General features: G+C 48.6%; 1 long non-coding RNA gene and 1 pseudogene across 2 annotated transcripts; one reads left to right on the plus strand and one right to left on the minus strand.

Moving 5' to 3' along the window:
* Positions 1-1,870: 1,870 nt before the first annotated feature.
* LOC115894902 lies at positions 1,871-11,763 on the plus strand. 2 transcript variants are annotated; one of them, XR_004055136.1, is made up of 4 exons: positions 1,878-1,920; positions 2,949-3,003; positions 9,960-10,008; positions 11,622-11,763. It is a non-coding gene; the product is annotated as an uncharacterized LOC115894902 (long non-coding RNA). The 2 variants fall into 2 exon arrangements; XR_004055135.1 differs by lacking the exons at positions 9,960-10,008; positions 11,622-11,763 and adding an exon at positions 9,736-9,924 and having other exon boundaries at positions 1,871-1,920.
* A 525-nt stretch (positions 11,764-12,288) lies between these two features.
* LOC104661284 lies at positions 12,289-21,557 on the minus strand (annotated as a pseudogene).
* Positions 21,558-71,496: the final 49,939 nt, after the last annotated feature.

Below are 71,496 nucleotides of genomic sequence, written 5' to 3' on the forward strand. Positions count from 1 at the left end.
GAGCAAGATGGCAGGCTCTTTTTACCAATCAGATCTCAAGTGAACTAACACCAGCAAGAAACTCACTCATTACCACAAGGAAAACACCAAGACATTCATGAGGGATCTGCCCCCATTACCCAAACACCTTTTGCTAGGCTCCACCTTCAACATTGGGAGTATATTTTTACACGAGATTTGGGGCACAAATATCCAAACTTTATCAGTACGCTCTGTAATGTCTTTTTCTTTTTCTTTTTCTTTTTTTTTTTTTGAGACGGAGTTTAGCTCTTGTTGCCCAGGCTAGAGTGCAGTGGCACGATCTCAGCTCACTGCAACCTCTGCCTTCCAGTTTTCAAGTGATTCTCCTGCCTCAGCCTCCCAAGAAGCTGGGACTACAGGCACGTGCCACCACGCCCAGCTAATTTTTTGTATTTTTAGTAGAGACGGGGTTTCACCATGTTGGCCAGGATGGTCTCGATCTCTTGACCTCGTGATCCGCCCGCCTCGACCTCCCAAAGTACTGGAATTACAGGCATGAGCCACCGTGTCTTGCCAATAGACTCTATTTTTTAAAAAAATTATTTTTTGTGGAGATGAGGTCTCACTTTGTTGGTTAGGCTGGTCTTGAACTCCTGACCTCAAGTGGTCCTTCCGTTTTGGCCTCCCAAAGTGCAACGATTATATGTGTGAGGCACTGCACCCAGCCTCAGTAGGCTTTTATGGTTTATGCTTTCTGTCCTTTTAAAAGTATTTCAACTTAATTTTCTACTCTCACTTTTTGTTGTAATTCATATATGTATGTAAGTGTATATATATTTACATGTAGGGTGTGTAATATAGTGTGTGTATATATAGTATTTGTGTGTGTATATATATAATGTGTTTGTGTATCTGTGTGTGTGTATTTGTTTGTTTGTTTTCGTTTTTTTGAGATAGGGTCCACTCTGTTACCCAGGCTGGAGTGCAGTGGTGCAGTCATGGCTCACTGCAGCCTTGACCTTCTGGACTCAATTGACCTGCTCGCCTCAGCCTGCTGAGCAGCTGGGACTACAGGTGCGCCACCACCACACCCAACTAATTTTTTTTTTTTTTGTAGAGGTGGGATTTTGCCATGTTGCCCTGGCTGGTCTTGAACCCCTGGGCTCAAGCGATCTGCCTACCTCACCTTCCCAAAGTGTTGGGATTACAGGTGTGATCCGCTGTGCCCGGCCTATATTACTATGTCGTATGCTGCAGAACCTCTTTTGGAAACAAACTGGGATATAAATAATACTCAAGTGCGACTTTCAGGAACTTACCCTTCATAGTAAGACAATGCCATTGAAACTTACTGTGTTTCATAAGAAGGGGAAGTACTGGCTCTACATTTATTTTTGCTTTTACATTCTGAGGATGGGAGGGAGAGGGATCCACAATAAATTTTGAGTACCATTGTGTTTGAACAATAATAGCTGATTAGCCTAATTCCTTTCAGAAGGGAAATCAGCATGCATGAGATCATTTCTTGCCACTTAAATTAAAATTCTAAATTCGTGAGTATGGCTCTTTAAGAGAAACCACACCTACTTGACTGCAGTCATCCTAGCTGGCCATAAGACAGGAAGTAAAGGACCGGGCGCGGTGGCTCAGGCCGGTGATCCCAGCACTCTGGGAGGCTGAGGCGGGCAGATCACAAGTCAGGATGAAGGAGACCATCCTGGCTAACACGGTGGAACCCCATCTTTACTGAAAATACAAAAAACTTAGCCGGGCATGGTGGCGGGTACCTGTAGTCCCAGCTACTCGGGAGGCTGAGGCAGGAGAATGGCGTGAACCCGGGAGGCAGAGCTTGCAATGAGCCGAGATCGCCCCACTGTGCTCCAGCCTGGGCAACAGAGCGAGACTCCATCTCAAAAAAAAAACAAAAAACAAAAAAACCAAAGGACAGGAAGTAAACAGGTAACAGGCAGATGTTGAAAGCCTTGCTCCATTCTTTCGTTGAGAGGACCTTTTTGTTTTTTTCCTCCCTCTCCCCAGGTAAATAATCCCAGCATCCTTGTGTTTTCATTAATGTAAGATTTAAAAAATTGTGGCAGATTTTTGTTTTGTTTTGTTTCTTTTAGATGGAGTTCCGTTCTTGTTGCCCAGACTGGAGTGCAATGACACGATCTTGGTTCACCGCAACCTCTGCCTCCCGGGTTCAAGCAATTCTCCTGCCTCAGTCTCCCCAGTAGCTGGGATTACAGGTGTGCGCCGCCACTCCTGGCTAATTTTTTTTTATTTTTAGTAGAGACAGGGTTTCTCCATGTTGGTCAGGCTGGTCTCAAACTCCTGACCTCAGGTAATCCATCCGCCTCGGCCTCCCAAAGTTCTGGGATTACAGGCATGAGCCACCGTGCCTGGCCCGTGGCAGGAGTTTAAAAGTTAAAATGTACTTTACTTATTTGTTTATTTTATTTTATTTTATTTTATTTATTTTATTTTATTTTATTTTATTTTATTTTTGAGATGGAGTCTCGCTCTGTTGCCCAATCTCAACTCACTGCAAGCTCCGCCTCCTGGGTTGTTGCCGTTCTCCCGCCTCAGCCTCCCGAGTAGCTGGGACTACAGTTGCCCGCCACCTCGCCCGGCTAATTTTTTGTATTATTTTAGTAGAGACGGGGTTTCACCATGTTAGCCAGGATGGTCTCGATCTCCTGACCTCGTGATCCGCCCGCCTCGGCCTCCCAAAGTGCTGGGATTACAGGCGTGAGCCACTGCGCCCTGCCTAAAATGTACTTTAAAAAAATTGCTTGTCCTCTGAAGAAGATCACATGTGGTCAGGAACAACTGTTTGTGAAGAAAGTTCTGAAATATTCTTGGGGGGCAGCTAGTACAAATGCTGCTCTCCCATTTTCAGGAGTTTTGAAGTTGTAGGGAAGATACTACGTTTTTGATCATCTGAAATCTTTCATTACCTGTTTCTTTTTTTTTTTTTTTTTTTTTAGAGATATGAACTGTGTCCCCATCAGGATGGAGCCTAAAAAAGAACAGATAATGGGGGTAAGTGCAGAGATTTATTGAAAAAATTTGTATTGAAAACTGGGGCGGTGGAGTATTCTCAAATGCCTGGTAGTTTATTTTATTTCATCAAATTAAACAGTGTTTTCTACTCATTTTTAACAGTAGTGGCTGTAATTTATGAATCCTTATTGTATTGACCCACCATTTTTCTACTTTGTGGACAAACAAGCATTGGATATTTTATGCAGAATGATCTATTAAATACATACTTCTAATTAAAATTCTAATTTTTTTGGCTGGGCGAGGTAGCTCACACCTGTAATCCCAGCACTCTGGAAGGCCGAGGGAGGCGGATCACCCGAGGTCGGCGGATCACCCGAGGTCAGGAGTTCGAGTCCAGCCTGGCCAACATAGCGAAACCTGGTTTCTACTAAAAATAGAAAAATTAGCCGGGTGTGGTGGTGCATGCCTATAGTCCCAGCTACTTGGGAGGCTGAGGCAGGAGAGTCGCTTGAAGTCAGGGAGTGGAGTTTGCAGTGAACCAAGATTGCACCATTGCCCATTAGCCTGTGTGACATAAGGAGACTGTCTCAAAATAAATAAATAAATAAATAAATAATAAATAAATAAGTCTATTTTTAAAAATGGATATAGTTTCTTGTGTTAAGAATTTTTTTTTGGGCCGGGCGTGGTGGCTCAAGCCTGTAATCCCAGCACTTTGGGAGGCCGAGACGGGCGGATCACGAGGTCAGGAGATCGAGACCATCCTGGCTAATACGGTGAAACCCCGTCTCTACTAAAAAATACAAAAAACTAGCCGGGCGACGAGGCGGGCGCCTGTAGTCCCAGCTACTCGGGAGGCTGAGACAGGAGAATGGCGTGAACCCGGGAGGCGGAGCTTGCAGTGAGCTGAGATCCGGCCACTGCACTCCAGCCTGGGCGGCAGAGCAAGACTCCGTCTCAAAAAAAAAAAAAAAAAAAATTTTTGAAAAATGAGCCACATTTTGTTGTTGTTGTTGTTAGACCTAAAATCTGTTGTTTCAGATTCTTTTTTTCTCTTTTGTACATCTCTAGACAGATGATGTTTCTAGTGAATATTAATTTTATTTAACTCTGAGGATCTTTGTTGCTTGAATATAAAGAAATGTTGACTTTTAGGCTGGGTGTGCTGCCCGACACCTGTAATCCCAGCTCTTTGAGAGGCCAAGGTAGGAGGCTCACTGGAGCACAGGAGCTGAGACCAGCCTGGGCAACATAGGGAGACCTTGGTCTCTGCAAAAGTAAATATAAAAAATAAAAATAAAAAGACTTAGTTACACATGGTGGCATGCGCCTGTAGTTCAGCTACTTGGGGAAGCTGAGCCAGGAGGATGACTTGAGCCTAGGAGGTCGAGGCTGCAGTGAGCCATAGTCATACCACTGTACTTCAGTCCCTGGGACAGGTGAGAGTGACACCCTGTTTCAAGAAAGAAAAAAAAAAGAACGAAAGAAAGAAAGAAATGCGGACTTCTGTATCACGTTTTGGTGTGCTTTCCTATGGACTCTTGTGTATTCCTCATTTACTTCTCCACTTTTCATTATCTTTGTCAGAGAAATCATATTTTTCTACACCTCAGTACTATTCTGAAATGTGTACGTGTGAGTTTATTAGACCCTGGCATATGTGATGAGGCAGCTAAAAAAATGTAGAGGTTTAGCTATTATTACTATACTCTTCTCCAGTTTGGGTAGCCGCCTCTAAAGTAGTCTTGGCATAGACTAGAGTAATGGTGTGAGTAGATAAAAGGGAAAAATACAATGATTTTGGCTAGCTATATATATTTTACGGTTTAATCTTCAGACTATTTTATAGAGTCAGATTGTACAAAATTTAAAAATATATTCAAAATCCTTCCTGTTACTCCTCTTCCCCATCTGCTCAGTTTATCAATAGCTTTCCTGCTACCATGTAATTGTTACTTACTTGCATGTCTTTCTAGGTTTCTTTTGCATATTCAAATGTGAATAGACAAATACTTATTTACTGCCTCCATCTTTATACAAATGGGTTAATATTATATACTCTTCTGCATCTTAATTTATTTCACTGAACAATTTACCTTGGTTTTTTTTTTTCTTTTCTTTCTTTTTTTTTTTTTTTAAGACTTTGTTTTCTTTTTTCTTCAATTTTCTTTTTTTATTTGAAGCTTCGCTCATTCGCCCAGGCTGGAATGCAGTGGTGCAGTCTCAGCTCACTGCAACCTCCACCTTCTGGGCTCAAGCGATTCTCCTGCCTCAGCCTCCCAAGTTGCTGGGATTACAGGTATGCGCCACCACGCCCAGCCAATTTTTGTATTTTTAGTAGAGATGGGGTTTCACAATGTTGGCCAGGCTGGTGTTGAACTCCTGACCTCAAATGATCCTACTTCCTCGGCCTTCCAAAATGCTGAGATTATAGGCGTGAGCCACCACACCCGGCATGAACAATTTATCCTGTTTTCAGTATAGAGCTTTTTTTTAATTTTTAACCATGTTATCTAATTGATCAGTTGTTGATGCACTTTCTGATCTTCTACTTTGATGACTAACTCTTGTATATGTGTCATTTGCTTGTATACAAGTATATCTATAGGATTATTAATTTCCATAGGTGGAAACATTGGGTCAAAGGAGTGTTGCAATTAATTTTCATAGATAGTCCCAAATTATTCTCCCTGTAGTTTTATGAATATATGTTCCCAGTTTTACCAATATACGAATAAAAAAGGTGTTCTTCATACCTTTGGTAATCTAACAACAGGTAAAAGTTTGTATATCCAAGCAGTAGTTTTGCATTTCTGTTAGTATTACTGAAGTTGACTTTTTTTATAGTTTGAAGAGCAATTTGTTCTTTTCTGTGGTCTGCTTTTTCACTTGGTTGTTGATATTTCTTTTTTCTTTTTTCTTTTTTTTTTGAGACAGGGTCTCCCTCTGTCACGTAGGCTGGAGTGTAGTGGCTTGATCTTGGCTCACTGCAGCCTCTGCCTCCCCCGTTAAAGGGACTCTCCTGTCTCACTCACCCGAATAGCTGGGATTATAGGCGCACGCCACCATGCCCAGCTGATGTTTTTATTTTTAGTAGAGACGGGATCGACCCACCTCAGCCTCCGAAAGTGGTGGGACTACAGGTGTGAGCACCATGCCCAGCCACAGTTATTGATTTTTTTAGTGTGATTTATTGGAGCGTTCATAAGGAGCCCCTCATATATTATTATGCTGTTTTCATATGAGTTGGACTAATTTTTGCCCATCTGGTTAGTCTTTATTTATATTGTGTTTTTGAAAAAACCTTTTTTTTTTTTTTTTTACCATGCATGGTTTTTTACTTCATTTTGTTCAATTTATTAATCTTTCATGGTGTCTGTATTTTGAGTTATTAGTTAGAAAGGCCTTCACTATTCCAAACTTCTGGGTTTTTTTTGTTTTGTTTTGCTTTGTTTTGTTTTTAAATGACAGGTTTTCATTCTGTTGTTCGGGCTGGAGTGCAAGTAGCAGGATCCTAGCTCACTGTAGCTTTGTAGTCCCGGGCTCAAGTGATCTTCCTGCCTCAGCTTTGAGAGTGTTGGGATGACAGGAATGAGCCGCTGCACCTGGTGTAAACCTTCCATCTTATTAAATGTTTTGTATTTGTCTTTCCTATTCTGGTTTGTTTCACTCATTCCATTCTACCCTCTCTATTAGCTTAAAAATAAGTTAATGTTACTTTGTACTTTTTTCCTCTTTCTGAAGCCTCTGAAACTCTTAGGATACTGTAAATTCACTTGTGCATCTCCTGACATGTATTTTATTTTTGTCATGTACTTTCATTCTCTGTTTCTTTAAGAATTATAGTGGTTTTGTCAGGTGCTTGTTGAGGATTATGCTTGTCACTTAAAATGAAACAGTTTGTGTAAATTTGGTGTCGTTTTTCTTTGAATTCTATATAGAACTTCATGAGAAACTGTAACTTTTCTGGGAAAATTTCTGATAAATTTGTTTTTTGGCAAAATTATAGGGACACTCCCTTTTCTCTCCTTTCTCTTTTCTGTCTTCCCTCCATGCCTTCCTCTCTTTCTCTTTCTTTCTTTCTTTTTTTTTTTTTTTTTTTAGCAGTGTATCACTTTGTTGCCCAGTGAGCCAAGATCAATAGGTGAGAGTGCAGTGATGTAGTCATAGCTCACTGCAGCTTCAAACTCCCGGGTTCAAATGATCCTCGTGCCTCAGCCTCCTGAACAGGTGGGACCACAGGCACACCATGCCTAGCTAATATTTTTTTCTTTTTCTATTTTTTGTAAAGACAAGCGGTCTTGCTTTGTTGCTGAGGCTGGTCTCGAACATCTGGGCTCAGGCTATCCTCCTGCCTCATACTCCCAAAGTGTTGGGATCACAGGCATGAGCCCTTAGGCCCAGCCTATTTTTATGTATTTGTCAATTTTGGTGTGCTCTATTTTTTCAAGACTACTTTGTACAAGTTGCTGAAACTGTTGGACTAACATTGCCAATAGTATTTATTTATTTATTTATTTATTTTTGAGATGGAGTCTTGCTCTGTCACCCAAGCTGGAGTGCAGTGGCCCGATCTCGGCTCACTGCAGACTCCACCTCGCAGGTTCAAGTGATTCTCTGCCTCAGCCTCCCAAGTAGCTGGGATTACAGGCAGGCACCACCATGCCCAGCTAATTTTTTTTATTTTTAGTAGAGAGAGGATCTTGCCATGTTGGCCAGTCTGGTCTTGAACTCCTGTCCTCAGGTGAACCACCCGCCTTGGCCTCCCAGAGTGCTGGGATTACAGGCGCAAGTCACTGCACCTGGCCGCCAATAGTATTTTATTATTATTTTGTTAATTTTGCTAGCATTGGTGGTTATTACCCAATTGTTATTCCTGATGTTGGTGAATTTTTTTTTTAACTTAATTTCTTTTTTTTTTTTTTTGAGATGGAGCCTTGCTCTTGTTACCCAGGCTGGAGTTTAGTGGCAGGATCTTGGCTCACTGCAACTTCCGCCTCCCTGGTTCAAGTGATTCTCCTGCCTCAGCCTCCCGAGTAACTGGGAGTACAGGTGCATGCCACCACACATGGCTAATTTTTTGTATTTTTAGTAGAGACGGGGTTTCACCATGTTGGACAGGCTGGTCGTGACTCCGGACCTCACGTGATCCACCTGCCTCAGCCTTCCAAAGTGCTGTGATTACAGGTGTGAGCCACCACACCCGGCCAGATGTGGGTGATTTGTGTTCTGAATTTTTCTTTGTTTTAATTTTAATTTCTTTTTTTTTTGACCAGTCCAAATAGAATTGTTCAGTTTTGTTGACCTTTTTAAAGAAAGTTTTGGGCTTTGTTAATTTTTTATGCCATCTCCCTGTTTTCTATTTTGTTAAACTTCTGCTCTTTATTATTTCCTTCCTACTACTTGTTATATAACTATATAACTACGTGTTATATTTTCCTCTTCTTTTCTAACTTATAAAGGTGGAAACTTAGGTCTTTTCTTTTAGATATTCTTTTTAATGAAAATATATATGCTGTAAGTTCCTCTCTGTTGCTTTTATTGAATCCCACAAGTTGTGTTGTTTTTGCTTTTGTTTTTGCCACTGTTGTTGTTTTGAGACAGGGTCTCAATTTGTCACCCAGGCCGGAGGGCAGTGATGGGATCTCGGCTCACTGAAGCCCCAACCTCCTGGGTTCCAGCGATCCTCCTGTCTTAGCCCCTCAAGTAGCTGGGACTACGGGTGCACGCCACCTTATCTGGCTAATGTTTTTGTATTTGTCGTAGAGACAGGGTTGCACCATGTTGCCCAGGCTGGTCTCAAGCTCCTGAGCTCAAGCCATTAACAGGCGTCAGCCACCACTGCCCCAGCCTACATCTCAAGTTTTGATAAATTTCATATTTGTTGCCATTCCGTTCAAGACATTTTCCACTTTCCCTTGTGACTTTCTCTTCACTATCTTAGTCTATCTTGGACAGAAGTAGAAGTCTTCTGCTGTTTGTTCTTAACATTGATTTTCCCTCTTACTTCTCTTCTGTTTTTTTGTGATTATTTTTGAATGCTGTATTTTCATCAGTTTAACAATGCAACGGTTAGTATTGCATAATTAATTACATTAAATTGCCTTAAATTGCCTTTTTGGCCATATCTCTTCCTATATAGATAAGTATTTATATTTATATAGTGGTTGCTGTAGGGATTATAATTTTCTTATCAGTAAATTGAGTCTACTGAGTGTAGCACTTTTTTGTTTTTTTTCTTTTTGAGACAGAGTCTTGCTGTGTCGCCCAGGCTGGACTGCAGTGGCAGTATCTTGGCTCACTGCAAGCTCCACCTCCCAGGTTCAAGCAGTCCTCCTGCCTCAGCCTCCTGCGTGGCTGGGACTACAGGCACACACAACTGCACTCAGCTAATTTTTGTATTTTTAGTGGAGACATGGTTTCGCTATATTGGCTAGGCTGCTCTGAAACTCCTGACCTCAAGTGATCTGCCCGCCTTGGCCATCCCAAGTGTTGGGATTACAGGCGTGAGCCACCTCACCCGGCCTGTGTGTACGACTGAACACGAAATGTAGAATGAAACCATATAGACTTCTTTTACCTGTTGCTTTTCCAGATTTTGTTATAGTTTTATCAGAAAGCTACGTACATTCACAAACCAACCAGTGTTCTAGTATTAATGTAAATGGTCATTTGCATTGTAAATGAGTGTGAAGGCATTAATGTTTTATATGTTCATTATATATTCAGTGTGCCTCCATGTTTATCGCTCTTCATGTTTTTCTTCAGGTCTGAGCTTCCTTCTGGAATCATTTTCCTATTACCCAAGGAAAATTGTTTGGTGTTCCCTTTAATGGAAATCTTTTAAAAAATGTTTTCTGGCTTTATTTAGTTATCTAGTTTTTCGTTTGATAACTTGCCTTTTGTTTTTAAAATTTTCATTTCTTTCCCTTAGTTTTCTGTAGTTTTATTAACGTCCCTTGGCTTATATCTTTATTTACTCTGATTTATAGTGGTTCTTCAGTCAGTGGCTTTGGGTCTTCTGTTCTGGAAAATGTTCAGGTATTATCAATATATAAAAGGATATTAATATTGATAGTGAATGTTGGTATACATTTAGTGAATAAAATTAATCTGTAGGAAACTCTTTATATTTTTAACACCTTTAGTTAGTTGGATTTTGGCCCCAATTATATATTTTGTGATGATCACTTTGTTTCTCATTTTCTGCTTAATTCCTATCACCCATTTATTTATTTTCATTTTTATTTACTGGGAAACAGTAAAATTGAAGTAAGGCTGTTTTGTAACTCACTTAAAAACCTTCAGAAAAATATATTTCAATACAACTTTGGGAATTCTTTAGATTTGGTCACTATTTGCTGTCACACAGGATCGTGGTGTTGGTACCATTTGATTGGGTGTTGCATATTTGTATCCATGTTCCTTTGAAGGGTCAGTATGTCTGACGTCCCGAGTGTCTATTTCTCATTCTTTTTAATGGTAGATATTCATACACTGAAGCTTTAAGGTTTATTTTTCTTTTCGTTTCTAATTTTTAAATTACGATCTTTCCCTTGTTGAATGGGGCTATTTCTTTTTAAAATAAATACTACAAGGGTCCCCTGTCTTACGAAATGAGCAGCTTAGGTCTGTAATACTCTGGTCCTTGTATATGAATTACTTAAGAATGTGTATCTGTATATCCTTTGATGCTGAATGCTTTGATTTATTTTAATGACTAGCAAAAATTTTGAGATTATAAAATTGAGCATTTTTCTTCCTAGGTGTAATAAGCATATTGAAATATCACTTTCTAAATGAGAGATGATATGTATAAAATTTTTAAAATGGACTTTGAAGATTTTGCAAATAGAATTTTCTTATTGCTAATTATAGACATGATGTTATCCCATTTGGTAGTTGGGAAAAAATGTCTAACAATTTAATAAGATTGTACAATCATTACATTTGCATGGAATTTGAACTTTTTTATAGTGATTTTTATCTAGTTTACACCAGTTAGATGTGGCACCACCAACTTTTTTTTTTTTTTTTTTTTTTTTTTTTTTGAGGCGGAGTCTCGCTCTGTCGCCCAGGCTGGAGTGCAGTGGCCGGATCTCAGCTCACTGCAAGCTCCGCCTCCCGGGTTTACGCCATTCTCCCGCCTCAGCCTCCCGAGTAGCTGGGACTACAGGCGCCCGCCACCTCGCCCGGCTAGTTTTTGTATTTTTAGTAGAGACGGGGTTTCACTGTGTTAGCCAGGATGGTCTCGATCTCCTGACCTCGTGATCCGCCCGTCTCGGCCTCCCAAAGTGCTGGGATTACAGGCTTGAGCCACCGCGCCCGGCCGCACCACCAACTTTTAAACACCTCAAATAACTCTCATCTTCGTACTTAATTGTGCAATGGTACAAGTGTTTTAAACAGAAATGTGAGATGCTCTTTAGTAATGCTTTGAAAAGTGCATGAGTCTAATACTGACATTTCCTTTAATGTTTTTGTTTTTTAACTTATTTGCTCTATCAAATATAATGTGCAGGCATTTTTTCTTATTGAACTGCAGAGATAAATTTTTAGAAAACTGTATACCTTAATACTGATGGTATAAAAGTCTTCTTGCTTTCCCTAGTGCATAAAGTAACACTTCCAATATTTACCTTTCTATTCTTCAGTGGTACAATCATGGCTCACTGCTTCCTGGATGGGCTCCAGCAGTCCTCCTGCCTCAACCTCCTCACTAGTGGGACCATAGACACACGCCACCATGCCTGGCTAATTCTTTGACTTTTCTCTAGAGACAGGTTCACTTGTGTTTCCCAGCTGGGTCTCAGGACTTCTAGACTCAAGTGAATCTGAACCTCCTGCCTTGACCTCTCAAATTGTTGAGATTACACGTGTCAGTCACCACATCCGGCCTAAATTTCTTATGTGCCATGGTACTGCAAAACGTCATAATTAGGGGCAGCTGGATGGAAGGTGTAGGAGGACACTGTAGTGCCTTTTCAATATTTCTGTGTATCTAAAATAATTTAAACAGAAAACATTTATTTTAAAACATGAAGGGGGTTATCCTTCCATAAGGGTAGAGTACAAAGGCAGGCTCACGTTGTTTTTGGAATTCAGAACGCTGGTGGCAGGACTGGGGGTGCTGGGAGGGGCTGTACATGGTTGACTTTGTGATCTGGGGCTGGTGTGTTCCATCTGTGAATGTCTTTCGAGCTGCACACTTTCTTAATAAATTTTCATAAGTTTAACAAAAAATAAAATGAGGATGTGAAGCTGGCTTGGGTTGTTAAGTCTCGGGAAGTTATCCAGCCATGAGCCCTGCCCCAGATGCTTCTAGAAGCCTGGAGGGAACTGAGAACTTTCCAAGTAGAGGAGCAGGGGCAAGGCACTGCGGTGGGAGCGCACTGCTGCTTGTCCCTAGCTGCGAAGGGGGTGTCCTATGGAATCAGTGCTGGGTGCAGTGCAGGGCTGGAAGTCCATGTCCACACTGTGGCTCAGTGCAGTGAAAGCCAATCTCACCCCCTCCACAGGGTGTTCCGCCTGCCAGCAGGTGGCCAGCTGGTCTTCCTGGGATACAGTGCCATTGTAGAAATTAGGTGCAAGTCTCTTGTCCGCAGATGGGGTGCCCTGTTGCAGTGGGATATCTCCCAACCTCCCTCAGTCCTGATGGACCTGGGCGGGGTCTGGTGCCAGGGTTCCCATGGGCTTCCAGAGCTGGCCCTGTCCCACAGTCCCGAAGCTGTCCAGGACACATTCAGAAGGGACACGGACCCAGCAGCTCTGTTCGAAATCATAATGGGGGAACCAAGGGCCCCCTACATCCAGGTCCGTCGGGAGCCGGGGCATCGAGTTCCACTCCAGGAATCTCCAGGAACCCTGAGGTCTTCCCTGAGCCGGGGCCGGGCTGGCCACACCCTGAGTGCCCACAGGGTAGGTCTCTTCCCAGACAGCCCCACCAGGACAGGATGTGGAAGAATGAGGTGCCCATGGTGGGGAAAAATAACCAGATGGGCCGCTGGAACTGGGCTGGTGGGCCTGGAGGGGCCTGCATGTCCCCCTTGTAGAGGGTCATCTTGCCACCTGAAGCCAGCACAGGCCTAGGCGCCAAGGACCCTTGCTCGGGTTTGGCTGAAAGGAAAACAGTCGTGGTCAGCGTCTCCACTGAGCCCATGCAGGCCTTTCCCAGCCAGGCCCCACCTGCCTGGGTCTCTGGAGTCCTCAGGGTCTCTGTGTGGCCCCATGGTCTGACACTGAGGACACGCCTGTAGTCTGCTGATCCCAGGGGAGAGGTGTGTGCCACCTGGCATAGGGAAGCTGTTGGGGGATGGCAGGTGGCTCCTGGGACTGCCCCCAGGGTTCAGACTGGCTGGGGGCTTCCTACCACACACCATTGTCCCAGGGATATTGGGCCAGGGATACAGCCCCCAGTGAGAACTCAGGTGGGAGGGGACTTGGATGTCACCCAGCCCTTTGCCACCTCACATGGGGACCCATCTCCACAGTGGGGATTGGACCCGGACATGGGTCACCCTCTACCCTCCTGGGTTGCCCAGTCCATGCCAGGACTGACCATTCCCACATCTGCCTGAATTCTTGGCTCTGGCTCTGCGCCCGGGGTCCTGCTCATGCCCTCTCCCTGAATGCTCTGGGAGTGAGGGACTCCCGATTCCCTTGTCTCCCTGGCTCAAGGCTGGTTGTCCTGGCAACCTTGGAGGAGCATGCAGCAGTGAGGGGCCTCTGATGCTCTCTAAGGCTGTGGGTGCTTGCAGGCAGGAGTGGGGTCTCCCACAAATGAGTCTGGCTCCTCTAGTGCCCTAGAGGGCCCTGTGAGTCGGGGAGAGATACACCGTGGAAAGTGGGAGGGGGCTTGTTGGAGGGTCATGCCCACATCGCCCTCCTATGTGCACAACACATCCAGTACACATGCACTGAGCGCCTGTCCTGAGGACCGGTGGGCCTCCGGTACTTTCTTAGAGTCCAGGAGGAAATGGAGGAGGAAGAAAAGGTGAAGAGGAAGGCCCAGGTAGTAGGATTGTCGGTTCCGGGCACTCCCCTACTATTGACTGCCCCAGAGGGTGACATTGGAAGGACATGGCACTGGAGTCCACCTGGGGATGGCAGGTCCCTTGCTTCCTTGTTAGTTTCTTTGTAGAGGCCTTAAGATGCTTGAGCACAGAGTCATCATCCAACTCCCAGGTATGGAAGAACTGGTTCCGAAACCGTGCCCACAGGCCAGACTTGGACGTCTTCATGAGGTGCTCTAGGGACAGGGTGGACATCAGGCCAGGAGAGTTCCCTGGGAGGGGGCACAGCTGATACCCCGTGGCCACTTCAGTCTCCCACTGGGTGGTGCTGGATCCTTTTGTGGCCACCCCAGGGGCCCTGATGTGCACAGGAGGCTGTGGCTGGGGGATGACCTGAACGGGGAAGTGCTCACGACACTCCTGACTTTCATCTGGGTCATGTGGGGTATGGGCTCGGTGTCACAGTCCCCTGCCCAGCCCACCTGGCCAAACCTCCCTCTGGGTCAGAACAGAGGATCATGAGGACAGTGTGAGGAAGCTGCCCTCGGGTAAGTCAGCGTCTGACCCCAGGGCTCCCCAGGCCCCACTGGGCACATGGAGACTTACTCCTCTGAACCTTAAAGGCAATGCTTGTGATCGGCATCAACACCTGTTCTCCTTCCAGCAAATACACATCCCACAGGTGCAGGGTGAGCCCAAGAGAGATATGTGGGGATAGTAGGTGTGGGAGACTGTAGCCCTTCCAGGCTGGGGCGGGTGGCTTCAGCTGAGCCCACTGGGGCTTCAGTCCCCAGAGTCAGTGACTTCCCCCATGAGGGTCGCCTGAGCCCTCCAGGACGCTGGGTCAGACAAGGTCTTGCAGCTCCTCATGGGGGGCACTCATTTGAGGGGGGATGTGGCTCCTGGAGAGAGGGGCTTGCCCAGGGCATGAGGCTTCCCTGAGCCCTCTCAAGTCGGTTCCTGGTCCTGTCTGCCCATGAGACTGGGCCTGAGCCCCAGCTTTTGCTCTGGGATGACCCCTCTTGGGCAGAGCATTTTGTTTGGGTGTCCTGTGGGGACCCCCCTGTGGGCTGAGCCTCCTGTGGGCTTGGGTGAGCCAGACCCCCGGGCTGGGGAAGCAGGGCACTGCAGGGCAAGGAGGGTCCCTGAGCCAGGGTCTCCCTGTGCCTTCTTACCCCGTCATTCAACATCTGGAGAAGCTATCCCAAGGAGGAACCCTGCACGCAAAGACCTTCCTTGTCCTGATGGGAGGAACAGAGGTGCTCAGGGCCCCCTGGGCTGCCCTAAAAACATCCCTCTTCCAGGGCCTCTGAAGACCCTTTCCCTAGTGCAGAACACTGGGTGGTTTCCAGGGCTCCCCACAACACCTTCCCCTTCCCACACTCTGGGTGGACACACTGCCCTTTGCCCTGCTCTGTGGGAGCTGGGCACCCATCCCTGTGCCTCTGTCTCCTCCAGGGCAGGAAAGGAAACCAACTCCCCGCCCACGAATAGCCCGATGTCCTCTGTCAGGCCCTGGCTGGGACTCCGCCAGTCACCAGCTCCACGAAGGGCTTCAGCCCCATTCCTCCAGCCCCATGGGAGGCAGGGCCTCTGGGGAAGAGCTGAGGGGACCATAAAACTCACCAGATGCCACAGGGTGTTGGGTTGTGGGGACCACAACCATGTGGGGACCACATGCCCCTGATGGTCTTGGAGCCCCTGGACTCTCCTGCCATTTGGGCTGTGGAATCCTGAGAAGCCCCCAGCCCATCATGAAATCAGAGCCTTCCCCCAAGATGTGGAGCCATCAGCTGGAAGAGCTGGGCAGCTGCAGAGGCCCCAAAACCCCAAGGCCTCCCACCCTCCCATCTGGTGACCTCACCATGCGGCCTTTGTCCTGGGGAGGTGGGGCAGGAGCATCCCATGGAGCCTGGCTGGAGGTTCCCTTGGAGGCCTCCTGGACCAGGGTGCAAAAAGGGCAAGCCTGACTCTGTGGCCACGGAAAGGCAGCCAGAACAGGGTGGGTGCTGGGCTTCCTGGTCATCTCCTGGAAGTGGGGTCGGGCCAGGGGACACAGGATGGGGAGATGCTGGACCTGGGCTTGGTTGGCCCATTTGTGGGCACCAAGGGCAACTGGAGCCCTGGTAGATGGAGGGCAGGGGGACTCTCAGGGAGGGGAGAGTCAGTTGCACACAATCAGAGCCGGAGGGCGTGGCAGCAGGACACAGAGGGTGGCCACGGGGGGATGAGATGCCCTCTGCTGATGGGGATGAAAGGCGTCTGACTTGGGCTTTAGGCATCAGCCGGGGACTCCCATGGGACCCTCAGCAGAGACATCCTAAAGGCTCCCAACAAGCTGGCAACACAAGGAAAGTGGCTTGGCTGAAAGCTGAGATCACCTGGCCAGGGTGGCTGCCCCCGGGACTCACTGCATGAGGTCTTGGGGGCAGCTGTCCACCTACCCTGCAGGGAGTGCCTCTCCCTGGCCAGTAGCTGCACCAGTGCCCAGAATGCATCCTCCTCAGGCAGATAAAGGAGGAACAAGCCCGCAATGTGGCTCAGGTCCCTGCAGTAGCCCACCTCCTGCAAGAGCCAGAGTCACCGTGAAAGGACATCACCTGGGAGGACTGAGGTCACCTGGGAGGAATCATGTCATTGGAGAGGGGAGAGGTGACTGGGGAGGCTTCCTCTGAGAAAGAGGCTTCCTCAGGATGCAAATTCGTTTCATGACAAGAGCCAAGTCCATTAGGCACATCAGCACCTTGTCCAAAATGTCTCCTGATAGCACCGTCCTTCGTGTGACTCTGCCAAGCTCCTGGGCTTTCAGGCAGCACCAGGAGGAGGGCATCATTTCTGGTTCTGAGAAGTGGTGGTCAGACCCAGGTGACACCAGGAGTCCAGGTCCTGACTTCTTTGTGTCTCAGTTTGACCCCTTGAGGCCACCCCCTTGCTTGGAGGTTTATGCCAGCAGTGAGCTGGAGTCCTACATCCTATATCCTGGTGGGTCACAAACACTAACTTTAAAAGAAGCGAGTGACACCCCCACCAGACACCCACTCCTGTGAATAGGGAAATACTGCCCGGGAACGTCACTGCTGGGAATACTCACCGGGTTATACTCCGAATATGCCAGGAGGATGTAGAATAGTTCCTGCTGCCTAGGAAACACAGAAAGGGGGCTTTTGTGTGTTTTGTGCAGATGCCGTTAGTTTCACTTTGTCCACAAAGCCTAACAACAAATCCCATTTCAGGTTCAGATGATTCACCAGATAAGCAGTGAGCTCTTCAGGGCCTTTGAGGAAATGTTTCAGTAAAATCCACATCTGTGACATGCAAATAGCCCAGTCGTACAGTGACTTGCCTGATCCTTTTCACTCTGAACGATTTTTTTTTTAATTTTATTTTTTTTTTCAGTTTGCACACACGCCAGTTCAGTCTGTGGATGTACAGTTCCTCCGTGGTTCTAAACCAATGGGCAGAGTCTCCCGGCCACCACTTCAGCCCCTCTTGGAGTGACTCCTTCATCTTCCAAGTCTCCAGGGTGGCCCCTATGCACCCAGCCTCTCCCTGATCCGTCAGCCCCTGGCCACCCAGACTGCTTCTCAGTCCCCATGATTTGGTCTTTTCCAGAATGGCCTAGGAATGGGAATCCTACTGTGGTAGCTTATTGTGTCTGGCTTCTTTCCCTCAACAAAATGCATCTAGAATCCACCCACGTTCCTGCGGGCATCACTGGCTCGTTCCCTTTTCTCACTGGGTCTTCCGTTTGGAGGGAGGACCAGCCTTGCTCTCCCCATTCCCGTGTTGAAGGCCATCCCCGAAGTCTCCATGTATGAGTGACAATGAATTAAGCAGTGAACATCTTATGTGGATGTCAGTTTTCAAATCAGTGGGTTCAATATCTGAGACACTCTGCGGACACGTGGTTGAAGTCCACTGAGCTTTGTGAGCCACTGCCCAACTGGCTGCCAAAGTGGCTGTGCGTTGTCATGTTCCCAGCAGACAAGGATGACAGTTTCCAGGACCCCTAATTGCCCCAGCATTTGGTGATGTCGGTGTTACCTCGGGAGGCTCAACGGCCCTCTGTCCTGCCACCCTTCCGTGAGTCCTACCATGGGTCCCCGTGGGTCAGGGAGAGCACCTTTCACCATTGTACATGATTTTGTTTGCTGCCTTCTGTCTCCTCAGGATCCTCCTGGGTTCTGGCCCCACGTGTTCCAGTCTGGCCCAGGGTTTGGAACTAGGGAGGTGCTTGATTCATGGTGCCGGCTGCTTCCCGGGCCAGGAGAGCTCTTAGCAACTCTGTCATCCCTCCTAGGTGACCCTGGTTTCTGCTCTGGGGAAGCCCCCATCCCACTCATTCACTCCATGTCTGCTGGGACCCTGTGGCTCCCGTAGGTTTACTTGGCTCCATATCGATCCCGGAAGAAGATGTGATTCCTTAGTGTCCCGCTCACGTCCAGGTCGATCTGGTGGATGTGTTCAGATGACCTCTTGCCCTTCTCCTTCATGACCTATAGGGCAGGGCCAAGAGGAGGAAGCAGCCTCAGAACAGATGGAAGACTCCCTGCCCCAAATGGCAGTCAGCCCACAGTCAGCACTTCAGGAAGGAAAGAAAGCAGGAAGGATTCCTTGTGCAGAAAGCTGCTTTTTGGCTTGCTACTGAAGCCGGAGAGGGTCCCCAGAGCCGAGTTTGTCTGTGGTGACTATGTCACCATCCGTGCCCAGGATGTGCATCTGACCATCCCACCCACCCCCCAGCCTGGGCTTGATGCTCCCTCCAGCTGGAGACCTGGGCCCCTGCCACGGCCTGTCCTGTTTGTTGTGCTCTGGCTGAACGTACCTTGTATGTTCTGGGGTTTTTCGACTTGACTTCCTGTATGTTCAGGAGGACTGACCACACTTGGCCCCGGATGTTCATGGGAATGCCCTTATATACTCGATCTATCAGCTGTGGGCAGAAAACAATCTGGTGTCACAGGCCACGGGGCGACCCCAGTGAGGACCAGAGCCCGAGGATTCTGGAAATGGTTGGTTTTGGCCCATGATTCCTCGTTAGAGGTGAGATCAGCTGGGACAGGGTCTCCCTTCCCAGGATTGAAAGAGTGGATGGACACTCAGAGTCGGGACTCTGATCTGAACCTTTTCCTTCCTTCGGGTCACCAGGGCATCCCTAGCCTTGAGCTCCGGGTGGTCCCAGCCCTAGATTCAGATTCCCTCCCACCAAGGTGATGCTTGCATGAATAGGCAGGCAAACCACCGACCAGGCCTGCAGTCCTCTGGGTGAGGACAGTGTGCCACCCGCCCTCTGAGAGGCTGACGGTGCTAGGCCACAGCCATGGGTGCCTGTCCCCTGTCTCTGCAGAGAGTGGTTCCGGGGCCTCTCCCTCCACACATTACCTTTGTGCTGTTCTTGTATGTCTCCCATTGTCCCAGCATTTCCATCCACTTGCTCTTTCGTGTTATCTCCCGCCGCATTTGCTGTCAAATGAGGAATGTTGGCGTTAGGGGAGCTGCCAGGCTTCCCAGAGCCGCCCGTGGATGCTGGGTCTTGGGCTCTGGAGCCCTGGTAGGACCCAGCTGGAGGGAGCCAGGGAAGGGCAGACCCTGAAGGCTGAGAGCCTTTGAGCAAATGAGCGCCAGTGGGCTGGCTTTGGGACCCCGGGACGTGCCATCCTCAGGCCACAGACACACCAGTCTTAGGTCAGGTCCCAGCCTCTAGGTGGGGTCCTGACACAGGCGGGCAGCCACCCCCAAGCCACAACTGTGGTTCTCACTTTGGAATTTTATCAAACTGCCCAAGTTACAGCAACTTGGGGTCAGTCCAGCAGGGACTGCTGCCCCTCCCAGTGACAGCGTGTTGCCCTCACCACCACCTGCCCCGGCCAGCTGCCTCCTCTGCCTCACCGACCACCCGCCCAGTCCCCACGCCCCTGGACCAGACCCCCTGTGCATCAGGCTCTTACCTTCACCTCCCGAGCAGTGGCCGGAGGCAGCTCTGTCTCACTGTAAGGCAACCCAGGCAGAACTGAGGACCTGCACAGTGCCTGGAGCTGCCGCACACTGGGAGCCAACCCCCAGAAAGGACAGGCTCTGTCCCTATCCAGCTCAGGGCTCAGTCCAGGAGAAGACACAGGGAAGGAGGACAAGGGCCTTCCTGTGGGGGTGACTCCCAGGAGGGGCAGGCCCTGGGAGAAGAAGGAGTGCGGGGCCAGCCTGGGCAGGGTTACTGGGGCCCCTGGCGTGGGGGACGGTCAGGCTGCATAATGGGGCTGCCTGTTCTGGACTCGAGGTGGTGCTTTCTGCTGGAGCTGAGAACGATCAGGCCTGAGATGGGATGGGGGCCGCCCAGGGTGGGCGACCGGGCCCTGACAGGGGTCCCTCAGGGAGTGACTGCATCACGCCACCAGGGTCAAGGCAGCCTGCCCTGAGACCTGCCTGGTGTACTCCTGGTGCACCAGGGGCCCATCCCACTTGACAGCCCCAAGGCCCTTGCAGGTTCTGACCTCCCAGCATCCACCTGCCTCTCTCTGCACCTGACCCACACACCCTGCATTTCAGAAGTGGCACGGCTCATCAGCTCCCATCCTACCTCCCCCAGGATCCTCTGTCTCTCCATCCTATGATCCCTAAGGGATGGTCTCCTGGCTGGACTCCTCTTACCTGGCCCCAGATACCTTCCCAGCACCAGACCCAGGGTCTTTAGCCACAAGCCCTGCTACCTCCCTGGCCTTAGCATGAGATGCCCAGAACGGGGCCCTGCCCGTCTTCTCCCCCATTCCCCTAGGACCACAGCCCCCACTGTCTCCATGCCTTTCCATCTTCCCAATGGGGGCAGTGAAGGCTGTAGCTCTGGGGGAAATGAGGGAGGACAGGGGCAGGTGGGCCCTCAGAGACCTGCTGGACAACAGCCCTGAGGCTGGGCCAGGCGTCCCTTCACCCTGTGGCCACAACACTTGGATCTCACTGGGGTTGTCTCCAAGTAGAAAGGGCCAGACCCTCAGGCTGCCCCACTCCTCTTGTGCTAACTTGTGGACAGAACTGCTGAGAGTCCAGGGGCCTAACCTAGCCCAGTCTCCATTCTCACCCACTCCCTAGATGGGCCCCGCACCTCTGGCCTAACAGCAACCTCGGGCTGGACGTGCAGGGGAGCCAGGGAGAAGTTCTGACCCCGGAAAGGAGATTGGCCCAACCCGGTGAGACAGTTCTGCCTTAGAAGCAAACCCATTCCTGAGCTGAGACAGGTGCTTTAGAGGTGAGGGGAGCATAGAGGACTCACTGCAGAATCCCAAAGTGATCAATGTTGTTGTAGATTCCACCAGGCTCAGGCCCCATGTCCTCTGGCAGCCCAGCTCAGTGTCCCTGTAACCCAGAGGGAGCCTTGGTGAGGGGTCCAAGGTAAAGGGTGCAACGGCCTGGGGGTAGTGGCCACCCGTCCCCACCCTGTGCTCCTAGTGAGCCCAGGACCCTTTGACCAGGGTGCACTGGAAGAGGCCTCCCTCCAAGGAGCAGACCGAACTGTACCTTCTCATACTTCATAATGATATTCTCTCGCTCCTGTGCCCGCAAACTGTCTGCATGCGCTGCGATTTCCATCCTGTGAGCCAAAAATCATTGTACCCAAGAGCTTCAGAGAAAACCTGAACCGCTCCCACCGGGCTCCCAGATGCTGGCTGGCTGCGTAACCCCCATTCCACCACCACCCCCAGGTAAAAACGGGCCAGACCCAGTGACCCACACCTGCATGAGTCTCTGGAGTCTCAAGCCCCAAGCAGGGGTGGGCATCATCCCAAGGACTTGAGGACAGTGGGACCTGGACAGAGAATCCCGTCGTCCCCAGTTGCCATGAAATGGGGACACACCTGCCCCAGCAGGTTGAATGGTGTCCACCTGCCAAGGGTGAAGGGCCCATGATGGGCTATTCCAGGGATGTGGAGGGAGACTGGGGTCAGCGATCAGAAGTCTCTGTACAATCGGCCTCCTGAGATGCTCAGGGACCACAGAGATGCCAGTTTCCTACAGGGATCAAGATCTCTCCTGACTGCTCTGTTTTTCTCCACTCATCACTTTGGCTCCCGTGGCCCTTCAGTCTGAACAGTGAAGCCACTTTAGGAATAATGCCAGCTGAGCAGGAGGGTGTTCGGTTTGGGGATGAAAATGATCTATTGTGCTCGTGGAAACCCTCACTCGGGGAGGGACTGTGGACTCCACCATTCTGAGCTGTCCCTACAGGAAGGGGCTTCATTTTCCTGGGTCACTGAGGAAAGACCGTGGGTCCTTGATCCTGGAGAACACCTGGATGGACCGTCCCTCCTGGGAACACTTGGGGCAAAAGGAGGGCGAGGCCTCGAGAGGACCAGACAGAGTAAGAAATACTTGGAGAGAATCCCAGTGCCTGGACCCCTTTGAAGAGAAGGGAAGATAGTTTCCCCCAGCCGGCCCTCCAGGGCTCCTTCATTTTCCACAACTGCCCAAGGGCAGAAGGCTCCCCTGGACAAGGGACCATGTGTGTTCAGTGAGGCCCACAGTGACCATCAGGATCCAACTTAGGGCACAGAGGTGTTCTGAGGACCCTCCTATCCCCCCCACCCACAGTGGATCCATCCCAGTGGCTCTGCCAGGACCAGGCTCTGCCCCATCGGGATGGGAAACCTGGGCAGACTTGGGATCTAGAGCAGGGAGGTCACAGGGTTCAGGCCTGAATTCCAGCACAGTGCACGGCAGGGCTGAGAGCAAAACCCAGGTTCATGTCTGGATTCCCAGGCCGGTTACCGCCTCTCTGACCCCAGACGTCTCACCTGTCCAATGGGTTCACTAGGGAACGGCACTCACTCTATGAAGCCACCATGAGGACGAAAGAGCCAATCGTCTACACGGGCAGTGGAGAACGGGGGCCCGGTGAGTGCTCAGGGATGACCTTCCTCGGTAGCTGCCCAGAGGCCAACACCGCCCACACCATAGCCACTGTCCCCAAGTCAGCCTGGAGGGAAGAGAGCAGGTCACACTCACCTGATTCTGATGAATCAGCTGGCCTGCGTTATGCCTCTCAGGTAGAAAACCTTCGAGTCCACAAAACTGTTCCCAGATACCACTGTGCGTGTGTAACTGCCGTAGAACACAGAGGCAGGCCAGACAGCGGATTGGTGCTAAGCACCAGTGACATTCTGAGGTCATGGCACGCATCACAGTACGGCCTTGCCCGGGTCAGCAGGGCCCAGAGTCAGGGTCCTACGCTGCCTGAGGCGGCCACATGCCTGCCTGCAATGTGTTTGCACACATGCGTGAACACGTGTATGTGGGTAAACATGTCTGTGCACGTGTGTGTAGCTTCTCGGACAGGCCTGGCTGTCCCACTCATGTGTGCACCCTATTTCCTCATCACTGTCACCCCTGAGGCCCAGGGCCAGCATCAGAGCATACATGGGTGTTCCCTAACTTCAACCCTCCCCGCCCAGGGTGGTCTGGGATACACTTAGGGGTGGAGGAAAGTGACTGCTGCTGTTGAATTTCAGAACACAAATGCTAATACTACTACTTAATGGTCTTTTTAGTGTCTCTAGTGGTATCTCTTTTTTCATTTCTGATATTTTAACTGGGTATTTCTCTCCATGACCCTTGGATATTCTAGCTAGAGGATCCTGTGGGGAAAGTGCCAGGCACACAGTAGGGGGTGACACTTCTAGACATGTTATCTAAAATCTGGTTCATCTGTCCTTCCACCTAGGGCCTAGAGGGGATGCCAAATTCCAGGCTCCAGAAAGAGCTTGGCATAAAATGAACCTTCAAGGGGAGGGCTTTGACCTGGGCTGAGTCTGCCTGTGCCATCCAAACGGAATCTCAAGTCCTGAGACACGGTGTCCAGATGCCCCATTGCAGAGCCCTCCTGATTGGCACCTGCTCCCCTGTATTCATTAGCAACCTCACCCACCCTGCTTTCAAAGTACACTTGGCCCTCATATCCGGGACCTCTGCATCTGTGGATTCAGCAACAGCAGATGGAAAATATTCAGAAAATAAATTGGATGGTTATGTCTCTACTGAACATGTGCAGACTTTGTTCTTGTCATCATTCCCTAAAGAATACAGTATCACAACCATTTATGTAGCATCTGCATTGCATTACGTATCATAAATAATCTAGTAATGGTCTAAAGTCTATGGGAGGATGTGCAGAGCTTACATGTAAATACTAGGCCATGTGATTTCAGGGACTTGAGCATCCATGGATTTTGGCATCCCCGGGACCCTAGAACTAATCCTCCATGGATACCAAGGGATGACTGTATAAACTCACTCAGGAAGGCTTCTTATTGGAGGAAGGGCCCAGTTCAGTACAGACGGGGACATCATCCCTGGACTACTGTCCATCTGTCCATCCATTTATCCATTGGCACCACCCTCTAGGACTGTCCCAGTGACAGCCCTAGCAAGGGGAGACATTAAAAAAGACTAGCTCAGATTGTCCAGCTTTGAGGTCTTGGAAGAAGTTGCACCAGTGTGAGAACAGGGGGTCAGTTTCCTCCTGGATCCAAAGAGCATATCAGGCCCCCTCAGGGTGAGGAAAGGAGCCCGACCTCTCCAGCAGTCACACGGGGTGCAGTAGGATGGGGCTGGGGCTGGGCCTGTTTATCACTTGGCCCTCATGAGGGGAACAGAAAGACCAGGGGGCAGAGGAGGGGCATGGGGTCAGCTGGTTGTCTAAGGAGAAGGCACCTCAGGGAAGGGGTATTAGTTTGTTTTCACACTGTTATAAAGAAATGCTTGAGACTGAGTAGTTTATAAAGGAAAGAGGATTAATGGACTCACAGTTCAGGGAACTTACAATCATGACGGAAGGTGAAGGGGAAGCAGGCACCTTCTTCTCAAGGTGGCAGGAGGGAGTGAGTGGAGAATGAGGAAGTGCCACACTTTGAAACCATCAGCTCTCCTGAGAACTCCCTCACTGTCAGGGGAGCAGCACGGGGGAAACTGTCCCCAGATCCAATCCCCTCCCACCAGGTTCTTCCCTTGACACAGGAAGATTACAATTCCAGATGAGTTTTGGGTGGGGACACAGAGCCAAACCTATCAGGGTCTCAGCCTGTCTCGCAGGTCCCCAGGGTTGAGGCTGAGTACAGATCTGCTGGCCCTGCCCTGCAGCACTGGGGGCTCTGCCTGTGCGCCCCCATCTGCTGCTTCCTGGGGGTGGTGGCTGCTTCCTCAAGAGGAGGATCTTCCTCTTCAAGAGGAAGATCCTCAAGAAGAGGATCTTCTCTCCTGCCCACCCTTCTCCAGGGCCTAGTGGAGCTCTGGCCACGTCCTTCCAGGGTAAGGCAGGAAACTGGGCTCCTTGCCCTTCTTGCTGCTTGGGTAACAATCCTGGGGTCTTTCGTAGGCCCCATCACTGTTCCTGCTTCTAAATGGAGAGTATTTTGGCAAATCTTCCTGGCAGAGGCTGGGGGCTCATCCCTGTTATTAATTCTATCTTGGTAAATCCAGGTGAAGACATCTGGGCAAGCAGATAGTAGAGTGGCCCCCAGGAAGGGTGGGGTGAGGGTGCTGGCCTTTGGGCTTGCCTGGACCAGGGTGGGAGGGGTAAGGTTACTAGGAAGCAGGGTTGTGAGGGCTAAAATCAGGAGGCGGGAATAATGCTTGCCTGTCCTGGGGGGACAGGGGTGTGTGACTGGCTTGGGGTGGTGCATGAGAGCCAAGCTTTGTCAGCACACAGAGGGGTGGCTGACTCATGGACTAGAAGGTGTGGAACCCAGTGGTTGCCCTTAGTTCCTGGATCCTGGGAGACCTCTGGAGCCTGTGTCTGGGGCAGCCTAGGGGTGGAGGTGGTGGGAGACAGGGGTAGGGGTGGGACAGTCTTTGCATGGCAGAGTGAAGGATAGGAAACCAGACAGGGTCCAGTTTGCATTGGCGGCTCCCATCCCCACCTCCAACCCCAAGCCCACCCCTACCCCCACCCTGCTGCGGAGACCGGCCTGGGCTGGTGTCCTCTGCTTTGGCCTCAGCAGATGGCACGATGGAAGCTGGCAGCCCCATGGGTGCACCAGTTGAATCAGCTGTGACTTGCAGTTTTCTGCTTCCTGGAGTGTGGGACGCCCACCCAGGAGAGCACGGGCACACCCCACACCCCTCATTTTGAGGATGCTGAGAGGTGGGGGACCAATGGCCTGCAGCCCTGTGCCTGCCCTGTGATGGGTAGCCTAGGAGTCCTGTGTCTGCCCATCCACGTGGGGCCCCAGGAGCCTGAACAGTGGCAGGCAGAGAGATGAGGAGGGAGAGAGAAGTGAAAAAGGAGAGAGAAAGAGAGATGGGGAGAAGAGAGTGAGAGAGAGAGAGAGGAAGAGAGATGGGGAGAGAGACAGAGGAGGCTGAGAGGAAAAGGAACAAGAGAGATAGGAAGGGAGACACAAAAGGCAAAGAGAGACAGGGAGAGACAAACATGAGTAGGGGGTCAGGTCACTCTTGATCTCAGTTCCCAGTGAAAACTGTAGCTCGCCGTCACCTCACTACCCATGCAATGAAGTCTTCTGTCTGCTATTTACAGCCTGAGAACCCCTTCTCCGGGAGAGTAAAATCTTTGACCCTTGCCCTTTCTCACTGGAGTTTGCATGTGTCTTCTGACGAACTGCGATGTCTCACCTATCGCCTTCCTGGGCTCAAGGATCCATGTAAAGCTGACGCCTCTTTTGGGGAGGCTGTGCAGTGCCTTCATCTCACGAGGCTCCCCACGAAGCTTGCGAAATTGGCTTAAGCCCTAAGCAACCAAGTATGTGCCAGGCCTCTGCTTCTGTCTTTCAGTAAGAGGGAGAACCAAGAAAGACACTGAAGCATGGTCTGCAGAGAAGGCACTTGTGCAAACACCAGGAGAATGAGGGGCCTGAGTTGTCTTCATTTCTCCTAAAAACACGCATTCCCTCCCTGGCCACCCTAGTGAGGGCATGAAGCACAGCGTGTGTGTGTGTCTGTGTGTGTGCAGGTATATACATGTGTATGTATGTATGTGCGTGTGTGTGTGTGCAGGTATGTACATGTGAATATACTTATGTATCTGCATCTGTGTGTGTGCATGTGTGTGTGCAGGCACGTACATTTGAATGTATTTATGTATGTGCATCTATTTGCATGTGTGTGGGGCGGGCACGTGTGTGTGTGTTGCAGGGCTTTACAGTGGACACGATGTGGGAGGACAGCTGCAGCTCCAAGCAGCAAGTCTTTCTGATAGAATGGTTAAGATTCCCTGGACCACAGAAAGAGTGTTTTCATTTGCACCCATTTTTATTAGCATTTAAACCTGTATTTTTTGTAGCATGTAAAGCTTAAGTTGCTTAAGTATTCTTACAAACATTTACACCAGTGATCCCCAAACTTTTTGGCACCAGAGACCAGTTTTCTTGAAGACAACTCTTCCACCGACCCGGGAGAAGGGGAAGGGATGATGTGGAGATGATTCAAGCCCATTACATTTATTGTGTGCTTTATTTCTATTATCATTTCACTGTAATATATAATGAAATAATTACACAACTCACCATAATATAGAATCAGTGGGAGCCCTGAGCTTGTTTTCCTGTAACTACATGGTCCCATCTGGGGGTGATGGGAGATGGTCACAGATCATCAGGCATTAGGTTCTCATAAGGAGCACACAGTCTAGATCCCTGGCATGTGCAGTTCACAGTAGGATTCATGTTCTGATGAGAATCCAATCCACTCATCTCACACAGGGCAGAGCTCATGGGGTAATGCGACGGATGGGGAGCAGTTGTTTCTACAGATGAAGCTTTGCTCACTGGCTGGCTGCTCACCTCCTGCTGTGTAGCTGGTTCCTAATAGGTCAGGACCTCTGATTTACCCAGTAAGATACACACATTTTTATGTCAATTGAAATTATTCATCCTGCACCACCCAAAATTGTCTTGCATACCTACACCCACCCGAGGGTCCCGTACTGCACTTTGAGAGCTGGAGACAGTAAGCCTGGAGCTCCATTGCGCATCCCGTCTCTCCACCATCTGTGGGCTAACAGGCTGTGTTAGTTTCCTAGGGCTGTTTTACAGGACCACAGACTGGGCATCCTCAACAACAGAATCTTACTGTCTTGCAGTCCTGGAGGCCATGAGTCTGAGATCAAGCAGGATGGGTCCCTCTGAGGCTGTGCAGGAAGGCTCTGTTCCAGGCCTGTCTCTTGGCGTGTGGGTGGCCGTCTTCTCCCTGTGACTCTTGGTTAAGGGTGACTCTGGTGAGGGCTCAGAAGACAGAGCTGGACAGAATGTCCGTAGCCTATGGAGGGGTTCGTGCATGGGGTCTCATGCCTGGAATCTTAGCACTTTGGGAGGCTGAAATGGCAGGATTGCTTGAGGATGAGACTTCAAAACCAACCTGGCCAACATAGGGAGACCCAGTCTCTTAAAAAAATAAAAACATGGACGGGAAAAATCATTCAGATGAAGTCTCAGATGGCAATGAAGAACATGTTATTGGAAACTGGAGGAAAGGTGATGCTTGTCATAAAGTGACAACTTGGCTGCATTGGGCTCCTAGTGTTTTCTGGAAGGCAGAGCTTCCGAGTGATGAACCTGAAATTTGGCAGAAGAAATATCTAAGCAAAGTATTGAAGGAGTATCTTCATTCTCTTGAATGTTGCTAGGAAAATGAAAGAAAAGAGGAATGATTTAGAGACAGAACTCATAATCAAAAGGGAAGCAGAACTTAAAAATTTGGGAAATTTTTAGCCTTCTCAGCCTGTCCATATTGAACAGATAAGGAAGTGTGCTTGGGAGAGAACACGAGGGTGTGGGTCAGGAGGCCTGCATGGATCAGGGCTGTGCTCTTCACCAGGACAATGGAAGAGAGACCCTGAAGGCATTTTGTAGATCGCTCAGGCTGCATTCTCATCACAGGCCCATGGTGCCAGGGCACTGACGGCAGTACGGTTTCCAAGGAAGGCCCTGGGGCGCCCTGAGGACCTTGGGACTTGCTGCCGAGCACTCCCTGACGTCACTGGTCCCCACATTCTGGTGTGGCACTCTTTGACTGCTCCAAGTGTTGCTTAATGGGCTCCAGTCCAGGGGAGACAGGATGTCACCCCTCCAGAGGACACAGGCAGAAAACCCTTCAGCAGCATCCATGTGGTGCTAATTCTGCAGGTGTACAGATTTTGCTTTTCCCTTGTAGAAATGGTGGAGTCAATGAAGAAATTAGCAGGGATGGATGTAGAGCTGACAGCTGTTACGTATAAGATATTATGTTACCTATAAGATACATATATAAGATATGTTCCTCTCTGTTACGTATAAGAATGTGATTGGAGCTAGAAGAGCCTCCTGGAGAAGAATCAGCAGCCTTGAACAGAAAGAAGGAAACAAGGGAGGAGAAGACAAGCTAAAAATGATTCGGAAATACCGGCAAATGGTGAGACTGTTGTACAATAGTCCCCCCTTATCTGCAGTTTTAGTTACCAGTGGTACAGCACAATAAGATATTTTGAGAGAAAAAGAGACTACGTTCATATAACTTCTATTAGAGTATGTTGTAATTGTTCTGGCATTCATCTTTTACTGTGCCTAATTTATAAATTAAACTTTACCATGAGTATGTATGTATAGAACAAAATATGGTATATATAAGGTTTGCTATTATCCATGGTTTCAGCATATTTACTCGGGGTCTCAGAATGGATCCCTCTCAGGTAAAAGGGAACTACTGTATTTTCAAGAAAAATGATGAGTGTTTTTGGTTAAATTTGTCTCGTTCTTTTTTTTTATTGAAAGACTCAAGTTTTTTAAATCCAATGTCATAGTTTTTAATCTTTGGGTTTTATACCACAGAAATTATCTGGGGGAAGGAGGTTGTTATTACCTGAATATGTCCTAATTTTTGCCTTTTATTTTTATGGTTCTAGAAAATGTCTCTGAAAAGGGAGGCTTGTTTGAGTGTCTGGCTTAGTTCTCAGGCTTATGTCTGTTAGTAATTTGGCCATAGTCGTTGGCATTTGAGGTCACAGTCTAGTGCCCAGATGACTGTATATGTAGTACACATTTTATATCTTCGTAGATTTTTGTCTTTTGCTCACGTGGATTAGGCTATAGAATATTTCAGGGCAGAGGTGAGTAACTTTTTCTCCTGGAAGCTGCAGTAGTGGGCAAAAAAGTGAGACCCTGTCTCTAAAAGTAAAGTTGTAAGCTGGGATTGATGTTACCATTACCATGAAATATGTTGGGTCAAAGAATTTCGATGACCAATAGATAAGTTTTGTGTCCCAGTGGAATGAGGAAGTGAGAAAGTTGAAAAAGCTGAAGAAAGAAGTCCATGAGTTACACTGTGGGACTTGTGCTAGCTAGGAAAGGGAAGCAGGAAGCAAAGACAGCAACTGATACATTGGGAGAATATGTGAAAAGTTCAAGTCCGGATGTCTTACATGAGATACATGCATAAAAAAGGAAGGAAGGAAGGAAGGAAGGAAGGAAGGAATGAAGGAAGGCAGGAAGGAAGGAAGGCAGGAAGGAAGGAAGGAAGGAAGGAAGGAAGGAAGGAAGGAAGGCAGGAAGGAAGGAAGGAGAAGGAAAAGGAAAAGAAAAAGAAAAAGGAAGGGAGAGAGAAAGAAAGAAAAAAGCAAAAAAGAAAGAAAGAATGTAGATGTCTTGATCAGTCCCTAAATAGAAACAACAAGAGAAAAGGAACTAAAAGAGGAAGCCATGGCCAAGAGTGGAGCATTACAATATAAGACTTCTAGTATGGAGCAGCACAGTTAGGGGTAGGGACAAATGCAAGTCTTGGAGTAGAAAGCAATGAACTCGGTTGACTGGAACGTGGCCACACCATACCTTGGTGTGATCTCAGGTATAGGATAGTTTGCCTGTAGATAGTCAATAATGTGGGAGAAGGGCCTAGAGATCTATTGATGACAGAAATGGAGAAATGGAATGTAGAGTATCGGCTTTTGAGGAAGAAGGGTTTGGAGAAACAGGAGAGCAGTCACTGAGTATGTGAGGAGCTAGGAGAACATGGATACCTTTAGTCTCCTACAGCAGTCTCTATTTGAAAATATCAGGGAGACAGGTGATTCAGAAAACAGTTTTGCTTAGCTAAGATAAGGATGCAATTACAGAAAAAAGACTGAGAGAATGTTTTACAGTGGAAAGGAGGTTCCAGGGACATGAGAGGAACCTAGAAAGGTCCAACAGTGGTGCCATGAGTTCACAGAAAATAGAAAGCAAGTGGCCGGGGCATGGTGGCTCATGCCTGTAATCCCAGGACTTTGGGAGGCTGAGGCGGGTGGATCACGGGGACAGGAGATCGAGACAATCCTGGCTAACATGGTGAAACCCTGTCTCTACTAAAAATACAAAAAAAAAAAAAAAAAAAAGGGAAAAAAAGCCGTATGTTGGTGGGCGCCTGTAGTCCTGGGTTCAGAATTGGTGGGTTCTTGGTCTCGCTGACTTCAAGAACGAAGCCGCAGACCCTCACAGTGAGTGTTACAGTTCTTACAGATGGTGTGTCGGAAGTTTGTGCCTTCCGATGTTTGGACGTGTTCGGAGTTTCTTCCTTCCGGTGAGTTCGTGGTCTCGCTGGCTTCAGGAGTGAAGCTAAGCTGCAGACCTTCGTGGTGACTGTTACAGCTCTTAAGGTGGCAAGTCTGGAGTTGTTCATTCCTCCTGGTGGGTTTGTGGTCTGGCTGGCCTCAGAAGTGAAGCTGCAGACCTTCAAAGTGAGTGCTATAGCTCATAGTGGACCCAGAATGAGCAGCAGCAGGATTTATTATAAAGAGCCAAATAACAAAGCTCCCACACTGCCAGAGAGCACCCAAGAGGATTGCCATTGCTGCCGCTGGCAGCCTGCTTTTATTCCTGTATCTGGCCCCACCCACATCCTGCTGATTGGTCTATTTTACAGAGAGCTGATGGACCATTTTGACAGAGTGCTGATTGGTGCGTTCACAATCCTTTAGCTAGACACACAGTGCTAGACAGAAATGTTCTCCAGTAACGATTGGTGTATTTACAAACCCTGAGCTAGACAGAGTACTGATCAGTGTATTTACAAACCCTGAGCTAGACACAAAGTACTGACTGGTGCATTTACAATCCCTCAGCTAGACATAAAGGTTCTCCATGTCCCCACTAGCCTCAGGAGCCCAGCTGGCTTCACCTAGTGGATCCTGCACTGGGGCTGCAAGCCCAGCGGCCCGCCATTCCCGCCATGCGCCTGCACTCCTCAGCCTTTGGGCGGTCCATGGGACCAAGCGGCACGGCGCAGCGGGCAGCGCTCGTCTGGGAGGCTCGGGTCGCGCAGAAGCCCACGGAGGGGTGCGGGGAGGCTCCGGCATGGCAGCCAGCAGGTCCCGAGCCCCTGCCCCGTCGGGAGGCAGCCGAGGCCCGGCGAGAATTCAAGGGCAGCGCCGGCCGCCCCGCACTGCAGGGACCTGGCGCGCCCTCTGCAGCTGTTGGCCCAGGTGCTACGCCCCTCACTGCCCGGGGCCCGGTGCGGGGACAGCCAAGCCCAGGCCCACAGGGAACTCGCGCTGGCCCGCGAGCGCCGGGGTGCAGCCCCGGTTCCCGCCCGCACCTGTCCCTCCACACCTCCCGGCAAGCAGAGGGAGCCAGCTCTAGCCTCGGCCAGCCCAGAGAGTGTCTCCCACAGTGCAGTGGCAGGCTGAAGGGCTCTTCAAGCGCCACCAGAGTGGACGCTGAGGCCGAGGAGGCGCAGAGAGCGTGGGCTGCTAGCAGGTTGTCACCTCTCAGTCCCAGCTACTCGGGAGGCTGAGGCAGGAGAATGGCGTGAACCCGAGAGGCGGAGGTTGCAGTGAGCTGAGATTGCGCCATTGCACTCCAGCCTGAGGGACAAAGTGAGGCTCTGTCTCAAAAAAAAAATTTTTTAAAAAAAGAAAGAAAAAATAGGAAGCATGCTGAGAATGTGCGTTTAGAGGTGGTGTACATTTTCAGCATTATAAATGAATTGAGATGAGTTGCAATAGTTTTTTTGGTCCATAGATTTTTGGTATCTTAACTAGTTTTGGATCTCTTCCACTTAAGAGATTGCCTGTGGAACCTTGTTAGGAATGTAAGCACTGAAGGCAAACTGCCTGGGTTTGAATTTTGTTCTGTCCCTTGCACCCTGCCTGGGTTCAAATCCTAGCTCTGCTTAGTAAGTTCTTTTAAGGGGGTGATCTTCGAGCAAATGTCTTAGCTCCTGTTTTCCCAAGTAAATGGACACAATAGTTGCTATCTTGTGAAAGATTCACGTAATTGACCAGCATTTACCAAGTAGCATCAGTGTTTAGTTTTAGTCATTGGTGATTGTGTAGTTGGATTGTGAGGCGGTGCTGGGGTGGGGGGGTGGTGTGTGTGTGCGCAGCACTTAATTGCATGCGGAAAGGAAAAGATACTTTTGATGACCGAGAGGCAGCTTTTCTCTGCTTTTGTGTCAAAAGGGAAGAAGGGAGTTTGGAGAGGGAAAGGAATTCTGTTCAATACTAAGCTCTCTTCCTCAAAATCAGAGGTACATAGAATGTGTAATAATTTACAGAATTTCTAGACTTCAACAATCTGATTTTTTAAAATTTATTTTTATTTTTTCAGGTTGAGACTGAGCTGAAGTTAATCTGTGGCGACATGCTGGACGTACTAGACAAACACCTCATTCCAGCAGCTAACACTGACAAGTCCAAGGTTTTCTATTATGAAATATAGGTTCTATACTAGAAAGGAAAATGTAAGATTACAAGTTGGCCTTTTTAGAATCATGACTTTCTTTTATGTAGGCTTCCAACTTTTATTTAAAAATAATTGTTTAATGTTAGAAGAATAGTTGATATTGGAATAAAAAGATGGTCAGGCTATTATAAAAATGCATTAGCTGGCCAGGCGCGGTGGCTCACGCCTGTAATCCCAGCACTTTGAGAGGCCGAGGCGGGCGGATCACGAGGTCAGGAGATCAAGACCATCCTGGCTAACTCGGTGAAACCCCGTCTCTACTAAAAATACATAAAAATCAGACGGGTGTGGTGGCAGGTGCCTGTAGTCCCAGCTACTCGGGAGGCTGAGGCAGGAGAATGACGTGAACCCGGGAGGCGGAGCTTGCAGTGAGCAGAGATCGTGCCACTGTGCTCCAGCCTGGGTGACAGAGCAAGACTCCGTCTCAAAAAAAAAAAAATGGATTAACTTTTGTTTTACTTATTTATATTATTTTGCTTCCATGAGACCTATCTCATTCTCCTCCCCAAACGGCCACACATTGCACAGTGCTGGCTGAATGTTTCATGTAGAAGTTTTATTTTATGATTCATACACTTGTGGCATTTCTTGGAACCACTTGCTCGTTTAATTCTAGTCTGTCAAGTGATAATTTTGTTGATATTTAGAGGCTCCTCAGTTAATTTCTGTGGGATTTTTGGTTATATTTATTAAGCAAAATAATAGGAAATATCTAAGAAAAAAAGAAACAAAGCCAATCATTCCTGAGAGTGTTGAAAATTAATGAAGTACACTTGTTAGTTGTTAGTATAGAACCTACATTTCATAATAGAAAACTTGCCAGTGGTAGCTGCTGGAGTGAGGTGTTTGTCCAGTGCATCCAGAACATCGCCACAGATTAACTGTAGCTCAGTCTAAAGCTGAAAAAATAAAAGTAAATTTTTAAAAATCAGATTGTTGAAGTCAAGAAATTCTGTAAATTATTACACATTCTATGTACCTCTGATTTTGAGGAAGAGAGCTTAGTATTGAACAGAATTCGTATCCCTCTCCAAACTCCCTTCTTCCCTTTTGACACAAAAGCAGAGAAAAGCTGCCTCTCCGTTATCAAAAGTATCTTTTCCTTTCTGCATGCAATTAAGTGCTACACACACACACACACACACACACACACCACCACCACCACCACCCCCCACCCCAAGCCTTTCACAGTCCAAATACAGAATCACCAATGACTGAAACTGAACACTGATGCTACTTGGTAAACGCTGGTCAATTACATGAATCCTTCACAAGGTAGCAACTATTGTGTCCATTTACTTGGGAAAACAGGAGCTAAGACATTTGCTCAAAGATCACCCCCTTAAAAGAACTTACTAAGCAGAGCTAGGATTTGAACCCAGGCAGGGTGCAAGGGACAGAACAAAATTCAAACCCAGGCAGTTTGCCTTCAGTACTTACATTCCTAACAATGTTCAATAGGCAATCTCTTCAGTGGAAGAGATCCAAAACTAGTTAAGATACCAAAAATCTATGGACCAAAGTAACTATTGCCATTCATTTCTATTCATTTATAATGCTGGAAATGTACACCACCTCTAAAGGCACATACCCAGTTTGCTTTTTTTTTTTTTTTTTTTTTTTTTTTTGAGAGGGAGTCTCACTCTATTGCCCAGGCTGGAGTGCAGTGGCAGGACCTCGGCTCACTGCAAGCTCCACCTCCCGGGTTCACGCCATTCTCCTGCCTCAGCCTCCAGAATAGCTGGGACTACAGGCACCCGCCACCATGCCCTGCTCATTTTTTGTTTTTTTTTTTTAGTAGAGATGGGATTTCAACGTGTTAGCCAGGATCGTCTCAGTATCCTGACCTCGTGATCTCGGCCTCCCAAAGTGATGGGATTACAGGCGTGAGCCACTGCGGCCTGCCTTTGTTTTGTTTTGTTTTTGTTTTGTTTAGTTCCCCCGTTTTTTTGTTTTTTTGTTTTTTTGAGACGGAGTCTTGCACTGTCGCCCAGGCTGGAGTGCAGTGACACCATCCCCGCTCACTGCAAGCTCCGCCTCCCGGGTTGAGGCTATTATCTTGCCTCAGCCTCTGTAGTAGTTGGGACTATAGGCGCCTGCCACCACGTCTGGCTAATTTTTTTTTTTTTTTTTTTTTTTTTTTGTATTTTTAGTACAGACAGGGTTTCACCATGTTAGCCAGATGGTCTCAATCTCCTGACCTCGTGATCCGTCTCCCTCCACCTCCCAAACTGCTGGGATTACAGACGTGAGCCACCACGCCTGGCCTACTCATCGTTTTTTAAAAAGAACAGAACGTATCAGAGTGGGACACTGTCAGGGAAAGATTGATTTAATGAAGTATTTTCACATACTGTGTGTGTATATACATATATAAAATGTTTCTTGTTGTAGGTTTTGCTGCAAAAACTTTGGTAGCCATTATTCTAGTGCAGCGGTTCTCAATTAGAGGTGATTTTGTCCTTCAGAGGACATTTGACAATGTTGAGAGTTACTTTTGACTGTCACAGCTTGGAGGGTGCTACTGGCATCTAGTGGGGTGCAGACTAGGATGCTGTAACCATTCTACTATGCACAGGACAGTCCCCACAACGAAGAATGATTCTGCCCAAACTGTCAATAGCGCTGCTATTGAGAAGCTGATTCTAGTGGAAGAGACAGGCATGTTACACATGAAAGAGAACACGGAAGTGAATTGCAGGGCAGGTGGAAAGGGAGGTTGGTTGGGAGAGGGCAAGGTGGGGGAACCGCAGTTACTGACCCACCAGCTCTACTGGGCACTGTCCTGAGTGGGAAACTATTTGTATTATATGTATCTGTGTAAGGTATTATGTGAAATCTTTAAAATGGCACTAGAAGGGGTAGGTATTATCCCAACCTATGAATGCACAAGCCGCACCATGGCTAACACGGTGAAACCCTGTCTGTACTAAAAATAGGAAAAAAGGCCAGGCTCGGGGACTCACACCTGTAATCCCAGCACTTTGGGAGGCTGAGGCAGGCAGATCACAAGGTCAGGAGATCGAGACCATCCTAGCTAATACGGTGAAACCCCATCTCTACTAAAAATACAAAAAACTTAGCCAGGCGTGGTGGCAGGTGCCTGTAGTCCCAGCTACTCAGGAGGCTGAGGCAGGAGAATGGTGTGAACCCAGGAGGCAGAGCTTGCAGTGAGCCGACATCATGCCACTGTACTCCAGCCTGGGCGACAAAGCGAGACTCCGTCTCAGAAAAAAAAACCAGGCCGGGTGCAGTGGCTCATGCCTGTAATCCCAGCACTTTGAGAGGCTGATGTGGATGGATCTCTTGAGGTCAGGAGTTCGAGACCAGCCTGGCCAACATGGTGAAACCCTGTCTCTACTGAAAATACAAAATAGCTGGGCGTGGTGGCATGCACCTGTAATTCCAGCTACTCGGGAGGCTGAGTCAGGAGAATCACTTGAACCCAGGAGGCAGAGGTTGTAGTGAGCCAAGATCACACCACTGCATTCCAGCCTGGGCGACAGAGAGAGACTCTATCAAAAAACAAAACAAAACAAAACAAAAAAACTGTGATACTGGCATAAGGACAGACATATAGATCAATGGGGTGGAATAGAGGGCCCAGAAACAAACCCTCATGTCAGTGGTCAGTTGAGTTTTGAAAAGGGTGTGAAGACATGCCGGGCACAGTGGCTCACGCCAGTAATCCTAACACTTTGGGAGGCTGAGGCAGGAGGATCACTTGTGGTCAGGAGTTTGACCAGCCTGGCCAACATGGCAAAACCTTGTCTTTACCAAAAATACAAAAATTATCCAGGCGTGATGGTGCATGCCTGTAATCCTAGCTACTCGAGAAGCTGAGGCACGAGAATCACTTGAACCCGGAAGGCTGAGGTTGCAGTGAGCCGAGATCACTCCACTGTGATCCAGCCCAGGTGACAAAGTGAGACAAGAAAGAGAGAGAGAGAGAAAGAGAGAGAAGGAAGGAAGGAAAGAAGGAAGGAAACAGAGACAGAGAAAAGAAAGGAAAGAGAGAGGTGCCAAGACCATGTAATGGGGAAAAAACAATCTTTTCAATAAACAGGCTGAGTCAGGAGAAACAGAGACAGAGACAGAGAAAAGAAAAGAAAGAAAGGAAAGAGAGATATGCCAAGACCATTTAATGGGGAAAAAAATCTTTTCAATAAAGAGTGCTGAGAAAACTGAGTATATGTAAAAGAATGAAGTAGGATTCTTACCATATACCATATACAAATTTAACCATATACCATATACTCTCAAAATGGATCAATAACATAAACTTGAAGTAAAATTATGAAACTCTTAGAAGAAAACAGGGGAAAACCTTGAAAACATGGGATTCAGCAGTGTTTTCTTGGATATAACATCCAAAGCACAGGCAACAAAAGAAAATAGATAAATAGGCCGGGTGCGGTGGCTCACGCGTGTAATCCCAGCACTTTGAAAGGCTGAGGCAGGTGGATCATGAGGTCAGGAGATTGAGACCATCCTGGCTAACACGGTGAAACCCCATCTCTACTAAAAATACAAAAAGTTAGCCAGGGGTGGTGGTGGGCACCTGTAGTACCAGCTACTCGGGAGGCTGAGGCAGGAGAATGGCATGAACCCGGGAGGCAGAGCTTGCAGTGAGCTGAGGTCGCACCCCTGCACCACTCCAGCCTGGGCGACAGAGCGAGACTCCTTCTCAAAAAAAAAAAAAAAAACAAAAACAAAAAAAAAAGAGATAAAAAGATAAATTGATCTTCATCAGTTTAAGAACTTTCATCAAAGAACACTATGAAGAGAGTGAAAAGAGGCCAGGTGTGGTGGCTCATGCCTATAAATCCCAGCATTTTGGGATGCCAAGGTGGGAAGATCACTTGTGCCCAGGAGTTTGAGACTAGCCTGGGCAACACAGGGAGACCTCCATCTCTACAGAAAATTAAAAAATTAGCTGGGCATGGTGGCATGTGCCTGTAGTCCCAGCTACTTGGGAGGCTGAGGTGGGAGGACCACTTGATCTCAAGAGGTCGAGGCTGCAGTGAGCCGTGAAAACACCACCGCACTCCAACATGGGTGAGAGTGAGACCCTATCTCAAAAGCAAAGACCAAAAAAAGTGTGAAAAGACAACTCACAGAATGGGAGAAAATATTTGCAAGTTGTATGTCTGATAAGGGATTAATATCCAGAACATAAAAAAAAACTCCGACAACTCAACAATTACAAAAACAAGGAAGTCAATTCAAAAATGGGCAAAAGGCTTAGACATTTCCCCAGAGAAGACAGGCACACATGAGAAGAAGCTCCACATCACTGATCACAGCGGGGCGGTGGCTCATGGTGGAGGGAGGGTGGCTTGAATCCAGGAATTTGAGACCAGCTTGGGCAACATAGTGAGATCCCATCTTTACAAAAAGTAAAATAAAATTCAGCCAGGCATGGTGGTGCACACTTGTGGTCCCAGCTACTCTGGGTGGGGCGCTGAGGCAGGAGGGGCGCCTGAACCCAAGGAATTCAAGCTCGAAGTGAACTATGATTGCACCACTGCACTCCAGCCTGGGCAACAGAGCAAGATCTTGTCTCAAAGAAAAGAAAAAGAAAAAGCATGCAGTCTAAACTCAATTTTCATCCTTCTCTGTTCCCTACACATTTGCAAGATACCACACCATTATTCGCCATTAAACATGGCTATGGCTGCATAACTTTATAGCCTTCAGATGGCCGTAGTGGAATTTATTCACCTTTTCTTGGTCATGTAGGTCATTTCTCTGTTTTGTTTTTTTTTTTAAGTGTCTTGCTATTGGCTGTTTATTCGTCTTTGCTTTCTGAATCATTTCTGCTTCGGGTCCCGTGGCCCTGCTTTGGCTCCTGCCCCTTCTTTCCGTTGGCTGCCACCTCTCCCTCCTCCTTTCCCACTGGGCCAGGGACTTCCTGGGAAAGACACGTCTGGCTTTGTGTGCCTTGCCCATAGCCATGGTTTTACCATGTGATGTCACCACATCACTGACCTTTGACTTAAGGAGATGAGTCATAACTTGTGCTGTCATTTCTCTCCTGAGAAGCTAAACTAAGAGATACAGGAAATGTTCCTGAGCAGCCCTGGAGAGTCAAACTGAAAAGCCACTCACATCCGGGGCTGAGGCAACCGATTTTTTTTTTTTTTTTTTTTTTTTTTTTTGAGACAGGATCTCACTCCGTCGCCCAGGCTGGAGTAAAGTGGTGCTATCTCGGCTCACTGCAGCCTCTGTCCCCCAGACTCAAGCGGTCCTCCTACCTCAGCCTCCTGAGTAGCTGGTACCACAGGTGGATGCCACCATGCCCGGCTAGTTTTTTGTATTTTTCATAGAGATGGGTTTTTGCCATGTTGCCCAGGCTGGTCTTGAACTCCTGGGCTCAACTGATCCACCTGCCTCAGTCTCCTAAAGTGCTGCGATCAAAGGTGTCCGCCACGGTGCCTGGAGGCTACCATTTTGGATCACCCATGTACTGATGGATCAGCCTAGAAAGCATGTTATGACAGCCCAAGCGTCCGTTACAGATGACACTTACAGACTACAGGCGCCCGCCACCATGCCTGGCTAATTTTTTGTATTTTTAGTAGAGAAGGGGTTTCACCGTGTTAGCCAGGATGGTCTTGATCACCTGACCTTGTGATCCGCCTGCCTCGGCCTCCCAAAGTGCTGGGATTATAGATGTGAGCCACCGTGCCTAGCCATGGTTCCGTTTTTATGAGGTATCTACAAATGTGAAACTCACAGGAGCAGTGCATAAAATAGTGGCTACCAGGGGCTGGAGGGTGGGCAAAACGAGGAGTTGTTCCATGGGTGTAAAGTTTCAGTTATGCTAGAGGAACACTTTCTAGAGATCTGCTGTACAACACAGGGCCTATGAATAACAATACTGTACATTTCAAAATCTGTTAAGTGGGTAGATCTCATGTTGTGTTGTTACCACACACATAAAAACCCAAAACAAAAACAAGACCAAAGACACACAAGGAAACTTGGGGAGGTATAGGGTATGTCTATTCCCTCCATGTAGTGACAGTATCATGGGTGTTTGCAAATGTCCAGGCTTACCAAATTGTACACATTAACCATGTGCAGTTCTGTGCATATCAATTATTCCTCAATAAGATTGTTTTTTTTTTTTCTTTTCTTTTTTTTGAGACGGCATCTCATTCTGTCTCCCAGGCTGGAGTGCAGTGGTGCCATCATAGCTCGCTGCAGCCTTGAATTCCCAGGCTCAAGTGATCCTCCCGCCTCAGCCTTCAGGGTACCTGGGACCACAGGCATATGCCACCATGTCCTGCTAATTTTTATTTTTTTAATTTTTTGTAGAAATGCAACCTCAATATGTTGCCCAGGCTCTTCTTGAACTCCTGGGCTCAAATTATTCTTCTGTCTCGGCCTCTTAAAGTGCTGGGATTACAAGCATCAGCTACTGCGCACAGCCCCTCTCCCTTTTTCTGTTCAGGATAAGCCAGTGGTCCCTGGGGTCCTTTCTCACCTGTATCCCAGGAGTCTTCTGGAGCTGAACCGAGGCTCTTGCACACACATCTGGGCTTGGACCCGACATCATCAGAACTGACTCTCTAGACACAGGGCTTTGACTCCTTTCATAAAATGTCCACGTCAGCAGCTTTCACCCATTTATTCAACAAATACTCGCTAGTGGCCTCCTGTTCGCTCAGCCTTGGTTTAGGCCCTGGGGTTACTGGGGGTAATGGTGGGTGTGGCCCCTACTCTCAAGAAGGTTAATGGTGAGAGAAAGGAAGAAATAACTACACGAGATGGTTTTGGTGATGAATGCCCTGAAGAACAGAAAGCAGGGAGATGTGGGAGTGCCTGGGGTTGGTGGGGCAGGCCTTACAGGGCAGTGGCACCTGAGTTGAAACCTGGAAGACAGATTGCATCAGAGCACCAAGTGGGGCTCTTTGTCACAAACAACAGGATCCCACTCTGGTTAACATAAGCAGAAAAGGAATGCATGGGAAAGGGTGTCAGGTGGTTCAGAGAATGGGCTGGAGGCCTGAAGCGTTGGGCCAGCACACAGGGGCTTCCTAAGGGAGTTGGCAGCCAGAACCTTCAGCAGAGTCATGCCGCCACCCTGCATACTGGACGCCATTTGGGACTTGAAGGCTGGACCCTCTGGCAAGCCCCCAACAGAGGGACCTTCAACCTGGGCCTGCTGACCTGCCCTCGATTACAGGTTTGTCCTCTACTGGGCATCTTTTAGAACTGAAGATGGCTTCCAATCTCATGTACGGTGAAAGCCACAGTCTTTATAAAGTTCTACATGTAGCTGGTGCAGTGGTCCACGCCTGTAATCCCAGCACTCAGCATTTGGGGAGGCTGTGATGGGACTGCATGAGCCTAGGAATTCAAGACCAGCCTGGGCAATATAGCAAAACCCCACCTCTGCAAAATAAAAAATTAAAAGATTAACCAGGCATGATGGCACATGCCTAGTCTCACCTACTCAGGAGGCTAAGGCAGGAGGTCAAGGCTGCAGTGAGTCATCATCACGCCACTGCACTTCAGCCTGGGAGATACAATGAGAATCTGTCTCAAAAAAAAAAAAAACTTTCTACATGACTTGGGTCCGATCCTCTGCCTTCACCCACTGTTCTTCCCTTGCCCCATCCTGCTCTGGCCACTTTGGCCACTTTGCTGTTCCTCAGTCATGCCAAGCATGGCTCTGCCTTCAGAACCTTTTCCCCAGGTGTCTCCATTGCTCCCTTCCGCCCCTCCTCCAAGTCTTAGCTCAACACCTACCTTGAGGCCTGCCTGACCTCCCTATTAAGCACAACCTCACCTGCCCACCTGGTTCCTTCATGCTCATATTTTTTTCTGCTGGTCACCTTCTAACATACCATTATTGTGTCTGCTATTCATGGATGATCTCACTGATGACTCTCTCTCGGGTGTCCAGGCGGGGGCTGACATTAGAGTCAATACTCCACAGCTGTTTGTTGAATGAGTCGGTAACAGCATGGCTGACTGGTCCTGGTGCAAAAAGTCTTGGAAGGCCTCAGTTTGAATTGTGCTTCTGTCATCGAATAGCTGTGTGATTCTACACAAGTGTTTTAACCTCTCTGGGCCTCAGTTTCCCCATCTGTAACTTGGGGGCCTACCTCAAATGGGTTCCTGGTGAAGAGTAACAAGACCGTATCCTAAGTTCCAGTTGCCTTTTCCTCTGTCTTTCCACCTTCCCTTCCAGCCCCTCCAAATCTCTTTTGTTAAGATAGGGTCTTACTCTGTCGCCCAGGCTGGAATGCCATGATCTGGGTTCACTGCAGCCTCTACCCCCCAGGCTCAAGTGAAACCCACCACAGCCTCCCAGAGTGCTGAGTGCTGGGATTACAGGCGTAAAACACTATACCAGCTACATGTAGAACTTTAAAAAGACTGTGGCTTTCACCATGCATGAGATGGGGAGCCATCTTCAGTTCTTCTGTAGCCGGGACTATGGGTGCGTGCCACCACGCCCGGCCAACTTGTTTTGTGTTTTTTGGTTTTTTTGTACAGATGGGGGTTTCTCATGTTGGCCAGGCTGGGCTCGAACTCCTGGTCACCAGCTATCCTCCCACCTTGACTTCCCGAAGTGCTGGGATTACAGGCGTGAGCCACCGCCCCCACCCCCTCGAAATCTGTTAAGACGAGAGTCTCGCCAAGGCAATGCAATCGCAATATGACGTTTCCATTTACTTTGGATTATATGTCATTATGAATATTAACAAGACTTAAAAAGGACACCTTCGGGTAGGTCAGACGAAGATTATAAAAATTGCGTTCTGGGGCTGCAGTTTGAGGACGGTGTCTGCAGCCATCACATGGTAGCAAAACGGTGTTAAGCAGTGCGGCAGAGTCTGCATCGACCACAGTCAGAGTCCGTGCATCGGAAGGTTCACGCGGTTTGAGAAGGAACAGGCAGGGCCGGGGCTGGGGGGCAAGCGGGCCAGGGTGCGGTTCTTCGCGCTCGCCACTAGAGGTGAGGAGTTTACCGCTTTAGGGCTGGAAGATGGGCCCTGGGAGATTGGAAAGTGCTGGCCTGGGGTGGAAACCCGGGCGGGGTTGGATGCGGCGCCTCTGGCGGCTCCTGGTTACTGACACCCGACGTTGGCATGACTTTTTTTTTTTTCCATCAAATTTCCTGTCTTTGTGGGCTGATGGACTAGAGGAAAGATGCCCGTTGAGGGTCAAAGGCGGAGCCTCTTTTGCAGCTTCTCAAAGCACCTTCTTTAACAGAGAGACAATCTGCACGGGGTCTAGAACGGTTCTGAAATCCTGGTGAAGGTTTCGAAACTTCCTGTGCGGGTCTCCTGCCCGAGTGCCCACGCTGCCCCTGGGGTGGCTGGCCAGTGAGCCCCGCCTCCCAGTCTGGCTGTGCCCGCGTCAGCCTGGATCATCTTTTGGGACCAGCCCCATTTGCACAGCCTGAGCTGTAGAGGGCCCTGGAGAGTTCGGGGTTCTTGTCCCAGCTGTGCCCATGCAGGACCGTTCCACCCACTGGGGCTCAGTTTCCCCATGTGCCTAATAAGGAAGTCATGCTAGGTGGGGCTTCCAGCCTCTTGCAGCTTTGCCATTCATCACTTCCGCGTCTTCAGAGAGGCTGCCAAGTCTCCTCTGAATGAGGTTCCCCAAAAAGCAAAGGTAAGAAAATACACAGAGCTTACCCAGACACCAGGCCCTTTACAAATAGACCATTTCTTACCTTGGGCCCCCAGAAGGTCCTCATTCTAGCTTCGTGGAGAAAAGAGGAGCCTTTGCCTCAGCCCCCAGAGGCTGGGGTGGGGTGGCTGAATTTTGGGGCCAGGTTTGGCACCTCTGGGGAAGCCCAAAGTGACACGGATGGTTTCAAAGCCACCTAAAGGATAAGGTGTCAGGACAGTGACAAGACCCCAGGTCCCTATCACACACCAAAGGTCACTGAGCTTCCGCCTAGGGTCTCTGCTGAGTCTCTGACAGACCAGGAGAGAAGGAGCTGGGGGTGCTGACCCCCAGAAAGTCAGAGAATGTGACAGTTGGAGGACCTGGGTTTGAGTCCTGGATCACCCCTTCCCCACCTTGGCAAACTACTCAGACTCTGGAAACCTGTTTCACTTGTAAGATGGGGACGACAATCAAACCCACCTTGCAGGGCTGTGAAGATGCCTTAAGACAAGTGCATGTAAAAATCTTCACACACAAAGCCTTCCTAAAGATGGGGCGACAAGGTCTCGTGAGCAGCAGGTGGCCAGGCAGCATGTGAGGGCTGGGGTCCTGTTTTCCCTGCAACCTGGGAAAGGGCTGATGGGCACTTGGTGGGTTTCGAATCATGACCCTGGACCTCAGGTGGTGGTGTGCTTTGTGTCTGCAGCAGAAGGTCCCAGCCTTGTACCTGTGAGTCCCACTATGGATGTTGAAGGGGTGGACAGCAGACGGGTGAGCCCCAGGCTGGCAGCTAGCAAGACCTCTCCCGTGTGAGCCCAGCACCCCAATTCCCCTGAAATGTGATGTCCAGTGCTCCAGGCTGGGGACCGTGGATCCTGGTTCCAGCTGTGTGAGGGCTGGAAGGCCCTGGGCAGGTCACCTGCTCTCTCTGGGCCTATTTCTTTCTTTCTTTTTTTTTTTTTTTTTTTGAGACGGAGTCTGGCTCTGTCGCCCAGGCTGGAGTTCGGTGGCCGGATCTCAGCTCACTGCAAGCTCCACCTCCCAGGTTTACGCCATTCTCCTGCCTCCGCCTCCCAAGTAGCTGGGACTACAGGCGCCCGCCTCGTCACCCGGCTAGTTTTCTGTATTCTTTAGTAGAGACGGGGTTTCACCGTATTAGCCAGGGTGGTCTCGATCTCCTGACCTTGTGATCCGCCCGTCTTGGCCTCCCAAAGTGCTAGGATTACAGGCTTGCGCCACCGCGCCCGGCCAAGGGCCTATTTCTATCACATACTGAAGGGCTGAGCACACTAGACTCTGTGGCTGTGCAACTCCTTGGTTCTCCATTTGTCCCTGAGGGCCCCTTGGTAGGCAGGGATAGTTTGAGGGCCTCAGGGCTGGGCCCCAAGACTCAGATGCTCTCAACCCCTTCCTGGAGTGCCTAACTCAGGGGAGCAGACAAGCCCAGCAGGCAGGGCCACTCTCTTGCTCAGCTCCTGGAGCTATGTTTTTTGTAGCCTACTATTTTACTTAAGAATAGATATGAGCATTGACTATTCTAAAACATGACTTTCATGACTGTATAAAAGTCCATTGTATCAATATATAATCACTTAACCAATTCTCTATTGAAATGGTGGTCTATACATAAAAGAAAATACCATTCAGCCCCAAAAAAGAAGGGAATATTCCATTTGCAACCACATGAATGAACCTGGAGGACATTATGCTAAGTGAAATAAGCCAGGCACTTGTTTTCCAATTTCTGGTTGATTGACATATAACTCTTTAGACGTTGAATCTTATCTGGACATATGATGTGAGGCACAGATGGAATTTATGCCTTTCCAAGCCCTTAGCCAATCATCCCTGCACCATTGATTTAATAATCAAGACATCTGGCTAGGAGTGGTGGCTCATCCCTGTAATCCCAGCCCTTTGGGAGGCCGAGGCGGGCGGATCACGAGGTCAGGAGATCGAGACCACGGTGAAACCCCGTCTCTACTAAAAAATACAAAAAATGAGCCAGGCACGGTGGCGGGTGCCTGTAGTTCCAGCTACTCGGGAGACTAAGGCAGGAGAATGGTGTGAACCCGGGAGGCGGAGCTTGCAGTGAGCTGAGATCCGGCCACTGCACTTCAGCCTGGGCGACAGAGCGAGACTCCATCTCAAAATACTAATAATAATAATAAAATAATCAAGACACCCTCTCCCCACAGCTTTGAAATGCCTCAGTGCCCATGTACTTCATTCGTACATTCCTGCAGGTCTGTGTGTGGGCTCCCTTGTCTACTCATCCCCCTGCTGTTCTATTCTCATGCTGGTCCCAAACCTCTGACTTTGTACCAGAAAGTTCAGTGACCGGATGACCAACCATGCAAGGCTGGTTCTCCTTTGGTTCCTCTACTAGATAGGGCTTGACACTCACTTTTGCTCGGGAATGTCAACTGCAGCCAGTTGTTACTGAACGTTTAGTATTGACACTGAAAACCAGCACCTTCTATTCAAGAGGGAAACACTGTTGCAATGATTGTGGAACTAGCTCTTCTTACTAACTAGAGTGCGATCCTTAAGAACACCCATCACCACAAATGTCCAAGACACTGGGAAATCTCAAGAACTCTGATGACACCGACTTCCTGCAGTTCTGCAAAATGATCCCAAACTACTACTACTCTTTTGTTCTCGGAACTGCTTTTTGAAATTATTTTCTCTCCTCTCTCGGTGTCAAGTCATCCGCAGTCACTTCTTGCCTCTAGCAGCTCTCCTTGTCATACTCTGTTCTGATCACCCATGGGTTGCAAACTCCAATAATTAAGTTTGGTGACAGTATTGGTGGCTGCTGTGTACTGACTGCCTCTTTGTGCCAGGCTCTGCTAGACAGTTTATTTAACCTTGAATCCTTACCACAACTCTGTTATGTAGCTATCATGATCCTTACATTTTGAGATGAGAATTTTTTAGCAGTGAATGATGATAGACTGTTTCTGAAACAAGGTAAATAGACATGTATCGGAAACTTGAGGAAGGATCCTCCGGGAAAAGCATCTCAGTAAAGCCCACAAGTCTCAGTGCACGGGAGAGAGAAGGGGAAATAAAAGTCAGGTTGCAAAGCATTAACGAGTGGGGACGAAGAGGGAGCGGGAGTAGAGAAAAGCAGAGGGGTCTCTGGCGGAGCAAGATTTTGGAGAGGTAGAAAGGGAGTAGATGAGTTGAAGTGGAGGCATTTGTTCAGAGTTATCATAAAAGGAGGAGAAGCTATATAAAGATGCAGAGAAATGTGGAGGTTGAGCAAAGCGGCTGGTCGCAGATGTTTTGTGGGAAAATAGAGAGAAGTCATTGAATAGAGCTGTTGAGCTCCTTATTGGGATGAAGCTCAGCTGCCCACAGCAGTAGCTGATTTGAAATTGCACCCAGTATTGACTGCTTCTACTTCCCTACCTGACTTCTCTCTCCGCCAGTGTTTCCAGGGATCACCTCCCAAATAAGCTGCCTCCCTCCCTCCCTTCCTTCCTTTTTCTTTTTCTGACATAGTCTCGTGCTGTTGCCTGGGCTGGAGTGCAAAGGCACAATCTTAGCTCACTGCAACCTCCACCTCCCAGGTTCAAGCAATTCTCCTAAAGCAAAACCAAAATTAAAAAAAAAAAGTTAGACCAGCTCGGTGGCTCACGCCTGTAATCCCAGAACTTTGTGAAGCCAAGGCGGGCGGATCATGGGGTCAGGAGATCGAGACCATCCTGGCTAACATGGTGAAACCCCATCTCTACAAAAAATACAAACAATTAGCCGGGCGTGGTGGTGGGCGCTTGTAGTTCCAGCTACTCAGGAGGCTGAGGCAGGAGAATGGTGTGAACCCAGGAGGCGGAGCTTTCAGTGAGCCGAGATCACACCACTGCACTCCAGCCTGGGGGACAGAGCGAGACTCCGTCTCAAAAAAAAAAAAGGGGGGGTCTGTCTTATTCACCTGTCTCCCTACCTAGCACTGGACCAGGCACATGGCAATCTCTCCCTAACATTCTGTTGAATGAATTGGGAAGGCATTAAATATCCCCCTTTTACAGATCAGCAAACTGAGGCCTACAGGGGGGAAAATGACTCGCCCCAATGACACTGCTAGTCAGGGACAGGGCAGAATGGAATTAAGGATTTGGAGACTCTGTTGTCTGGTGCTGTTCCCTGCACTGCTCTGTTACTGTACAGTCACAGAAGCCGGATTCAGGAGAAATCAAAACACAAAGAGTCATTATTTTCAAGTTTGTTATTTTTTACTATGCTTGACTCTGGTCTTTCCAAACATGGTTTTCCTGATAATTCATGACCTGAGAGGAAAACCTTCACACAACTTTGCTCTCAAATGGGTCAGAAAGAGCAACTGGCACTTTGGGAGGCCAGGGCAGGTGGATCACTTGAGGTCAGGAGATCAAGACCAGCCTGGCCAACTTGGTGAAACCCCATCTCTACTAAAAATACAAAAAATTAGCTGAGCATGGTGGTGGGTGCCTGTAATATCAGTTAGTCAGGAGGCTGAGGCAGGAAAATCACTTGGACCCAGGAGGCAAAGGTTGCAGTAAGTCAAGATCGGCCCATTGCATTCCAGTCTGGCAACAGAGAGAGACTCTGTCTAAAAAAAAAACAGAAGGAGGCTGGGCGCGGTGGCTCACGCTTGTAATCCCAGCACTTTGCGAGGTCAAAGCAGGAGGATCACAAGGTCAGGAGATGGAAACTATCCTGGCTAACACGGTGAAACCCCATCTCTACTAAAAAGTTAGCTGGGCGTGGTGGCAGGCACCTGTAGTCCCAGCTACTCGGGAGGCTGAGGCAGGAGAATGGTGTGAACCCGGGAGGCGGAGTTTGCAGTGAGCTGAGATCACACCACTGCACTCCAGCCTGGGCGACAGAGCGAGACTCTGTGTCAAAAAACAAAACAAAACAGGAGCAACTGGGGCATTGCAGCTGAAAGCAGCCTCCGGGATCATCTAGTCCACCCACCCCACTGCCTCCTCAAGAGGGGAGGTGAGTCTTGCACAGTCACATGGGGGGCAGCTGAGCTGGACTCCCTTTACAGTGCTCCATTCATTCACAGGAAGTCAGGTGGCATCGGTGCAGGCTGAGCAGCAGAATGGAGCCTGGGTATTCATAGGACAAATGCTCACGGAAGCCTCTGGCACGGCAGTCAAGCCCTGCAACCTCCAACAGGTCCCCACAGAGGCAGCGAAGCCCATGTGGGGAGGGAGGCAAAGCTCAGGGGGCAGGACAGGTGGGCCTTGCCCCACCAGAAGGACCTTTCTTGTGCATGCTCTTTCCCGACTGCTGCTATGCCGTGCTCTTGACAGCTTTGTCAAGGGGAGAACAGTTACCACCCAAGTCTAGAGATTTATGGCTGAAGAAGGAACCAGGGATATCCCACCTTATTCATCCCTTTGAAAGTGGATTTTCAGGATTGATCTCTGGGCTGGGACACTTTGCCTTATCTTCAGCAAGGACTGTCCCACCCAGTTCTCCTTTGCTGCTGACACCTGCTGGTCCCCATGGCTGGAGAAATGAGACACACTGAGCCTGAGACTGGGAAATGCAGGTAGATGTCCCCACGCGAGGGAGACACGCGCGGGTCTCGCTGGTCCAGGTCGGGGGTTGAGCAGGCCCTGCTGCCTGCCCCCAGGGTTATTGCTGGGACTCGGGAGAGCACAGCTGGGCAGCTGGTAGGATTGCACCTGGTCACGGCTTCTACATAGGCCAGAGGGTGTTCATTCACTCACCCCTTCATTCATCACATCCCCTAACACACATATGCTAAAAAAGGAAAGAACCCATCACCTACCATGAGTCAGGCAGCTACAGGCTGAGGATGCAGAAATGAGTGATATCCCAGCGCTGGCCTTGAGGCGCTCCTGGACTAGAGGCCAGTGAACACAGTTACAGTGCGGTGTGGTGAGGGTCTGGACAGAGGCTTGCTTGGGGCTCTGGATGAGGGTCCATCCCAGCCCACTAAGGGAGAGCAGTCAGGGAAGACTTCCTAGAGGAGGATGAAAGATGGGAACAGGCACTTCAGGAAGAGGGAATAGCCTGTCCCAAGGCATGGAGGTGTGGATGGGCAGGCACACATGTAGCTCAGCATGGCATGTGCAGCGTGGGTCAGGGAGAGGAAGGAGGCAAGACGGGTGGCGGTGGACGCAGGTCACTGAGATGCATGTGCATCCTGAGGAGCTTGGATTTTACTGTGGAGGCCACGGAGAGCCACAGAGGGGTTTCAAGGAGAATCCAGATCACACAATCAGATGTGCTGTCGTGAAGGCACTTGGGTGGCAGGTGATGAAGTGTGGATCAGAAGGAAGCGGGTGCTTGGCTGTGCATTATCGCCTGGGGAGCTCTGGGAAGCACTGCTGCCTGGGTCCCACCTCCAGAGGCACCCCTGAATGGGCCGGGGTGTGGCCTCGGCATAAGGAAGGGGAAACTCCCTCCCCTGTGCAGGCGAGGGTGAGCCAGTAGAGAGAGATCCCCGTTAGCAGGCACTGTAGCCTTCCAGGTATGAACTGAAGACGTGGTTTCCGTGCAGATGCAGGTGAGCAGATTCAGGAGGGAGAAACACAGCCCATACTTATGAGTTGGATGTGGATTCATAGAGAAAAGGAAAAAAAAAAAAAAAAGCAGTGGCAGGTCCTCAAAAGTTTACACACAGAGTAACCACATACATGATCCAGCAGCCCCACTCCCAGGTTCATGCCCAGGATAAATGAAAGCATATGTCCACCCAAGAACATGGACACACATGTTCAGAGCAGCATTTCCTTCCCTTCCCTTCCCTTCCCTTCCCTTCCCTTCCCTTCCCTTCCCTTCCCTCCCCTCCCCTCCCCTCCCCTTCCTTCCCCTCCCCTCCCCTCCCCTCCCCTCCCCTCCGCTCCCCTCCTCTCCCCTCCCCTCCCCTCCCCTTCCCTTCCCTTTCCTTTTCTTTTTGAGTCAGGGGGACAGAGTCTGACTCTGTCACCCAGGCTGGAGTGCAGTGGTCTGATCGCGGCTCACTGCAACCTCAAGTGATTCTCCTGCCTCAGCCTCCTTAATAGCTGGGATTACAGGCACGCACCATCATGCCCAGCTGATTTTTGTGTTTCTAGTAGAGACAGGGTTTCACCATGTTGGCCAGGCTGGTCTCAAACTCCTGGCCTCAAGTGATCCACCCACCTCAGACCCCTTCTGGGATTGCAGGTGTGAGCCAACTGCGCCCAACCCAGAGCAGCATTTTTATAGTAGCCCCAAACTGGAAGTAACCCAAATGCCCATCAACTGATACCTGGATAAACAGAATGCAGTGCCTCTATGCAATGGAATAGTATTTGGCTATAAGAATAATGAAATACTAACACAGGCAACAACATGGGTGAACCTGGAACACAGTATGCTAAATCAAAGAAGCCAGTGACAAATATCGTATGATTCCATTGACATGAAATGTCCTGAACAGGAGAACCCATGTCGTCAGCGCATAGATCAGTGTTTGCCAGAGATGAGGAGAAATGGCCGTGGGGGTAGGGGGAGCTAGAGGGTGATATTTAAGGAATATGGGGTTTCTTCGAGGGTAGAGAAAATATTTGGGCCTGGCGCAATGGCTCAGGCCTGTAATCCCAGCACTTTGGGAGGCCGAGGCAGGCGGATCGCCTGAGTTCAGGAGTTCGAGACCTGGCTAACATGGTGAAATCCTGTCTGTACTGAAAATACAAAAATTAGCTGGGTATAGTTGCATGTGCCTGTAATCCCAGCTACTCAGGAGGCCGAGGCAGGAGAATCGCTTGAGCCTGGAAGGCGGAGTAGTGAGCCGAGATTACGCCAGTGCACTCCAGCCTGGGTGACAGAGCGAGAAGCTGTCAAAAAGAAAGAAAAAAAGAAAGAAAGAGAGAGAGAAAGAAAGAAAATATTCGGAGATTGTTGCAGTGATGGTTGCGTAACTGTATGATATACCAAAACCCCTTGAATTGTACTTTTTAAATGGATGAATTCTATTTTATGTGAATTACATCTCAATAAAGCTGTGAAAGAGAGAGATAAGCTAGGTGCAGTGGTTCACACCTATAGTCCCAGCTACTTGGGAGGCTGAGGTGGGAAGATCGGCCGAGCCCAGGAATTCAAGTCCAGCCTAGGCAACATAGTGAGAAGTGAGATTCCATCTCAAAAAATGAAAAAGACAGAGAAAGGGAAGACTCAAGCAAGTTTGGGTTCTGACACTTGGGTGTCAGCTAAATGGTGGTTACATAGATCAGTTACAAAATAGAGGTAAGATGAGCAAGTTGGGGACAGTATGATACTGACTTATTTACTCATTCAGCAAACATTTTTCGAGCACCAGGCAGTGGGACATATCAGTGAACAAAACAAAAATATCCCTTTCCTGTGGCTCTCATTCTCTAGTGGGAAGAGAAAAATCATACAATAAATAAACCCGTTTGTAAGGTGATCAGTGCAATGGAAAAACCTATAGCAAGCAAGAAGGATGGCATGCCGGGAAGGGCTGCAGCTTTAACAGGGGTGGGCAGGCATGGCCTTGCAGGGAAGCTGACATGTGAGCAGACACTTGAAGGCAGCAAGGGATGAACTTGGGTGACTGAGGGAAGAGCATTCCAGGCAGAGGGAATGTCGGTGCAAGGCTCTGAGGCGGGAGTGTTGGAGGCACAGCGGGAGGCAGGGCAGGCAAACAAGGTGGGAAAGAGGAGAAGGGGTGGAGGAAAGGGAGAGAGGGCGATAAGAAGTCGAGGCTCAGCAGGTGGGGGAGCGGAACCCTGCAGGCCGTGTCCTCCACCCAGAGGGTGTGCATCTTACTCTGAGGGACATGGGAGCCATGGGGGATTGTGAGCAGAGCGGTGCCATGGCCTGACCTACCAGGTAGAGTCTTCCTCTAGATCAGGATTTCTCAACCCAGCACTAGTGACACTGGGAGCAGGATCATTCCTTGTTACAGAGACTGTCCTATGCATTGTGGGATGTTCAGCAGCATCCCCGACCTCTGCCTACAAGACTCCACAAAGGACCCTCTGTCCTAGTTGTGACAAACAAAGATATCCCCAGACCCTGCCACATGTAACCTGGGGGGCAAAAGCACCCACATTTGAGAACCATGGTTCTAGGATATAAGAGTGTGTACACAGGCAGCTCAGGTTTCCACAGGCTGGATTTGAGGTGCCTGTGAGACCTGCGTGCTGAGATTCCTTTGAGCAGTCAGACAGGAGGGGTTGGAGCCCAGGAGAAAAGTCTGGGCAGCTTTGCTGTCTTCAGGCTCGGCGGCTGTTAGAAGGAATGTCGCAGAAAAAAAGAAAGCGATACGTAAAGAGTCTATTTCATTTCATTTAATTTTTTGAGCAAGGATTATGCTAAAGTCACCAGGCAAGAAACCAAGATGAGTTCACCTCACAAACACAGAAACTTCAGATCCAAGGCAGCCTGTAAGGTACAGAACGTTCTGGACTGTAGAAAAGAGAGGGTTAATCCAACCTGATCAGGAGAGAAGTGTCATTATCCACTGAAATATTTCTTGACTATCTCCTACATGCTAGTCAGTTTCACTCACATTGTCTCATTTAATCTTTGAAAAACTAAATAAAAGTGTGAAGTAAATATTTCCCCTCCCTTCTTTTTAAAGATTAGAAAACGGGGGCTCAAAAGGACCCACATACTCAGACTCACCCTGTCAATGACAGAGCTGGAGTTTGAACACAGGTTGTTTAATGCCAAAGCCCAATAGTGGCTTCTGGAAGCTCCTAGAAGGTGGGGCTGGAACTTCGCATTGAAGAGGTTGACAGGCAGAGTTGCAGGAAATGGGAGAGGGAAACATACCAGGCAAAGGGCACTGCTTGGGCATGGCTTCGGCAGAGAATGGGTTACACAGATTTGAGGACAGGATGCTTTCTTGGAACACAGAGCTTGGTTCAGTAGAAAGAGCACGGGAAAGCCAGGATGTGGCCAGTTGAAAGGGAGGCGCTTTGACCATGTGGTGAGCCATTTTGCGTTTTACTCTGTTGGCATCAAGGAGACAAATAATGAGAACTCTGACTTGGGAAAAATGTTAAGGATCAATTTATCTTAAATATCACTTGTAGCTCTTAAGTCTGGGGGCCTGCTATTCCCCATCTTACCTAAAAGGCACAAACGCACCTCTCCAAGTCAGGTATAAGACCCCCAACAATAGTTGCCTGGTCAAAAAATGCATCCTCAGAGTTGACTACTAGTACAGTAAATCTGGGGCAGTTTCTGAAAACTTGTTTCCCTAAAAGTTTTCATCAAACTATATTCACTGACATGTAATGATAATCATCAACACTAAATCACATCCCAGGAGGTATCTGAGTGCAACCGTGAGGTGCTCCTTCATGTCTGAAGATGCATTTATAACAATCTGGAAAACAGTCTAGAAGATCTTCTTGGAAGTTAGACCTTCAACTTTATCTGAATTTTGATGATAAATCAAGAGCTCTTATTGTGCAGTTTCTGAGATTCTTCAAAAGAGTGACAGTTTCTCTGTTTCCCCAGAAAAATACTACAATGTGTGGTGTGTGTGTGTGTGTGTGTGTGTAGGTGTACGTGCACATATGTGGGTGGGGGTGAATGTGCCTATACGTGTGTGTGGATGGAGTAGGTATACATGCTGTGAGAGAGTGTGTGGATGCAGATGTATGAGTGTGGGTAGGAGATTGTATGTGAGTGTGTGTGTGGAGTAGATATACATGCTGTGAGTGTGTGTGTGGATGGAGTGGGTATACATGCTGTGAGTGTGTGTGTGTGGAGTGGGTATACATGCTGTGAGTGTGTGTGTGTGGAGTGGGTATACATGCTGTGAGTGTGTGTGTGGATGGAGTGGGTATACATGCTGTGAGTGTGTGTGTGGATGGAGTGGGTATACATGCTGTGAGTGTGCGTGTGGGTGGAGTGGGTATACATACTGTGAGTGTGTGTGGATGCGGATATGTGAGTGTGGGTCAGAGATTGTATGTGAGTGCATGTGAGTGTGTGTGTGGATGGAGTAGGTATACATGCCTGTGTGTGGATGCAGATGTGTGTGTGGGTGGGAGTTTGTGTGTAAGTGCATGTGAGTGAGTGTGTGTGGTGAGTGTATGGAATGGGTTAGCCCATGCAAAGAGCATTTCGTAGCCTACTTGACAGCTTAGGAGCCACCTCCTCCAGGAAGCCTTCCTTGATCTGTCCTTTGTCCTACCCCTCGGGACCCAGATGACACCGGGTATGCAATTGCTTTATCCCTGGAGGTCTGCCCCCGACTGATCTCATCCCTAAACACAGACACATGCAAGAATGTGACCCTCCCTTCCCAATACAACACTAGGACATTTTATTCCCTTTGTATTCCCGGTATCTGGTACATGGTAGGTCATAAGTAAATAATTGAATTAGATCTTGCGAAGGCCTCCAAGTATCAGAATTGGTAAGTTCTAAAGTCTCTGTTTATTCTTGTAGATTCCTTCCCAGGTTTCAGCAGATCATAGAGAAAATCTTTCCCGCCAGTCCTAGTCTCAATGGGACAGTAAAGTGAAACAGGAGCACCACCATCCCATACCCCTCCCCTTCAGTCAGTCCCTCCAAAATGAGCTGCCACTGCTGGGGGAACCAAAGCTAAGCTGCATTTTTTTTGTTTTTGTTTTTTTGAAACAGAGTCTTGCTCTGTCACCCAGGCTGGAGTGCAGTGGCGCCATCTCGGCTCACTGCAAGCTCCGCCTCCCAGGTTCACGCCATTCTCCTGCCTCAGCCTCCCGAGTAGCTGGGACTACAGGCGCCCGCCATCACGCCTGGCTAATTTTTTTTGTATTTTTAGTAGAGACGGGGTTTCACCATGTTAGCCAGGATGGTCTCGATCTCCTGACCTTGTGATCCACTCGCCTCAGCCTCCCAAAGTGCTGGGATTACAGGCGTGAGCCACCGCGCCTGGCCTGAACCAGTTTCTAATGAAGAAAAATGACTTGCCTTCTCAGAGCCTCACTTTCTTCATCTGTTAAGTTAGAGAGGAAAAGAAAATGTGGGATATATAAGTGTGCAAGGCCTGTCAGCAGCCAGAAGTGCAACAAATGTTGAATCCTTTCTCTGCTCAAAGGGCTGTGATGGAAATTAAAAAGCGCCTTCTCAGTAAGGCCCTCTGGGCACCCAATCTAAAATGTCAGGCCCCTCCCCCTTTTCTCATTATTGCAGATCACTGTCTAACATTTGACTTCCTTATCTGGCTTATCATCTCTCCCTCGGTGAAGGGCCATGACATAAGGCCGAGAATCTGTGTCCGGATGGCTCACTAATGTATCTGTGGTGCCTAGACCAGGCCTGGGACATGAATCTTTGTTGAGTGCATGGACCGGCAATGCTTTAGATATTATGCTATTGTGTTATCAGAATCCATTTCTTCCACACCTCTGAATCCAGAATCATGCACACAGAGAGGGTTTAAAGCTGTTGAAAACTGGAGCCCTAGCAGCAAACAGCCCAGACTGAGGCTTTGGGGACAACAAGAGACAAAGGAATACTTGATGACTTCGTAGTGGGAGGCATTGGAGGATTAACATAGTCAAGAACTGCGAGGCAGTAAGAGGAGAGTCTTGGGCAGCCCTCAAATAGAATATTGTTCCTCCTCCTCTCTCCACCTCACCCCAGGTACAAGAGATGAATCCTGTTCCCTCATAAGCCAGCTGATTCCATAGCACAGCAGTTCATGCAGTCCCTGAAATTTATCCCAACCGCCTTCCTCATGCTCAGCTTCCAGGCTGCTCATTTCCTTGGCTTATTCACCCTGCGTCAGTTTCCAGTGTGGCCCAGTCTCCAGGATCAACACACTCAGTTTGGGATTCTCTATTCAAGCTCTGATCTTGATTTCATATTTGCCCTCTAGCGTCAGGCACTCAACACTTGGGTCAGGGGCACCCTGCAGTCTGAGCCCCTTTCCGGGGGAGAGTGGAAGAGAACGTGGGTTTAAGGTCATGTGGCTCTGGGTTCCGACCCTGAGTCCTTGAGTCACTAGGTTTTGCCATCTTGGTCACTTTACCTGACCTCAGCTTTCCTGTTTGTGAGATACAAAGAGAAATATTATACTGCAATCTTGTTGTGAGCAGTGATTCTCAAAGTTTGGTCTTTGGAACATCAATCCAATAAGATGGAAAAGGATTTGATCATCAAGTGAGTTTGGCAAATGCTCAATATCACATCCTCATCTTGGGAATTCTCAAATAACAAACGAATGGGTTCCACTTTCGTTAACTCAGTTTTTCCAAGCACCAGAATTGTTTTTGCAAGGAATACCTGTTAGCATCCTGCAGAACCAATGTTCTGTGTAACCCACCGTGGGGAAAGCTGCTTGGGAAGATTAGAAATGCTCAACACCAGGCCCTCTGCTCAGCTCCTGGCACATGCATCGTGGACACCAGGAAGCGTGAGCCCCTGTTGCATTTCTTCCTAATGTCAGGGATGTTTAGTCAAGCCTTTCTTCCACAAAAAAAAGCGTTTTAGGCCATTGAGACAAGTAATTTTCCCAAATATTTTTGTTGAGCCCTTTTCGTGAAAGAGAAATAACACAAACTGAAGTTAATGACATCTGTACTTTGAAGCCTCGCTCTGTCACCCAGGCTGGAGTGCAGTGACATGATCTTGGCTCACTGAAAGCACTGCCTCCGGGTTCAAGTGATTCTCCTGACTCAGCCTCCCAAGTAGCTGAGACTGCAGGCACCCACCACCATGCCCAGTTAACTTTTGTAATTTCTGAGCAGATATGGGTTTTTACCATTGTTGGCCTGGCTGGTCTTGAACTCCTTACCTCAAGTGATCCACCTGCCTTGGCCTCCCAGTGTGCTGGGATTACAGTCATAAGCCACCATGCCCAGCCCACATCTGTACTTTTAAAGCTAAAATATGAGCACTCATGAGCCCAGCTATGAAGAACAGTCACTCTTGGATTTCTGGGAAGTGACTACTCAGACCTGCACCAACAGGAGTTAGTGAGGTTGGGTAACTTGCCCAAAGTAGCAGAGTCTGAGCTCTTTCTAGTGACAACACCATCCTGCACACACAAATTAGGGTATGTCCCATCATGTAGGTTCCAGGGACATGAAATACCTTCATGTTTCATCCTTCTAAAAAAAGTCCAGCAATATGCATCCCAAAAGCCTTACAAAATCTTCCCATTTGGGAATGCCACTTCTGAAATTACTGTAAGGAAACCATCTAAAATAAAGACAGAGAGATGTGCATAAAGATATTCAGGCCAGGTGCCATGGCTCACACCTGTAATTCCAGTGCTTTGGGAGGACAAGGCAAGAAGATTGCTTGAGCTCAGCAGTTCGAGGCTGCAGTGAGCTAGGATCACATCACTGCACCCCAGCCCCAGCAACAGAGTGAGACCTGTCTGTTAAACAAACAAAAATACATTCATCACAACATGATAATAGGCAGAACCAGAAACAACCCAACATTTGGAGAATAGTTAAATGTCCAACAGCTAGAGAATGATTAAATCCATTATGAGGCTTCTGTACATTAAATATCTTATGGTCATTTAGAACCATGTTTATAAAGAATATTGAATGATATGGAACATGCTTATACTATGAGGTTAAGGAAATAAAACAGGCTACAAAAATAAAATATATGTATTATAATAACAGCTATGTTGGTGCACAGAGAGAAAAACATTTACCAATATATTAGGAGTGGTTATTTCTGAGTGCTGAGATGGTGAGCGATTTTTCATTCTACTCTATATGTTTTTCCATATTTTCTTTTATTCTACATATTTTTCTGTATTTTCAAGTTTTATACAATGGTGATCAAGAAAAGGTAATTATTTATTTAAAAAGAAAAAAAAAGACCCATGAGTTATCAGAACCCAGTAGATCTAAATGGCATTACAAAGACGATTTTGTTCAGAGATATCTCCCCTATCTAAGCAGTGCCAGGTTAGGGAACGCTGCCCATCAACTTTTCCCAAATTCCAGGAACCATCTGTCCCACAGTGTCATATCTGTGTAGAACCTACACTATTACTTAATATTTTCATAGAAATCAACTCGGTTTTTAAAATTTGAATACCTGTATTTTAAGAAAATTTTTAAATCACTCTAAATGGAAAAATAATGTCACTTGCCATTAATGGAAAGTAATCACAAAAATAAATGCAATAAAACAAAACAATGTCATTAAATTCTAGAGTGGTAAACCTTCTGAGCTTGAGAGCTGTTTTTGCTCTCTTTAACAAAAGCAGGGGCTGAGGGAGAGTGTTTTCATGGAGGAGGGACAGATTTACAAGGGTTTGAGAGTGAACCTAGCCTAGCAACAGACCCCTCAAAGGATTCAGGAAGATTGAAAGACAATGAAAAATATTTTCTCACTAGAGATTTTGATTTGTTTTTAATGATTTGCCCATCTACCATCCAAACTGCCTAGGATACAACAGCTGGGAAAAGTGCCATTCAACAAAGATTTGACCCCTCCCCATGAGTTGCTGAGAGTGGAGGTAACACAAGTTAGATAAATGTACTGGACTGAGTTCCTCCAGGACAGGAACTATTTCTTCGCAAGCTCAGTAGTCTCAGCACCCTGGACAGTGCCTGGCACGTGGACTTGTTTGTTGAGTGAGTGAATGAGTGAATGAATACTGGGTTGTGACAACCTTTTCCCCCAAAGTGGGGCAGGCGCCCTGAGTCACTCACATCACCCTTGGTTTTCAGCCCTCAGAGTACAGCTAGTGGAAGTTCACCAACAGCCCCACGTTCCTGGAGGTGCTGAAGGAGTTCCTGTCCCTGCAGGTGTCTGCTGGCTTCCTGGTCTCCCAGCTCCCCATTCTGAAGCCCAGGTTCTACTCCATCAGCTCCTCCCGGGATCACACGCCCATGGAGATCCACCTGACTGTGGCCGTGCTCATGTCCCACACCCAAGGAGAGCCCGGGGCAGAGGCTCTGGAGCAGTCACTCAGCTTCAGCTCCCTCATCAGTTCAAGGAGGGAGGGAACACCCACAGCCCAGAGTTGTCAACGGTAATAGGAGGTATGTGGGAGAGATCTCTAGGAACCAGGCGCTAAACCAAGCCTTTTGTGTGTATATGATGAGTTACCATGTGGGGTAGGCACTGTGTGCATTTTACAGGTGGCACAGAAAGTCACACTGTTAGTAAGCGGAGAGCTGAGATTCGGACCTGGGTAGTCCAACTGCTGAGTCCAAGCCTTCACCACTCCACTGTCCCACTATTCTTGGGACAATTTAATGAGATCAGACGTGGAGAGCACCCAACCCTTGGTGAGAATCCAGTGGTTCTTAGTCTTCCTGATCGTGCAGCCTGAACGCAGGGGAGATTCTGCACTGATTGCTCATTCGCTCACTGGGCTCATTCAGTGATGGTTTATTTCACACCTCCTCATGCCTGGCACTGGGGCGGGTGTGGAAATACAACAGACATCAGCCCTGCCCTCAGGGAGCATCTAGAGCCAGTAGCGGAGAGATGGGCTTAGGAATAATTAGATAATTCTCATTGTGCAGAAGCCAAGAAGAAAGGTCAGGGTCACTGAGGGCAGCAAAGAGGGGGCGACGCTGCCATAGAGGGGGAGGCCAACATCTCATCTAGGTGGTCTCGGCTCCATCACTGGCCTCTGCCCACTGCTCTGATTGTTGCTTGGGAGGGCAAAACTGGGAGCTGCCCACACTTCCGAGCCCTCTGTCCTCTAGGAAGCACAAACACAGTTTCTAAAAACTGGCCAGAGACTGTTTGCCCTGCTAGAGAACACCCACCCAGACCAGGAGAGGAGAGGCTGACATGTCCTGTGAGAGCAAGATTCAATCCCGAGGAAAACCAGGGGGGCCTCTGCAGTTGGTTGGAGGCCTCCTTCAAGTGCTGGGCCATTGTAAGGGGAACAGAACCCAGAGAGACCTCCTGGGTTTCTACAAGCCCAGGAGGGGCCACTGAGGAGGAAAGTGAGGTGCCAGAGCAGGCTGAAATGCGCGGAGCTCATCCACCACCCAGGGTTGCTGCCAGCAAGGGCCACGCTCATGAGCGCACACAGCAGTGGTCACCCCGAGGGGTCACTTCATGCTGCTGTCAGTGGAGCTCAGAGGTGAGCTGGGGATGTTCCTGGAGAAAGTCTTTGTAAGGAGCACTGGAGTAGGAGTCAGGGAACCTGAGCTGTCCACCTGATTCCGCCACGACCTGAGTGACCTTGTCCAAGTCACTTTTCCTCTCCGGGACTCGGTTTCCGCATTGGCAGAAGGAACAGCTTGCAGCCTCTCTAAGTCCCTTTCAACCTTCCTCAGCTCTGGGCTCTCAGAGGGTGGAGCTCAGAACCAGGAGGACAAACAGCTGCTCATTGAGTCCTGAGAGTGCCTGAGTGGGGGCGTCCAAGGAGGCCGTGGTGTGGGCGGAGCAGCTGGCACGGTTTGCGCATGGGCAGTGGGGAACGTTGGTCACTTTGTGTTATCTTTGCGGATGGCCAGGGTCCTCTGCACCACGGCGTCTGCAGCACATGGCTCAACAGCCTAAAGCCCCAAGACCCAGTGCCCTGCTTTCTGCGGAAGTAAGCACCCGTTCCGCTCTGTCTCCTGTGGGACCGCCGACCCCTGGGGTTCCGGGAGGAAAGGGGGAGATCTGGGGTTTAGGTGCTGCTCAGGGTCCCTTGGCCCATAAAGAAGACACTGAGGTCACACCGCTGTGGCTGTCTCTAGCAGGGACGGCGATGACAGCAGTGCTGGAGGGGCCCAGAGTCCAGTGAGCTTGGCCCTTTTTCAGAAGGACCTGGGGGAGGTGCTAGTGGCTGGACAGGAGTGAAGCAGCCTGCAGGACGTGGGAAATCAAATAGCAGCTGCTTGTCCTCCCCACCCCCTCACGACCGCCCCCCACAGGGCCAGCTCCCCAGCCATCCTGTGTGTGTGTGGGCCCGGGGTGTCTGAGGGCTGGCCCCCTCTTCTTCTGTCCTCTTCAGCGCCAGCGGCTTCCACCTCCCCGAGGACCCCTCCCATCCTTGCATCCTCGTCGGGCCTGGCACAGGCATCGCCCCCTTCCGCAGTTTCTGGCAGCAGCGGCTCCATGACTCCCAGCACAAGGGTAAGGCTAGAGGCTTCCCAGGTGGGAGGGGCACCAGGGGGCAGCGCCTGCCTAGGGGCAGAACCGCAGCCCCACAAACGGCTCCTGGACCTTTCTGACGGGAAGGCCTCCTACGTTTGCCTCCCTGTGCGGGCCTCTGTGGGTGAGAACGGCCGCCTTCCCGTCTCAGGCATTGGAGCCGGGGCTCCTTCACCCGGGAGTGGAGGTAACGGGAAAGTCCCTGCTTTTGACCTCTGATGGGCCGAGGGAATCCTGCATCTGTGCTTTGGGTTGTGTGACTATGGATGAGTGATCGGAATGTCCTGGGCCTCAGTTTCCTCATCTGTAAAGTAGGGACAATGCTGTTAACTAGCGGGGATACTTGTGGGAGTGAAGTGAGAATTCCAGTTCGGCTTGGAGCCTTTTCGCCCACTGGTGGCCAACATGATAACAGCCCGGGACTCCTGCAGGAGTGCGGGGCAGGCCGCGTGACCCTGGTGTTCCGGTGCCGCCGCCCAGGTGAGGACCACTCTACTGGGAGGAGATGCTGGAGATTGCCCAGAAGGGGTGCTGCATGCGGTGCACACAGCCTACTCCCGCCTGCCTGGCAAGCCCAAGGTAAATGCAGCCTCGAAGCAGGTGAAGCATTACACACACAGGCTCCAGGGTGAGCCCTGGGTCCCCACAGGCCCCTCGCCTCCCTGAGCCTTCAGCTCCTGAGCTCTGAAGTGCGGGTAGTTCACAACCATCAGGGTGATGCTGTGAAGAGCATTATGCTCTCTCTTCCAGCAGAAGCGACAAGCCCGGAGAGGTTCAGGTCTAACCTAGGTCACACGCGGGTTAATCCCAAAGCCCAGCCTGCTGAAGGTCGTCAGCAGGCCCGCTGGGACACGCGACTGCCTGGGGAGAGGTGGTCCAGGCTGGCTACGCTCAAACCCAGCAAGGCTGGAGGACGACCGATGGCCCTCAGACGGGCTCTGCTGCCCCCAGGACTGTGTTGCCCCCTGGGGTGGTCGGAAGAGACTCTCAGCCCTCACACATTTGTCCCATCAGGGCACCTCCCGGGCCCAGTGCTCTGTGCCCAGTGCTGGGGCCAGTGGGCATCCTGTGTGGAGCTGGAGCAGAGAGTTCCCGACTGACTCCTGGATCTTCTCACTGGGGAGCCCGGGATCTGTACCCTGCAGGGACCTGATGGACAGTCTGCATTGAGAGGCTCCCTTTTCTGGGGTGTAGGCAGAGCCCTTCATTGATGTCTCTTTGAAGCAGATTCAGAGACAGTCTGGGAGCCCCACTGGACGGTCAGCCCCTCCAGGGCAGGACTGTGTCCAGCATTTCTCTCTCTACTCCCACCCCAGCCCCCAGAGCATCTGTGCGCCTCCTCATCCTGAGCCTGGCCCCGTGCAAGGTCCTGGCTGGGAGGGGACTCACTCCATAGCCCTGAGTGCCCTCTCCCCACCTCCCTGAGGACAGCAGGCCTGCCTACAAGCCTTGTCCCCAGCGGCCGGGGACTGGACCCACCGTTTCCTCTGGTTTCAGGTCTATGTTCAGGACATCCTGCAGCAGCAGCTGGCCAGTGAGGTGCTCTGTGTGCTCCACGAGAAGCTGGGCCACCTCTATGTTTGCGAGGATGTGTGCGTGGCCTGGGATGTGGCCTACACCTACCATAAGTGTAGGAAAAAACTGCACTGGAAGGAAATATACCAAACTGTTTAAAAAAAAAAAAAAGTGCTTGGGTGCCGGGGTCCAGCCCTAGCGTGTCCAAGGTAACCCAAAGGGGAGAGGCAAGGTGGCGAAAGACAATAAAGACACCAGACACAACATACAAGAAGACACAGACAAGACTGCAGCCCAGCAAAGGGCTGACAGCCCCGAATGATTTTTACTACAAGCTTATATAGTATCTTATAGAACAATTGTCAATTAGTAGAGCATCAGGCGATTACATAATTATAGAACAATTGTCAATCAGCAGAGCATCAGGTGATTACATAATTATATATAGATTATTAGGATAGTCTCAGAAGTACATCAAGAACAGTTCTCTTCATAGATGGTCAGTTTGTTCTTCTTTCCTTGGTTACCCTTTTGGGGAATAAGCAAGCTTAATGGTTAACATAACAAAGTCTTATATTAGACTTGGTGGCTCTTGCGGTTACAGGTGCTAGAAGGGACTATTGTGTGGTCTTTGAGGAAATGGTCATAGGGACAATTATAGCAGCACAATTGGTTATAAGCTTAGAACTGGCACAGCAGTCTCTATTAAGTGCAAGGTTATACTTTAACATTGATTATATAACTATGTACAACAATTTTTCTTTTTTCTAAGTTTAGTATTTTACTTTTATTTTTGTTTAGGGCACCAAATTTAATATCCTTGTCGTCTTACTGTGTCCCACAAACTTAAATCTTTTTATAGAATTAACCTCCCATCTATCCACACCATTTTTTCACCATTTATATAATCCCCAGAATATGAAATAAGTTAGGAACTTAACCATGACAATTTTTGCATAGAATTTTTGCCTTTAGGGAAATACCATATTTTCCTTTTTTCCCTTATGTGTTTCCATCACATACCCCCACTGGCCATTAACCCATATTGTAGGGACAGGCCCAGGGCCAAATTTTCCGAGGGTAATGTGGTAAGATCTCTCTTCTATCTTTCCAGCTCATGGGTATTGCCCCATTTTCCAAGATCTGGAGTGGGGGTGGGCAGTACTATTACCGAATGAGTAACACTCCCCAGACCTCACCGTGAATCCCCTCCAATAGTTATCTGCATATATATGATCAACCAAATGCAAAGCAAAATAGCATAGCTTATTCCAGCGATACAGAAGAGCCCACCAGCGCCACCTGCTGCACAGGCCTTGGAAGTGGCCTTGCCAACATCCAGAGGGCTCTGAGCCTTGCTCGAGAGCAGCCTTATGCGATCAGGGTCCGGGCCGTCCCTCTCCTGCATGGCCTGCGCCACCTGGGCTTGGGTATTAGAATTTTTTCTACTTTCAATGAAAATTTTTTTTTCAGATTTCTCTATGCCACAACAGGGAATGTAGAGAAAAACTCTCACATCCTTACCTCCATTTGCCTGCCGCCTACCCAGCTTTGAGATTCTAAATGAGTTTTTATTCTTTTCTGTATTTTATGTTTTCAAAAATTAGCTTTTACTACTTTTGGGTGTAATCTATAGTTCCCATGACAAATCATATAAAAAGTTATTTGAACTAAAAACACTAGTAACATTGCTCTTCCTGTACTCCTATGAGACCCCCCTCATATGCTTGTGGATGAGACATTGTGAGGACGTGATGACTGAGAAAGCAGCAGCCATTTTGTGACCACGAGGTGACAAGCTCAAATAAGAAAAGCCAACAAAGTGATGGGGGAAGGGGAGATGTTTTAAGAAGCCTGAGTTCTTGATGACACAATTGAGCTGTTAAACAAACTCAGGGAGAAATTTGTTTATTTATCTATTTATTTATTGAGACAAGGTCTCGCTCTGTTTTAAGGACTAATTATTATTACAAGAGGTGAATATGCCATAATTTATTTAGTTGTACATCATCTTTTAATTGTTACAGATAAGCTATGACAAACACTTTGTTCATCTTTATGTTTATATCCATAGGATAGATCCCTGGCAGAGCACCTTGCTGATCAAAGAGTAACAACTCTTTAAGGCTCATCATTCCTATTAGCCACCAGTTAACCCAGCTAACCCAGGGACTGGCATATTGTAGAGGTTCAATGAGCCAATGTCTGATAGGCCAACCTCAACCTCATCCCTCCTGTAGCACTTCCCCAGTTTTGCTGTCTCCATCCAGGGCATGGTTTTCTCTCGGGTTGTGCTTCTTATGATTCTCTGGCATTATCATCCATGGCACATCTATGCTGTTGGAACAGCTGGGGAGGCTATCAGAAGGTTCTGCTCCATGGGGGAAAGGCTTTATCTACAGATCTGCCCTTGTGAGAAGACAGTTCAGGGTGAAGCCAGCATCTCACCTCCTCTCACTGTGGAAACCATTTCCCCACCAAGGGAGCGACTGAACCATTCTTGCAAATAGCCTGAACCTTTGTGGTGAGCTGAAGCTCTCCTGGTTTGTGCAATGCACAGCATGACACCAATATCATGATGAAAAATTTTCCCTTCAGAGAGGATCAGGAAAAAAACTAATGGGTACTAGGCTTAATATCCGGGTGACGAAATAGTCTGTATAACAAACTCCCATGCTGCACATGTACCCCGAACTTAAAAGTTAAAAAAAATGAAAAAAAGAAAACAAAATTCCCCCTCAGTCTCCCCAAGTTTATATCTTCTAATACCCCAAGGCTGCCTGTAAAGAGAAGAGGTGGCTGAGACTCCAGAAGGAGGCAGCAGCTACAAGTCCTGAGTTCAGCTCTTCCGGGTCGCCACGTGAACTCACACTCTGCCCAGCATCCTGGGGACCCCCGCAGCTGCCCTTGCTGTCCTTTTCTTCACTGAGGCCCTCTGCCCCTGGACCCCCTCTCCCTTGTGTGAATTTGTCTTTTGTTCTCGTGCCCCCACTGTCTGGCCATGGCTTGGACCCCACTGCCCAAGTCTATCCCTGAGACCTCCAAGTAGAGAACTTCAGAGGGATTTCAGGGACCATTTCCCGAGGAGGATTTTTCTTACTAAGAGGTTTCAGCAACTCTATTCTCCTGCTCTGGGAGACAGAGGGAGAGTGAATCCCATTCTATGGATGAGAAAATGGAGGCCCACAGGGATTTTGAAAAGATCTGGGTCCAGTTGGTTCTCAGTGGTGGGGCCTTGGCTCTCCTTAAGAATTCAGATGGAACTCCCCAAGGAGAGATGGGATGGAAAATAGTTTGTTCGGAAAACTAAATTTCCAGTAAAGAGACATAGAGACCCAGAACCAAGACAGACAGAGAATGAGAAACACCGAAAGAGAAAGATGCAGAAATTAAAATGTCAGGGGAAAGAAGAAATGCCAGCTTCCTTCTGGATCTCTTTGTCCCCACATCCCCACCCCAAGCAGTGATGTCTCCTGGTTCTTCCTAAGTCTCAAGGAAAGGGACCAGGAGCAGCTGGCTTGCCTTGTGAACAATGACTTGGGATCTTTCTGTCCTGTCTCTTGCAGTTGGTACCAGAACAAAGAGTTCTGCTGCCTCGTCTATACCTCCCGGCAGATTCCACAAAAGTTCATAGTTGACTATTCTGAAACCAGACCCCAGTGCACCAACCCCGGTGTCATGTGAGTGCCAGTGCTCCTGCCCACCCCTCAGGAGGGAGGCTGGGAGGTCTGGGGTGAGGTCCCCTCAGAGTACTCAGCTCTCTAAGGCCCATCAAGGAGAAGGACTCCAGGGGAGGGCCCTGCAGTGTTTTCTGACCTGGCCTGAGGCCTGCAGAGTCCTGAAGAGCCTGCCCCTGGGCAGAGGGAAGAGAGCAGACATGACAGCAGGAAGTTGGCTTCCTGAGGAACCCCATCCGAGACACTTGGGGAAGGCCTGTGAACCCCAAAGTTAAGGGGAAATTTTACGGGTGCAAGGACAGGCTCTGAGATGCCTGGGACAGAGAAGGACGCAGAGGCCACAGGATGCCCCTGATGAATTTGTCAGTTCTTCCTCCCTTCTCCACAGCCTCCTAACCAAGAGAGGTCGGCAGATCTATGTTGATCTCAGCAAAAAATGGGTCCAGAAATACATCGGTGACCTGAAGCTGATTGCCTGAGGGGCCCGGAATCTGTGAGGACCCAGTGACCTTGGTGGTCCCAGGAGGGAGCAGGAGCCTGAGCCAGGGCAATGAGCCACCACCCTGGAGGCCACCTCTTCTAAGAGTCCCATCTGCTATGCCCAGCCACATTAACCAACTTTAATCTTAGTTTATGCATCATATTTCATTTTGAAATTGATTTCTATTGTTGAACTGCATTATGAAACGAGTATTTTCTCTGACGTCTCATGATATTGTCTTTATTATGCTTTCCCCTTTCCCTTAAACTCTTCGCACAAACCATGCGTGGATCAATCAGTGTGATTAGCTTTCTCAGTAGACATTATGCCATATGTATCAAATGACAAATGCTTATTGAATGGTTTTGCTCAGCATCACCTTTTCATATATTGGCAGTACTTGTAGAAAAGGTAAACCAGCATTCTCCTGTGATGACTCTATTGATTTTGTTTCACTAATCGGAATCACAGATTGACGGGAATTCTGGGGCAGGAATAGGGAAATATGAAAAGGGCCAGAAACCACAAGATAGGGACCAAGTACATCTATGGTCATACCAGACGTTTCCCTGGAGATACTTTCCTGAAAAGTTGAAGCAGACACCATTATTTTATGAATCATATTGTAATTGAAATGCGATAGAAAAATTTTCTACTGAAATGAATACCAAGATGAAAAACTGCAGTGCATATTTATGCACACAAGCTCATTTTCATAAACGAAGCTTTCCTCAGAATGATGGCTAACATCTGTTGAGGACTTACCAAGTGCTGGGTTTTGGGGTAAGTCCTTACATTAGTGAAAGTCTGGGAAACATCGCCCACAGTCTAGCAAGGACTCCTTACCTGGAAGTTGGCTGAAAGCCTTGGTCATGTTATCTTTGTTCTCCACTCTGCTTTTGGGGAGGATGTTTTCCATGGCTATCTGAGATGAGGTTTGGGGCTGGGTGGCCGGAGTTAGCAAATAAAAACACAGAATGGATACTTTTGTAGTATAAGTATATCCCATGCAATATTTGGGAGCTACTTGTACAAAAAATGGTTTGTTCTTTACCTGAAACTCGAATTTAACAGGGTATCTTAAACTGTATCTGGTAACCCTCCCAAGAAGGAATACCGCTTATGGAGGTGTCTGTTTCCTGTTGGAGATGTCTATTGATTGGCTTAAATGTAGAACAGGGCTTCTCAACCTTGAATTCACATTAGAATCACTTAGGAGAGCTTTAAAAAAGTCCAGTGCCAGGGCCTCACCTCCAAAGTTATGGATTTAATTGGACGGATGTGGGGCCTGGCATCAGTGATTTAAAAACTCCCCAGGAGATGTTAATGCACAGCCGTTTGAGAACCACTGTTGGTGTGCGGTCACAGGCTGTTTTTAGCCAGCATTAGGGTTTCAGAGGCAATGCAACTCTGTTCCAATTTTTGAAGGCATCTGATCTAGTTATTTTTAGTTCATTCCGTTGGATGGTTAATCATAAGCAGCAAATCTATCAGATACAGTTATTTCTAGAACCGGGTTTTTAGCACATCTCTTCCAGCACAGCACTGGGAGCTCTGTGGTCATCCCTTCCACTGCCCACCAGCTCCCCGTTGTATTAACTCCACATTGCCCCCTGCTGGTGAAACGATGCCACAGGCGTGAAGGCCGCCCTCTTTAGTTCCCTGCCTCTGATGAATACAGCTGCACCTTCATGAAGAGCACAGCTGTTCATTGTGATGGTTAATGTTATGTGTCAACTGGACTAAGCTAAGAGATACCCAGATAGCTGATAAACATCATTTCTGAGTGTGTCTGTGTGGTGTTGCAGAAGAGATTAGCATCAGAAGACTAAAGAAGATCTGCCCTCACCAATGCAGGCAGGCATCATCCAGTTCACTGAGGTCCCGAATAGAACAAAAAGGCCGAGGAAGGGTGACTTCACTGTCTGTGTTTGAACTGGGACATCCATCTTCTCCTGCCCTCTGACATCCACGCTCCCGATTCTTGAACCTTCAGACTCAGACAGGGACTTGTACCCTCACCTCCCCTTCCTGACCCCTTCTCAGGTCTGTGGACTCGAACCAGGACTGACAACATCGCCTCACCTGGTTCTCAGGCCTTCGGACCAAATCACACTACTGGCTTTCCTGGTTCTCCAGTTTGCAGATGGCAGGACTTCTTGGCTTCCATAATTGTGGGAGCCAATTCCTCTAATAAATATCTCAGTATTTATATCTATATCAACATTGGTATCCAATCTATATCTATAGAGAGAAATAGCCTATTGTTTCTATTTTTCTGGATAACTGACTAATACATTCATTTTACCATCAAGATAAATATTTACAAGAAGGGATCTGAGGAGGTGGATTGGGCTGCTTCGGGACCTGCTTTCCTGTCCTGTCTAATCTCTCACCTCCTCATTTCTGTTCATATTAACATTAGTTTGGAGTGGAGAACTCTGCTCTTCTGGTCCTGCAAGCTCCAGATCACTGGATTCTTAATCAGCTTGGTTTTCAGGCAGCAAGCAGACAGTACATTTCTTTAAAATCTACTTTTTTCCCCTTCTCTGCTATCAGATGAATCAGTTTCAGAGTAAGTTAATTCCTTTCTTAGTGGGCCTTACTAAGGCCGATGCAAGAAACAGACAGTCTCCAATACCCTGAACTTCCTTTTTGATAAAACCTTGGCTGGAAGATGGCCTTAGAATATATAACAGGCCATGGGGGTAACTGGCTGTTTCGCTAACTAGAGGTGTCCCCATTGACTTTGACCTTAGCTACTGCCTTCAGCCAGTTCCACATTTGAGGACCTTTTACTTACAACACTGCAGTCTCTGTTAGTTAGGAATGGTTTAAGTCACAGTGTCAGAAAAGTAACTCAATCTGGCTTAAATGATAAAGGGAACTTGTTAGTTCACGTAACTGAAGCTTCAAGAAATAGAATTAGCTTCAGACAAAACTTGATTTAGTTGTGCTTGTTTCGCCGTAGACTATACATGTCTTTCTGAATTTCTGATCTCCCTACATTTGAGAGCTTCATCCTAGAACGAAGTTGCTATATTCATCCTTGTTACTCTATTGGCAGAATAGCTTCCAGAAACTTCCAGAGCAATGTGGATTGGGAAGATAATGTCTGTATCCTCATATTTTGAGCCAAGAGCCTGAGTTCCACTTTTTTTTTTTTTTTTCAGATGGAGTCTCGCTCTTTCGCCCAGACTGGAGCACAGTGGCACAATCTCAGCTCACTGCAAGCTCCGCCTCCCGGGTTCACGCCATTCTCCTGCCTCAGCCTCCCAAGTAGCTGGGACTACAGGTGCCCACCACCGCACCTGGCTAATTTTTTGTATTTTCAGTAGAGACGAGGTTTCACTGTGCTAGCCAGGATGGTCTCAATCTCCTGACCTCGTGATCCACCCACCTCGGCCTCCCAAAGTGCTGGAATCACAGGCGTGAGCCACCGTGCCCGGCCTGAGTTCCACTTTTATTGGTCTGGC

Source organism: Rhinopithecus roxellana, chromosome 19, assembly GCF_007565055.1.
Source record: "Rhinopithecus roxellana isolate Shanxi Qingling chromosome 19, ASM756505v1, whole genome shotgun sequence".
NCBI lineage: Eukaryota > Metazoa > Chordata > Mammalia > Primates > Cercopithecidae > Rhinopithecus > Rhinopithecus roxellana.